Source organism: Lotus japonicus, chromosome 2 (assembly GCF_012489685.1).
Source record: "Lotus japonicus ecotype B-129 chromosome 2, LjGifu_v1.2".
In the NCBI taxonomy this organism is placed as follows: domain Eukaryota; kingdom Viridiplantae; phylum Streptophyta; class Magnoliopsida; order Fabales; family Fabaceae; genus Lotus; species Lotus japonicus.
This window is the reverse complement of record NC_080042.1, coordinates 12124224-12174765: the sequence shown is the minus strand read 5'-3', so window position 1 is coordinate 12174765 and position 50542 is coordinate 12124224. Positions and strand designations below refer to the sequence as shown.

The window sequence follows — 50542 nt, the reverse complement described above, 5'->3', positions numbered from 1 at the left end:
GCCTTATATGCTAAGTGCTATGTGGTTATTGCTTAATATATTGATATATGACATGTTGATTGGTTGTGCTGAGTTATTTATACTTATGCAATGAAATCTGAGTTTCTGAACGGTGAGAATAGCAGGCAGGTCATGCCGATTTTATTTTGAGAGTTTTGAGAAAGCTTGATAGGACGAATGAGATTCGGGCCTTGTTAGGATGTTTATGGATCGAGACATTCTCTGGAGTCATTTGGGGATTAGGAGATCCCGAGAACTTATAGGATTTGCGATAAGACTAAAAAGGTTATTATTTTGAAAAGAAAACTCATAAGACATTAAACAACCTCTAAATCTTTAAATAAAGATAATAAACTCGAAAGGAAGCTTTGGATGCAAATCTTAGTTTTTGGAAAACGAGAAGTGTCGTCGGATCCAATCGTTGAGGAAGTTGAGAAGTGTTGAGTAGGTCGATGTTCTTGTGCTGTTGGAGCAGCTATATGTTGTTGGGCTATCCTGGGGATAAGTCCGGGAAACCGTTAGTTTCCGAGAGTGTGATACTCTGTGCTCGTTGAGCAGTTGTGACCATCGGATTGAGATGAGTCGGATGATTTGGAGATCATCGTGGATTATGTGTTGTTGTGAAGAAGTGTCTTTTGTCGCAGAATCGACTTTACCTTAGGGTAAGCTTTTAGAGACTTTAATTTACCTAGAACACGTGGCGACGTGTCGAGTGAGATTCGGAGACGTTGTTTGTCTAATCATCCTGCATTCATGCAACATTAATGAGGTATTAACACAGGACGTACTCTGGACCTCGTCGGATTCCAAAATGGTCATAAGACCCGGATTTCCGTGAAAGAGCGTCTGTAGACGTCTCGTGTAGCAGACCGAAATGGCAGACCTACGGGTTACGGCTGATCTGACTACCGCTGTCGTTGGAGTAAGAGGCACGCGGGCCGAAATGGTCCCACCGTGGCTGGTGCTAGGGCTGATCCGTTGATGTCCATCCGTTCCGGATTGCATATTGGTTGACTGGGTTAACCTGCATACATATCATGCAACATGCATACTAATTTAGTTGTTGAGTGTGATTGGTAATTGTTAAACCTATTTGGAACATGCTATCTGCTATTATTGCGTTTATGTTATTATGGAACATGCAACCCTAGGAATAACATCTCTAGCTATAAGCCTAAGTGGCTATTTATTACTTGTACCTATTGGGTTTATTATCTACATAGTTCTTTAGAGTTGACCCTCGCGTCTTCTGTGTGTGTTTTGGCGGACAACGCCTTTTGTCAGATGTCCATTGCGGACTGGTTCACAATGGTCCACCCTTCGGGGGGGATTAGGTACGAGATGATCGATCAGGACGACCCCGGGTCGTGGGTGGTTGACCCCGCGAGCCATCGAGCGATGTATTCGGGGCGTATCATGGAGGACCACGTGGATAGTGGAGGACTCTTGAGGTCAGGAGTGTTGAGGAGATGCTCTATCAGCTTCAACTTGCCACCGGGCGTTCACTGTGGACCAGGACTCGGAGGAGCACCGCCGCCACCGTCATCTTCAGAGGACGAGGATCCCTCAGAGGAGATTCCAGTGGGAGTGCCTTCGGCAGGGTCTAGTGCACCCACCGTTGCGATCATCGATGATCAGGGTTCGGGCCCTAAGCCCGTGAGTCCAGCATCGGAGCGCACTGCGGTTGCGAGGGGAAGACGGATAGGGTTGGTAGACTTGGTCGTCCTGGATTCTGATTCAGACGACGATCATGCTAGCACATAGTTTTGAGTGTTGGTATGAGCTCCTCGAGTTAGGATTAGTGTAGGAGTAGAGTTTAGCTCTGACAGTCTTTGCTTCAATTGTTTCTTTGGGGGACAGGGTAGTTCCGCCTATAGCTTTTTGTGTGGTTGCCTTACGGGAATCACAGAGAGTTGGTTGGACTTAGGAGGTCTTATTTTCAGGCCATTGGGTCAGCTTATTCTCAGTTTTGAGGGATAGTGTTGCGGACACTTACCTTTCATTCGGTTTGTACCTATTGCCTACGGGCGCTACTCTTCTATTACCCGTCGCTGGAGGTTTACTCGTGACGAGGTTGCTACTTACAGCGGGGGCTGTATATATATATTGTATATTAGCTGTAGTCACCATGACTGCTTCCAAATCAGCCTCAACCTTTTTAAATACTTCAGCATCCACAACTTTATGAGAATGTGGTATGAACAACACAATTACACTCATAAGTCAATCCATTATATATTGAGCCAGGTTAGATTTTGCAAATCAAAACTGGACTAGCTAGATCCACCGCAACATGACCTGTCATTGAGCACGTGCATGCTTCTTATTCTTTCATCTCTAGCACACTCATCCTTCAAATAATTTCAAATCGCTGATTTGAGACTCATGATCTTTGTGAAGACGGTGCATGAAACACCCGCAAAAAGACACGATTTTTCCTTTGCTTTTCAGGTTTTTCTCTCCTTGTGCTTTTTGATCTGGACCGTAGTAGAAGGACTTCATAATCCTCTTCTATAGCTTTCTAAAGATCCAAAGCCTCTAGATAAGTCTCCATTTTGACACCCCATAGATCGTAGTATCCTCCGTCAAAGACCGGAGGTGCAACTTTGGAGAAATTTGATTCAACATCCATGCCACTTGTTGGTTTTTTGTTTAATGTGAAGAGGAAAGTATCATTAGAAGAGGAGATGAGAAAAAATAAAATAAATTGTTATAAAGGATAAAATTTTATCGATGGTACTTAATTATTTAAATACACTAGAAAATAACAAAATAGAAGATAAAAGTCCATGATTTTAGGAACTGACTCACACCTAATCATAATAAAAATGAAAACTTAAATTTAAAAACTCAAACAGCTACCGAGACAAAGGCTATGTTTGGCACGCCTAGCTGAAAAGCTAGCTGATAGCTGAAAAGCTAGCTGAAAGTTGATAAGCTACCCGAAAGCTGAAAAACTACGTAACCGGAACAAAAGTGTTTGGTAAAACTAGCTGTTAAACAAGCTGAAATTGTAAAATGACATAAAAGGACATACTTTGATGCAGAAGCATATTAATTAGGAATTTATTATTTTTAGTATTTTAAATTCGGGTTAAGGGTCATATTAGTCCCAGTGTTTGTAAAAACGTTTGATTTTGGTCCCTCAGTCAAAAAACTGCCAGTAACTGTATTATAAACCGCCAATAACTGTAAAAAAAATGCCACTAATCGTCATTTTTAGGCTAAGGGACCAAAATCAAACAGTTTTACAAACACAAGGACTAATATGACTCTTAACCCTTTAAATTCATTTAAGGATCTATTCTGTTTTTAATTAAGTTAGGATCAATTTGTTAGGATTTGTTATTTTTATTACTTTCTAATTGAGTTTAGGATCTTTTAGGATTTTCTGTTATTTTTGTTTCTATTAAAATTTCTATTTAAGCAGTTGTATGACATTTGCCCAAAACAGTTTTTTTGATTATTATTAAAACGAGATTTCTCCAGAAACCTTTTCTTTTAGGATTTGCGCTTGCAATCCTAGTATGACTTTCGTTGTATCAAGTGGCATCAGAGCAGACTTTCTCCTGTCTCTTTTCGTAGCTTGATCAATCATGGGAGATCAAACAACAACCAAAGCAGACCTTGAGGGCTTTACCGTGGGTATTGCCCCGTCCCTAACTGCTTTGATGCAACAGATGGCAACGTTCACGATGGCTATAACGGCGCAGATCAACAAAACCTACAACGTGAATCAGAACCGACAAGGTAGGGGAGGAGAACGGCGTAGGTTTCCGCACGACGACAACAACCATCGAAGTTCCAATTTCGATGATTCAAGAGACGAGCCTCCCCCTCGTAGATTGAAGGAAGAATCAATTTCGAGAGGCAACTTCACAAGATGCAACAACAAGCAGATTGGGGCAAAATTCGTCAACCTCAGTAAAATCAATCCCAAGGTAGTGAACCTTAGTCTAGTAGACGACCAGCGCGACACCCACACGACGTCAACAACAACGAACAGAACCGAAGCCGACACGAACCTCTACGGCGATGACACAACAAGCGGCGGGGTACCATCTGCGCAGAAACAAGGGAAGTTGATGTTACAAAAGATGAAAACTTTGGCCGCATGAAGTCCTCAGAGTTTCTTACTTGTGAAATCAAATCTTCAACTCCGCTTCCTACAGGAATACAATGCACAATTATCCCCTGTTATCCAAAAGCTCCCAAGGTGATTTTGGAGAAACTAGAGAGATTTGGATTGATTAAAGATAGTGATGGTTCTCATGGGATATTTGTTGAAGGAAATGATAAAAAAAGAGTTCAGAGTTTTAAAACTGGTGTTGTTCGTTTGGTTAGTTTGCATGTTGAAGCCCTTTATTTAGAAGAGAACTTGTGGTCAAGTTCTTTGGAAAAAGAGGAGAATGTAAAGACATCAAAGGCATTTGGTTATGACGCATTTATGCAGGCATCGGATAGTTCTACACAGACTTGGGTATTCGACCCTGGCATTCTTAAAGTCGTTCATGAGTTTCGGACAGAGGCGTCTTTTTTCTGTTACATTAGAACTCGGGGTCGAGTTCTTCACAAGAAGAGGAGCCTGATGTAAGAGCAGATTAATTAGTAATTTATTATTTTTAGTATTTTTAAATAAATTTAGGATCTATTATGTTTTTAATTAAGTTAGGTTTAATTTGTTAGGATTTGTTATTTTAATTTACATTCTAATTGAGTTTAGGATCTTTTAAGATTTTCTGTTATTTTTGTTTCTATTAAGATTTCTATTTAAGCAGTTGTAAGACATTAGCCAAAGACAGTTTTTTGATTATTATTAAAATGAGATTTCTCTCAAACTCTGGTGGATTCCAGTTTATCAACTCTGGTGGATTCTAGTTTATCAACTCTGGTAGATTCCAGTTTATTTTCTAGGGTTTTAGTGGCGGCTAATTCCCTTTCAAGTGGATTCCATAAACCATTTCTTTTAGGGTTTGCGCTTGCAATCCTAGTATGACTTCCGCTGTATCATACCTGTATAATTCTTTTTATATATTAACATTACTTTATTTTCACATTAATACCTATATGATATTAATGTTAAAATTATTATAAATATTTTAATTTCACTCAAGTTATTTATCATCTTAAAAATACAATATTAATTTTTACTTATTTAATTTTCTATATTTTTATTAAATTAAATAGAATAAAAACAAATAATTAGTAATTTGTAATATAAAATTATTTATTTTATTTCAAAGTAGTAATTATTTGTGTGCGGGAGCGGTGTGCATATGAGACAAGTGTGATAACTGATAAGTAAATAGATTTAGTACAAAAACATATAAGGCTAAAGGTGGAATTTTAATAAAATAATAAGTATAAAAATGAGAATATATTTAATAAGCTATGAGTTTTATGTTATAAGCTACCTGAGATAGCTTATAGCTTAAAGCTTTAGGCTATGTTTGACACATTTAGCTAATAAGCTAGCTGAAAGCTGAAAAGCTAGCCGATAGCTGAAATGATAGCTCATAGCTGAAAGATGATAAGCTAGCTGAAAGCTGAAAAGCTACGTAATTGTAACAAAAGTGTTTGGTAAAACTAGCTGTTGAACAAGTCAAAATTGTAAAATGACATAAAAGCACATACTTGTATAATTATTTCTATATTCAACATTATTTTATTTTCACATTATTACCTATAGGATGTTAATATTGTAATTATTATAACTTTAAATATTTTAATCTGACTCAGTTTATTTATCATCTAAAAAATAGGTTTTCGAAGGAACAAAAAAAATCATCTTAAAAATATAATATTAATTTTTACTTATTTTATTTTAACATTAATATCTATATGGTGGAATTTTAATAAAATAATAAAGATAAAAATGACAATAAATTCAATAAGCTATAAGCTACCTGAGGTAGCATATAGCTTAAAGTTTTAAGCTACTGAAATAAGCTCCTTCACCAAACATTTTTATAGAGCTTTTAAGCTAGTCAAATAAGCTTTAAGCTAGTCAAATAAGCTATAAGCTAGCTGAAATGACATGCCAAACATAGCCTTAAGCTACTGAAATAAGCTTTTTCACCAAATACTTTTATAGAGCTTTTAAGCAAGTCAAATAAGTTATAAATTAGCTGAAATGACATGCCAAACATAGTCATAATATCAGTATATCTTGGTATAAGTCACAGCTTACCAATGCACTTTACCAGGATTAGAGAGGAAATATCTAACCGCGCCAAATGCATGATGAGCAATATTTGGTCATGTACATACAATCGCATCCATCAAGCTGCCAACCGCAGCTGCATACGAAATTTTGAGCATTTCTTCTTTATATTAATTCACACTTGAAGGACATTGTTTGGAGCTTAACTTGAAATGACCTGCAAATGGAGTATTTGCATGATCCAAATCCTTCATAGCAAAGGACCTTTTCAACTCTCTTTTTAAATTTTCAATCTCTTTCATGCTATGACCAAAAATCAACATGTCATCGGCATAAAGCAAGAGTATAATAAATTTACTTGAATGGCTAGGTTTTCAATTGCTCATGGCCGATATGTACATGCCTTTTTTATAATAAATAAATAAATTACTTCTTAGCATTATCTTAAAATATCTGAGTAATTAAAAAATATTATTCTATAGGATTATTAAAACAAAATAAATTAAATCAAACATTGTTAAAACAAATTTGAATTTTTGAAAAACCTAAATCTCATCTCATATCTCATCTAAAAAATACTATACTAGAATCCAATTAATGAGAAAATGAAGTCAAAAAATTAACTTAATAGTAGAGCCAAAAAAAACCGAAAGCAAAGTAGGAAACAAATGATATCAAATCAATTGAAACTAAAAAAAGCATAATACAAAACATAGTGAACCAATTTACAGGAAAAATGAATGAATCATTTATTCAAAAAGCATAATACAAATCCTCATCCGATCTTACATAAGAGCCATTGATAAATTACCTTCCAACACAATTGATTGATTACTTTTCGCAGCAAAGGCTTAGGGATAAGTAGAGCTCTTTTTGATTGATGGCCCTGGAAAACCTTAATTTAAGCTAACAATAAATAAGATAAACTAATTATAATCAAACCAATGAATGAGAACATGAATAAATCTGAGATTTTTTACGCGGAAAGAGAATAAATCTGATATTGAAATTGGAAAGAAAGGAAGAACCTTTTTTTGTGACCAATATTATGGATGTGGATGGGAAACCGCGCACAGTGAAGATGATAGAAGAATAAAATATGGTGATTAGAAAATCTTGGCTACAGATCTGGTTCGATGATGATGGTTGGATGGTTCTCTTGGATGGTGCTCACGGGTATGTTTTGGAGTGTGAGGTGTGAAGTGTTATGATCATGAAAGAAAGAAGAAGAATGAGTGGAAAGAGATGGGGTTGATGGGTTGTGAAGGGAATGAAGATAGGTGGTGTTGATATTTTGTTGTTTTGTTTGGGTGGAAGCTAAGGAGATTGTGGTAATCGGGTAGGTTGAAACGGCGGCTCAATCGAGGGGCAGCGGGGGCAGATAGGGTAGAAAGTGAAGGAAGCGTCTCCTGTGAATATTTTTTTGGTTACATGTCTCCTGTGAATATGAAAATGAGTGATTTTTATAGGGAGTTAATTCTAACCCTAAGTTGAACATAATGGGCCAAAGTTATGGACCAACATAACCTAAATAAGAGAAATAAGCATCACACTACCTATCGGGCTTCACAATACCCTAATATTAGAGAGTTAAGTGTCGCAAATCCTAGCAGGCTTCACAATATCCTAAAATGAGAGAATTATGAACTACAATGACTAGCATGAATGTTTAACAGAATTCACCTTGCCCCGAACAAATAAGTAGTTTGTAAACACTTTAATTAATCATCAAATTTTAAAATGTTTTCATATGCATCACATCAATTTGATTTTCACATTTTTTTTTTTGCATGGAATACTCATAAGAAATGTCATTCCCAAATATTTCAAGAAAATCTATCTTCATCATTGAAGCACAACACTCAATCAAATATTGGTAGACACGGGAAGGCTTTTTTTGAATGGAAGAAAAAAAAATTGTTTGAGGGGTACTAGAGATTAGGCTTGTAACTAGATTCCAAGTGAAACATATCTTGAAGAAAACATTTCTTATCATTGTGAGGACAGGAGATCAAGCGCGACAATCCTTCATGTGTGAAAAACACCAACTTGGCAATCTGTAATAGAAAACGGGCAAACCCCGAGCCCAACTTCATCATCTAATAACATAACTAATGCATAAACTTACCTATGATTTTTCTGTATATATTTACATCACTCAAACCTACATAATTACTTTACCACGGGTTTAAAATGATCCTCTAACTTAGGTGTAATCTATATATATAAGTAAAGCACACTTGAACCATTACATTAAATACATTAGTAAAGGTTGCATGTATTATAATGCATTAAGTAATAACAAATTATCTTTGTAATAAATATATTAAATAATAAGATTGAAAATTGAAAAAATAATTGTATTGTCAAAAGCTATTCAACTACCTACATTAAATATTCACAAAAATATCTATATTAAATAATAATAGTTATAGTTTTAAAAAATAACTTGAGTTGACAAATATTAAGAATTAAAATTAATTAATAATAAATAATATTTATAATTAATTAATTTAGATAAAATAGATTTAAAATTAAGAAAAACATTTTATTAAATAATTATTGACAGTTAAAATTATCATAAAGTAATTTTTCTATTTAACTACATATATGATGATAAATAAATTAAATATATTAAAAAATAAGTTAATTAAATTAGGAGATATATATTAAATTAATATGCTATGCATGTCATGTTAGTTATAAAAAATAATAGAATAATTTAATTAAATTTAGTTGTCAAATTTTTTTAATTTTAAAATTTTTGGTATTATACTTTTGATTTAAAATATGTTTTCTAATAATATTTAATATGAGTTTATAACCTCCTATGAGGTTTATCATTGTTGCACTCATATACAATAGACAAAATGTAGTATGCAATGAAGTATTTAATAAAGTTCCTAAATGAAATCATTTGATATATCTACAATATTTTTTCATTGATAAAAAATAACAATCATTCTTAACCAATTTTCACTTTTGCAGATTATTATGCTACACGAGTTTAAGAATCTTTTTTAACTAAGTCCTTATAATTTATTTGTGTTAACCGCATGTATCCTCTACTGAGAGAATCATGTTCAACTCAAGTGTAGTGAAAGTTAAAGGTCTATCATAAAGTGCATTCCTTAAGGACGGAATCTCATGGATCCAAAGAGTTAATTTTAACCATTGTAATAGACATTCATTAGGTTGAACGATTTGTGTTTTCAAATTGTACGTCTTATGAGGTTTTATAATATTTTACTTTCTATAAAACTATAAAAATGTATCGAATAAGATAAATTATTATCTTAATTCATAATTAAGTTAAAAAATATATGCTCTTACAAACTGCATATTAACTAATTAAATACTCATTATGCAATAAATAGTATAAATTTTATATGTGTCACTAAGAATATGTTTCGACATTAAACTTTCATTAGCACACTTTCCATAAAGTTTCAACTGAAAACACTAACTTCATGGCCAAAACATGAAAGTAAGAGATAAATACCACTTTAAAAAAGTCTTTTTTATTTTTATAGATGATTTTATACAAACACTAAATTCAACTCTAATTATATATTTTCATCCATTTACTTAATACTGAGAGTGCATTATTATTTAAACATATAATCACCAAATAAATTGAAAATAATTTTTATTAAAGAAACATAAAATATAAAATATGTGCTTTAATATACTAAAAAATTAACTCAAGAGGGGTAGCTCAGTTTGCAACTCAGACTGAGTGTGTGTGAAAAACTCTCGGATTCGATCCCCACACAATACACTCTGCGGGAGGGATGATGAGTCTTAATTGTGACTAAATCTCGAATCTGTCAGTATATCCAAAGGGTGACCGTTACCAAATGTTTATACAAAAAATAACTAAAAAATTAGTGTACAATAATTTTTTTATTGAGCTTCATTAATGTAATTACATTACATATGTTTATCATATTCTTAATTATCTACTATTCAATTATTTTTCATATTACATAAATTATTTTTACAAATAATGAACACATAACTTAAAAACAAACGCGTGCAACGCACGGTTTGAAAGCACACTTGAACCATTACATTAAATACATTAGTAAAGATTGCATGTATTACAATGCATTAAGTAATAAAAAATTATCTTTGTGATAAATATATTAAATAATAAGATTAAAAACTGGAAAAAAAAATTATATTGTCAAAAGCTATTCAACTACCTACATTAAACATTCACAAAATAATATTTATAATTAATTAATTTAGATAAAATATATTTAAAATTAATAAATATTTTTATTAAATAATTATTGATAGTTAAAATTATCATAGAGTAATTTTTGTATTTAACGACATATATGATGATAAATAAATTAAATATATTAAAAACTAAGTTAATTAAATTAGGAGATATATATTAAATATGTTATGCATGTCATGTTAGTTATCAAAGATAATAGAATAGCTTAGTTAAATTTATTTGTCAAAATAGTTTAATTTAAAATTTTTGGTCGATTATAGTTATAATTTTGATTTAAAATATGTTTTCTACTAATATTTAATATGAGTTTATAACCTCCTATGAGGTTTATCATTGTTGTACAATGGGCTAAAAATGTAGTATACAATGAAGTATTTAATAAACTTCCTAAATAAAATTATATTTGATATAGCTACAATATTTCTTCTCAAGTGTTAACTAAGTCCTTATAAGTAGTATGCAATGTAATATGCAATATTTGATGTAGTATGCAATGTAGTATATTTCATGTAGTATGCAATATTTCTTCTTAAGAATCTTTTTAACTAAGTCCTTATAATTTATTTGTGTTAACCATATGTATCCTCTACTATGAGAATCATATACTACTCAAGTGTAGTGAAAGTTAAAGGTCTATTATAAAGTTCATTCCTTAAGAACGGAATCTCAGGTTGAACGATTTGTGTTTTCAAATTGTCTTATGAGGTTTTATAATTTTTTACTTTCTATAAAACTATAAAAATTTATGTAATAAAATAAATTATTATCTTAATTCATAATTAAGTTAAAAAATATATGCTCTTACAAACTACATATTAACTAATTAAATACTCATTATGCAATAAATAGTATAATTTTTATATGTGTCACTAAGAATATGTTTCGACATTAAACTTTCACTAGCACACTTCTCATAAAGTTTCAACTGGAAACACTACTTTCATGGCTAAAACATGAAAGCAAGAGATAAATACCACTTTATAAAAGTCTTTTTACCTTTATAGATGATTTTACACAAACACAGACTAAATTATTAAGCTCTAATTATATATTTTCATCATTTTACTTAATATTGACAGTGCATCATCACTATTTAAACATATAATCACCAAATAAATTGAAAATAATTTTTATTAAACAAACATAAAATATAAAACATGTGCGTGAAGAGCTCTCGCGTGAGGAGCTTAGTTGGCAACGCAGGCTGAGTGTGTGTGAAGAGCTCTCGCGTTCGATCCCTACACAATACACTCTGGGGAGGGATGAGAATCCTTAACTGTGACTAAATCTCAAATCTGTCGGTATATCCAAAGGGTGACCGGTACCAAATGTTTATACAAAAAAATACTAAAAAATTAGTGTACAATAAATTCTTTATTGAGCTTCATTAATGTAAGTACATTACATATGTTTATCATATTCTTTTTTTTTTTTTGACAACATAAATGGATATTATTGATAATAAGTGATTCATGAGAACAGCCCTCTCATGTATAAGACAATTCCAAATACTCACCTAAAAAACGAAACCACAATCAGCGATGAGCCTCATTAAAACCTCTTTAGGAAAAACCCAAGTGGGATAAAAACCTAGAGTAGGAAAAAGAGTACCCAAACGCTAAAAGTGCCATACCCAACACACCTAAGACAGTAAACACCTCAAAAAGTTAGAAACCACATGTTGAAACTAAGACAGCCCTGTACCAAAAAACATATCCCAAATAGAAAATACCATTCCATAGCACCACACCAAGATACTATCAATTATTTCACTAAACCAAGGCCAAAAACTTTGCATACTACCAGACTTGAGACCACGAGCCACCTACTGTCAGTTTCAAAGTGATGCATATTTCACATTTTTGCATACTACCAGACTTAATACAGCTCCAGAACATTGAAGCAAAATTCTCTCTCCTGTATGCCACTCCATATTGGAACAGAAGCCTACTGCCAGCAATACCCTGCAACTACATGTGAGAAGAAAGCATCAACCAATGATCATTTGACCAGTCAACGAGAAAACTGTTATCCATACTCTTGATGAAGCAATATGGTCCGCTGAAGAAACTGAAGAAAAGTCTAAGTGATAAGTAGCTTGAGGAACTAGATTGTATCACGTGAGCTACAAAAGGCAAGTTGATCAAAGTGAAAGTACAACATTGTGACAGCTATATATATACCAACTCCAACTTTCACTCAAAGAGGAAAGATTCACTGCACATTGTACCTACCTTTTCAATCACCTTTTTGGAAGTCTTCTTTGAACCAAAGTACAACAACAGGTAAAAGCATTAAATGCAAAGAAGATGATTGTTTGTACTATGGAACCTGTGGATGGCCAAGCAATGGAAGAGCAGACGATACAACGTATCTTGACCTAAAGTGATAAGTATAAAAGGAAGACTCGAAGAACTGAAACATCATCGAATTTTCTCACAATTTGAAAGCTAAAGCGAAAAGTCTTAAGAAATCTCTTGCTCAACATCATCAGAGCACATACACGTTAAATCTCTCTATGAAATACTTTTGATATTCTCTAGTGTCATATCTTGTATACACACTTGAAAAATAGTTTCTCAAATATTAATCCTTCTACATCACTCTTTGTGAAGGGATCTAAGTAGAAGAAAAATACTCTTTTGGATTTGGGAGTAGTCCTGGAAAATACTTGTTGAGGAGAAGTCCTACTCCTATATAGTACTTGTGAGAAGAAATACTCGATACTTGCTTAGTGAAAAATCTTGGTACTGATTAAGCTCTTGCTTAAGAGTTACCATACATAGAGCGCATGACTACATATCAATAAATTCTTGCACAACAAAACGCAATCAAGAGCGAAGAAATAGTATATCTTACTGATGACTGAGTTTAAGCTCATATAATGTTGTAATATAATGTGTTAAACAATGATAGTTTAATAGAACTTTGTCGTAGTGACCTTGTAATGTGTAATGTTAGTCGTAGTTTCATGCATTTCAATTTATGTTATATGTTTGTCCCTTATGTGATCCATTTTTGTTGTCTGCTTCTGTTATAGGCGTCTGCTGCCGAATTACGCACTTTAAAGTGCGTAGGCTACACAATTTAAAGTGGGTAGTTCACGCAGTTTCAACATGCGTAACCGAAGCACTTTAAAGTGCGGACAAAATTTTTTATAAGGGTGTTTTCGGATTACACATTTGTAAGAGTGGTGGAACTAGATGTGGGGTGGTGGGAAGAACAACCACCTTTTTCATTTTACTGATTTATATAAAAACAATAAAATATGGATAAATAACTTGTCTCATAAGATAACTCGAGTGGTATGAGCTAAGGGACATATGAGTTGGGTAGGGAGAGGTCTAGGAATCGATTCCTCGCGGGTACAATTTATCTTTCCGATGTAAAAAAAAATATAAGCAATGGACTAAGGTATATATATATATGATGTATCTTATGAGAAAGGTAATCTTATGTGAGAAAATGAGAATAAATCACGACCATTAGATCTAACCATCTATATATATATATAAGCAGCTTCATTTGTGCCTACATGACGATATTAACTTGCACATCATTAACTTCATGAGACAAAACCACGAATTAGTAAACCTGCGTCTCAATTTTTGCATCAATAAATTTGAAGATTATGGTACTCAAAACGTGAATGCTCTCTCAATAATACCAGGAATAGAAATAAGAGTCAAATGCAACCGCTTGAACTAGATGATTCATTTTTTAGAAGCCATCTGTCACAATAGCACAATCAAATAGTGTGTTTGGATTGATTTCTCTTTTCTCATAATCAACTACACTTAGAAGCTACTCGCATAAGCTTCTACCATGAATTGATTTTGGCTTACAAATCAATTGTAAAGAATTTCCAAACATGAATTGATTTTGAGAATTAACTTCTGAACAAACTTCTCTCTATATATACACACGAGATATCTAATAAGTACAAACAAAGGTTCAATCATGAATACTGATAATAAAGTAACATGTCATTTTAATATGCTAATACAGGTCAAAATGATAACCTGATAAAAACCACTATGTTTAGAGCTAAAATATAAAGCACAAATGCAGACCTGAGGAGCATAAGCCTCTGTTGGCTTTCGGTTTTGCCAGCAGAATGGTAAGGAAGCCTTTGATGACCCTCATAATCTGACAAACCATATAACTTATCAGAGGAGCTTTTACCAAAACGATTCCTAGCAGCGTTCGCCTCCGAATTGCTGTTTTCCATTCGTCGCCATAGTCCATTCAATCTTTCCAGCTCCATCTCTTTCAGATGAATGTCACTAAATAGGTCCTCAGCTTGAGCCTGAAACCATAAGAGGAAGACGTTTTAGTAGAAAACCAGAGAAGCAGAAGTCATATGCAAATAATCAATCATTTATCAACTGGCCATTGCCAAAGATACTTTTTCAACTTAGAAAAATGAAGAAAACAATTTTTGGACAGAAATAGTATCCCTATTATGATGTCAAGAAAGGACCTGTTTCACGGCTAGTTGCTCAATTAGACCATGGAGCTGTTTATCCAGTGTCTTCTCTCTTTGCACTGCAGAACAAGGATGTTTTATCGTCCAAAGAGTAAGTACAAAATGCTTTTCAAGTGTACAAATTTATTGCAGAATTAATACTACAATTAGGCCGTGCTAAGATTCGCTGATTTCTAGGAGAGAAAAAATAGTATCCAATGTTTTTCAGACATATAGCAACAAGGTTCTTTATCTTTTAATTTTTTAGTAAAAGATCATTAAGAATGAAGATCACGAAAAAGAGCATCATGAATCGTCCTAAAAATACAATGAAATAAAATAAGGAAAAGAGAAAATGCATCAAATAAAATAGCAACCAAAACCCTTTGAATGTTCAACAATCTAGAAAACAGCCTTGACAAGAGTCCAACTCGAATTTCTATCAGCATATTGAAAAACATTATTAATTGCAAATGCTGCCACAGGATATAACCATATTAGTAGAACATTGGTAAGACAGTCCTTAAAGTTTCTGAAAATCATACACAAGTGGATGAATAAATGTTTGAAGTTATCATGTAACACAAATGCTTAAATTATCCCACTGTTTACACCAAAATTCTCAGGTTTAGAAATTAATTATTGAGATATGGTGCACATAGATACATGTTATGTTTTAGTGTAGTGTCTATCTTACTGCTAAATTATTGTCAAATACATACATGTCGAATGTTATAGCTTGCTGGGTCGAAATTCATACTCATTATTGGTCAAATTCTCATGCCAAATTGATAAGCCAATAAACCAAAGACAATTTAAGTTTCATGTTGCCTGTGAAGTTAAGATATACTCGATCATTAATCTTGGAATTATATAGTGACTTTGTTTATGTTTCCCAAGGTCGAAATAGTGGCATCATGATTCAAAGACAATGTTATATAATATTCGACCTTTAATATATATTGTGAACTTAAGTCTGGGTGCTTGTAGTATATGGAGTAATATTTCGACATTCTTTGTGTGGCACTAGACAAGTATATTTCGACCAAAGGCAAAGGATTTCGATAGCAAAAGAAGAAATGCAACAGTGTTAGAAGCAAAATGGAAGAAAGGAGATCTAGCAAGGCAGAAGCAGAACTGAAGATGGTGGTTACAAGAAATCAAAGGCTCTGATTAGGAAGTTATTTTCTATGTTTAAATCTTAACCATAGGATTATGTTAGCAGTTTTATTTCAAACATTATAAATAGTAGGTTGTAACTAAGAATAATAAGATTTCACACATTTAGGCTCTTAGACTCTGAAAGCCAACAAGTCAATCACACAGACAAATGGCAATTAGGAGACCATGAGCATGATTGTGGTGTAATCTCATCCACTTTGCATTTCAATTCATACTGTTTCATCTTTTCTTCTTTTTCCCGTTTATTTTGCCTTTATTTGTCTCAATTTCTTTACTTTATCTTGTTCTTCATGAAAAAATCTGGAATTGACACTCAAACGTTTTCACCAAAGAACCCAAGAGGACTCGAATCCAGTCCCAGATTGATCTTTGGATTCTCTGTTTGTTTTTACCAAAATTTGGTGTAAACACCCACACACAAAAATCTTGTAATACTGTCCTCCGTACGTTGAAATTTTTATTCCATCATCAAGATGGACCTATGTTTAACTACACCATGAAGTTTGGTAGGCCCACAAGGCATTCCAATCCTTTAACATAATCAAGTTTGCAACGTTTTCTACTAGAAATAGGTTTATGATATATTTTCAGTGTGATCAGTTCAAAGGCTCCAAAGGGTGCATATGTTCACAAAAAGTAGAAAAATATATACCACCTTTCTAAAAGGCATCATAAACAAAAAAAAGGGAAAATAGTAAAAAGAAACAAACAACAAAAAAAGGACATCAACATGCTTTCAGATTCAAAATTTATCATTTAGCAATCACAAACGAAAAAATAATAATATACGGAGTTACGGACAAATAAACATAATTTGCACATTAACAATTATGAGTAACTCAGCATACATTATAAGGTTCAAAGCAGCAGTAAAAAGTGACAGCAGTCAGACATCTAGGCAAAGCATCAGCCCAGGTGATAAATGCCCCACTTTCAACGAAAGGGATCCCTGATTTATATCTTTAATCTCTCCTTCCAATTAGTTTATTTAATCTTTCTCTTGGGACTCTTCCAACAAAAAAAAATATAATAATTATAAATAAAAGCCAGATATAATACCTGGTGATGGCTGTTTATGTGCATTTTCCTGCAGTACTGCCCATTTCTTCTCCAACTCTCTCACAGTATCCTCCATTGAATTCTGGAAGGAAAAAGAGTTATTGATTTTATCACAAGCAATAATTCAATACAAGTAAAGTGTCATATTAGTTCTAAAAGACCACATGGATCATATTAACAACTATATGATGAAAATTACATCAAAGGTCCCTTAATATGTTTAGTTGGTCAATTTAGTCTGTGAATGTGCATTTCAAAATGTCTCAATATCTCTTTATTTGGGAGTTAATTTGACCAATGAAATGTGTATTCACAGGCAACAACAGTAATTTCCATCAATCATGTATTAATATGACCGACATTGTTACACGACTACTCATTGAATATTGAACAATGATATGTTTTGGCTACGAATACAAAAGACAGTTGCATGATTAAAGATGCAACGAACCAGATCTTTTTTTCTCTGTTCCAATTCTTCTAGCATAGCCGATTTTGCCGCTTCTACATCAACATCTGCATCTGATCCAGCTTTCGAATTTGTCTTGGTTTCTTCCTCCCAAGCACCAGAATTCCATGATTTGCCAGCATCTTGCGAAGCTTGCAGCTGCTGCACACTGTCCTGATCAGTTCTCAGTTTCTTTTCAGTTTCATCCATCTCCTGTTACAGAAAGCACAAAAATCAAAAAAGAAAAAGAAAGGAAAGAGAAAAAGATCAAGTACTACACTCCAAGCAACAAAAATATATTGCAAGCCACAAAAAAGAACCTCACTTGATAGCATACACAAACAGCATACAATAGAGCTCCTTTAAATTGAGCTTGTCTCTAAAGTGAGCGAGCAAGAGTGTTTCCTTATTTAGATCTTTGAAATTATGATTCCAAAGCAAATTAAATTGAAATGGCAAACGTTATAGAAAAGCTTATTTTTAGAGGAACCTTATCCAATACCAACAATAAAGTGAAACAAAATGCTCACCTCTAACCTCCTCTGCAGCAAATCCTTCTCTTGCAATTTCTCCTTTATTTTGTTCTCGCAATTTGATATTGCATTCTCAAAAGCAGCATTTTCTTCTTTCAATGTCACCTCTCTCAGCTGGGCCTGCACATAGCCACACAAAAAAAAAGGTCTCAGATTAGTGCTTGAGTAATCGAAATTTGGAGTAAAGCCCCCACTATCTATCCCAACTTTCACAAAATGTTTGATACAACCAGAATCTCAGAGAGGGAGAAGAGAGAGTATAGGGACAGAGAAGAGAGAACAAAGGGATAAAAGGGGTATCATTATCTCAACAATATTCAACATATCTCAATTACAAGGCCAATCCCTATTTATATGCAATGATAGGACAGAAGGTTGAAGAAGAAGAGATGAAGAGAGAAAGAGAGAGAAAACCAGAGAGAAGGAGAGAAAGTTTATTCACTATTCAACATGATTACAATTGATTAGCTAACACCCTTTACACTAACCCCAACTCAGCTAACAAACTAACCAACTCAGCTAACAAACTAACCAACTCAGCTTAACAAACTAACCAACTCAGCTTAACAAACTAACAACCCAGCTAACAGTAAACATATGTAACATATCCCTCCCCTTAACAATTTCCTTGTCCTCAAGGAATAACCTGAGAATTCTCAGGGACAACAACAGTAGTATCAAATGTAGGGTACTTCAGTTTGAGGTTATACAGAACCTCCCAAGTAGCTTCTTCCTCCATTTCACCTAGCCACTGAACCAGCACCTCAGTGACTGCCTTGTGCCTGCGCTGAACCATTCATCTCTTGAGGATCTTAAAAGGAGCCTTTGGCTGATCCAAATTACCCCACTCTAAAGGAAGTGGTACATGTGGCATAGCTGGTGAAGGGCATGGCTTCAGCAGAGAAACATGGAATGTAGGATGGATCTTGGACTCAGGGGGAAGGGCCAGAGTGTAAGCAACCTTGCCAACACGGTGAAGCACCTGATAGGGTCCAAAAAATCTTGGAGATAGTTTTTCAGAAGCCTTGTGTTGAGTGGAACTCTGCCTATAAGGCTGGAGTTTCAACAGAACCCAATCTCCCACAGAAAATTCCCTATCTGTTCTATGCTTGTCAGCTTGTATTTTCATTCTGGCTTGAGCCCTCATGAGATTGGCATGAAGCTTCTGAATCATTTGCTCCCTAGCTGTAAAGCTCCTGTCCACCGCTTCCACAATAGTGCTCTGAGGACAATAAGGAAGATGGATTGCTGGTGGCTGACCATACACCACCTCATAGGGAGTAGTCTGGATAGCTGAATGATAAGTGGTGTTATACCACCACTCAGCCAGTGGCAACCAGGTGACCCATTCCTTAGGTCTTTGCCAAGTCATGGCTCGAAGGTAATGTTCTAAACACCTATTCAGAACCTCACTCTGACCATCAGACTGTGGGTGATAAGCAGTGGTGAGGCTTTGAGAAATGCCCAGCTGCTGTAAGAAAGCGGTCCAAAATGTACTGGTAAAAAGAGGGTCCCTATCACTGACAATGTTGGAGGGAGCACCATGAAGCCTATAAACCTCTTTGATGAAAATCTCAGCCAAAGTAGAAGCTGTATAAGGATGAGTGAGGGGAATGAAGTGAGCATACTTGCTCAACCTATCAATGACAACCCATATAGCATCCTTTCCATGAGACTTAGGCAATTTGTCAATAAAGTCCATAGCAATGCTCTGCCAAACCCCAGCAGGTATGGGGAGTGGTTGAAGTAAACCTGGACTAGCAACTCTCTCATACTTACACCTGAGACAAGTCTCACACTTTTGGATAAAATCAGCAACATCCTTACTGAGTCATTTCCATAAAAATAAGGACTTAATCCTAACAACAAGGTTTCATTATCTCAACAATATTCAACATATCTCAATTACAAGGTCAATCCCTATTTATATGCGTAACATATCCCTCCCCTTAAAATTTTCCTTGTCCTCAAGGAAACATACAAACAAATCCAAACAACTAAATGAAACAAGACTCAAAATATTGAAACGGGCTCCAAAACTAGAAAGAGAAAGCAAAAGTAGCAACAACTTTCCTAGTTGCCTAATAGTCTTCTAAATCTAACCCATACAGACATGCATCTCCAAGCCTTTGTTTTTTTTTGTTTCCTGCCAGACCCAACACCAGCAAGGCCCAGCTCCTTCTTTGAACAGCTTGGGCTTAGCCCACTCGAATGGGAGAGGGGTCCAGCATTTTCCCACTCACTTGTGGCCTCCTCCCCTTCACTGTAACAGCGAGAATCGAGACCCTCTCTTGGCTTCCACTGCCGCAACAGCAAGGTCGGTGGCCCTTCACGCCTTCATCTCCCGTTCTTCCGCCGCCGTCCTTCGCCAAGTCCGGTGGCTTCGCCGGTGGTCTCCTCCCCATCACCTTCTTGCAAGAGTCGCCGGTCAAGAAACCGTGATTGCCGCTGTAAAGGTAGATGTATGGCGGCTTCCGCGGTGGACGAAGGACTGGTTGCCAAGAATCTGCGACCAAGAAGCACAGGTCGCCGCTGCAAAAGAATGAATCTGGAGGCTTCCGTGGAGGCCTTCCTGCTCCGTCAATCGCTGAATCACCACCACAATCACCAAGAACATCGCCGCTGAGCACAGAGTTCCCAATTTTGGGCGAAACCGCAAACCTTAAATCGCTGATTTGGGGGAAAACGATTTCGAGCCCTAAATCATGAAATTGGGGTAGAACGACATTGAATTGAGGAAGAACGGCGTTGATTTTGGGAAGAACGCTGGATTCGTTCAAGAACCCAAACGAAAACTCCTATGAAGAACCGAAAAAGACGGTGACCGTCGCCGATTGTTCGTACTTCTCCGCTGCATCTTCTTCAGCCTCAGCCGTAGCACGCTCTCGTTCTGCTTCCACTTCTCGTTCTACCGCCGCTGCCGCTTCTCGCTCCTCTGCGGCTATGGCCTCGCGCTCCGCCGTGGCTTCAAGTTCAGCGACCTCTGCTGCTTTCGCCTCGTATCGCTCATACGCCGCCATGTATCGCTCGTATTCTGCGACGTGTCTCTCGTACGCCGCTGCCGCTTCCAAGCGCCGGCGTCTTTCTTCATCTTCTCGCTTGTTCTTCTCGCACATCTGTTCGAATGAAATCCACCACGCATCCATTTTTTTTTTCTGGTTCAGGTGCACCGGATCGGTGCTCTGATACCAATGATACAACCAGAATCTCAGAGAGGGAGAAGAGAGAGTATAGGGACAGAGAAGAGAGAACAAAGGGATAAAAGGGGTTTCATTATCTCAACAATATTCAACATATCTCAATTACAAGGCCAATCCCTATTTATATGTGTAACAATGTTCCATATTAATTTTTGCATAACCTAGTTTCTTTGAATTTATTTGGTATACACTCATAATTTAAAATTTTACAAAGACATCCAATTACAAGTATCTAATTATATTTTCATGTAATACAAATCTTGTTTGAGTCGAGAACATTCACATCATAGCAGAGCAAGTGAAGAATTTTTATATTCATGAAACTAAAACCCGAGACGCTTGCTTAAGTGGAATAACACATGTATCACTTGAAGCAACAATCACCCGTTGGTAATTACACATTTCACTTCTAGACAAAAACCGAATTAAAATTCAAGTGTTTACAGTGTATAACTACTAAACTAAATTGTCTTGGCCACCTTAGCATAGAGCAAAACAATGTAAAAGCACAGATTATGATCATTCAATTTCATAATTGAGGTTATTCCTTAGATTAGATTAGGTGAAAAAAGCAATAATAAAAATGAAAATGAAATTGTTGTGTGGAGAGGAAAAGTGACCTGTTGGCGGGTGGTGGAGTGGGAGTTGAGTTGGAGGGTGAGGGCATTGTTGGAGGCGAGGGAGTGAGCGTGGAGATGAGGGAGGCTCTGTGAGATATCAGGAGGAGGCAATCTGAGCCGTAGATCATCGATCGAACGGCGGAGAGATGACGCCTTCTGGTCCAGTTCCCAAACGTACTTCCTCTGATCTTCCGACCATATGATCGGGATCGATCCCTCCTCTTCTTCGCCTCCGCCGCCCACCACGTCCGCTGCCCATGCCAGTAACCCCGCCATCTCTCACTTCTTTCTTCCTTCCTTCTTTTCACTCACTCGATTTAAGTTTGGTAAGAACACATCCTCTCATATTCGTGTCCAATTGGAATCAGATTATTTAATTTTGAGCAGCTTTTATCTTAGGTTGCGTTTGATAGATGGTTGAGAAACACATTTTCACGAATAATATTTTCGGGAAGAGAAAAAGTTTGATGCACCGACGGTGTAAAGTTTCAACCAATCAGATTTTAAGGATGTGAGAAAATATCTCTTTTTATTTAATTTCTTTAATTGACATGTCATATTCTTGAAATCTGATTGGTTGACGGTGTAAAAAAATTTTACACCGTCGGTGCATCAAAATTAAACTCTTTCGGGAATATGATCGTTAAGAATATCATTTTTTTGGTAAGACAAGTGTGTTTGATTAGTATTTAAGATTCTCGAGAATATTTGTAAATTTTATTTAATTCAAAATGGAAAAAAATGATGGAATTTGTGAGTAGTGGGAAATTACCTTCATTTTATACAGTGTCTTGTGGTTTTGTGAGACTTTGAGCTTTGGACGATTTGAGTTTGGTCTTTCTGAACTTGGGAGATCAGATGTTGGTGGAGACTTGTACAACACCTTTGGACATTGTATTGGTTTTAGTGCTTCAACAGATCACACTATGAATGGTTGATGTATGAAGTCTTCAGACGAAGCTTGCAGACTTAGACTTGTTGGACATGCAGACGATGTTGTACCATGGACTTTGTCCAGTTGGTTTTGAATATTTTCATTGCTTTTCAATGCTTTGTCATTTGTCATCAAGTATTTTGATGTTTCTTCTTTGAGCTTGTCTTGAGCTTATTATCTCCTTTCTTTAAGGCACTCTTGGTCTTGATCCCTAGCATTTCCTTGACTGTGGTCTGCTTTGTCTTGATCTTCTTTGCTTTGCGTTGACCTTGCCTTGTTGCAGTCTACTCTGTTTGGACTTGTCTTGATATTCATATTCTTCATGTAGATCTTATCTCTGTCCTTAAGATGGAGCTTTTTCTCTATCATTTGTTGCTTTGATTCAGTCTTCTTGTCTTTATTGGGTTCGCTTGGACTCCGCTACATTTCTATGTTCTTCATAGCTTTGTGTCATTATTTCCATATAGTCTTTGTCACCATTAAAACATATAAACTCATATTTTATTTTTAGAGGGAGAACTCATGTGAACCTTACATACCCGTCCCGACAGAAACCACCACACGCCACGCCAATAGCCTCCACATACTCAATGGAGGTGTAAATTGACGGCAGCCGGAAATCTTTGTTATCTGCCACAATCTGTCGACGGGTTTCGGTAGGGTGACACCTAAAAGTTGAGCGCTTGCGTTTATACCAAATTTCGGTAAACAAATAAGAGAACCCAAAGATCAATCTGGTGACTGAATTTGAGTCATCTTGGATTCTTTGGTGAAAATATTGTAAGTTTTAAATCATGAATCAATGTTTCAAAAATAGTAAATTAAAGCAATCAAACAAAGATAAAATTTGACTAAACATAAAGTAAGAGCAAATATCATGTTTTATTGATAACATTCAGATGAAATATAAAAGAGTTTTACAAAAGATTGATACTTTTTTCCTCTGTTGTTGCTCGCCTTCATGTTCGACATAAAGCTTTGAGAGTAATGAGAGCATAATGAAATTGTGAACCCTGATTACAATGTCAGAGATCCTATTTATATACCTATGTCTTCCGGTTTGTCTCTGGCTTCACACGTGTTTACTGAGCTCCAACTTTCAATAACTTCCTTATGGGTTGATCGAACATCCAGTCTGCCTAACTCGACCTCAGACATCTGTTTTTCCAGACTTAATAAAGCTCCAACACTAATCAAAATATGATTCGACTAACCTAAATAATGAAAGTAAAAATACACAAAATATCAAGCTAATAAATGCCCCCCAAAATATCATTTTCAATGTGTTTATAACTTAAGAAAAAGTTATATTTTCTAGCATGGAACCTTGTCTTTAATTCGACTTTCATGTATATTCTAACCTTTGGCATTCTGAGAGATTTAAAAAGACTAAAATAACCTTTCATAACTTCCCATTCACTCCATCATCTCTCCACGTCCAATCAAATGCAACATATTTACCCAAATTAATCATGGGTTTTAACTGCCACACGTTTTCCCAAAGAGTTCAAAAGGATAACTTCTCACATTAAATGAAATTGTAACTTCTCTTCAAATCCGACTCATTCTGAACCTTTCACTCGGCTAGCTCAAGAATCAGAAAAAGGAAATAGCCAAGAATTCCATTGCCACTGCTACAAATGGGTCGAGGATAAAAGCTGAAATTGCTGAAATCGAAGGGAAGAAAGTCATAGCAGAAGAATGGCCCTAACAAGCTGAAAAGTTGTTATCTTCCAATGAGGAATTTGCACCCTTTTTAATTTCCCTTGTACTTTACTTAATTTTCGACTATGGCACTTGTGCCGTTTTCTATTATGCTATAAGTACTTTTTCATGGCAAGTCTTTTGCCATGATTGATTTTGACTTTTTTATCTAAGTCTCCTCGTTTATCTTTATTTCATGCAACTTTGGTTTGAATCACTTTAGATATTTGTCGTTGATAGTTATTATTTGTGTTATTGCTCTGACCTCTTCAATTGAATAAGCATTAATAGAATAACAATTAAAAATTTGAAAGGGTATTTTCCATTTCGGAGCCCATTTACCATAAGCACGATTCTTCTTATCTATGGGAAAAATTACTTTCCACACCAAGTCACCAACGCTTAATGACTTCGATTTTACTTTATTTGTTATAACTTTGGGCTATTTTCTCTTTTTGTCGAATCATTAAATCTAAAGCATTCAACCTTTTTTCATCCAATTCGACTAACTCATCGTACATCATATTCCAATATCATACATCATATTTCAATAATGGTCACAAGGGATTTCAAATTGTCTTTGCAGCCTAACTGATTGCAAATTTACTTCTACAAGCAAAACCGCCTCATGCCCATTAGTCAGTCGAAAAAGTGTAACCCCAATTGCATCTTTAGGAGAATTCTTGTAGGCCCATAAAACTTGATTTAAAGTTTCATGCCACCTTCTAGGATTTTGATTAATATGTTTTTTTTATCAAATTGATATGTACTTTGTTAGCAACTTCGACTTGTCCATTCGCTTGCGCGTAGTATGAAGTCGAGGTTAATAACTTTATCCCAAAGTTTTGTGCAAATTGAACCATCTTCCTCCATGTGAACACTAACCCTCTCATATTCGTGTCCAATGGGAATCAGATTATTTAATTTTGAGCAACTTTTATCGTAGGGTGCGTTTATTAGTTGAGCCTATTTGTCTTATTTTGTTTACCTTTAATATTTCTCATATTCGTTAACTCAAGTGATTAGCAAATCCATGGGGTCTTCATCGATTTTTTGGTGTATTCAATTACTTTTACTATTTCGAGCCGAGTAGGATTACTATAATATCTTACGCCCTTGAAGATTAGCTTATTGATGTATTAATTCACATTAAGACCCAATAGAATGGCTTGTATGTTTTCCCTTCACGATATGGTTTGTATCTCTTGGTTTTTATCATGCATTAGACAAAGGTTGCTGTTTTAATTAAAATGCAATGGCATATGTTGGACAATTCCTTTTATGTGTCATATTATATATGTAGGAAACCTATTGTTTTACACAAATTCTGGTAACATATTAATCGTGCAAAGCACGAGCTTATATACTAGTATCTTACATTTCTCTTTCTTTATTCATATCTCTCTCTTAGAGTGTGAGCTGAATGAATGTGAATAAATTATTATTGTACTTTTCTACTATATTTTTGAATCGTACTTTTCTACTACTTGAAAACACATTTGTTGGTTTTTTTATCCTTATGTACACCGTCAACAAGCTTATAAGTTGGTTAATATCTATTACATTTATGTCACGACCCAAAATCCTAAGCTGTGACCGGCGCACAGACTAACAGCTTAGCCTGACAAGCCTATTTAACAAAACCCACTTCCCGAAATGATTTTCCAAAATTATACATGTTTACTATAATTTATAAAAAAATAATCTCTCCTGTAATATCAATATCTCCAAAATAATAAAATCTATCAATTGAGATTTATCATAACTAGAATTCTAAAAATACACGAATTCCAAATCCAGCACTAAAGTGTTAATTCCTAAATTAAAACAATACATAACAACTCAAACTGAATTCACCCAAGACTCCCCTATAGCTGCAGAATAACAAAGAGCAACAAAGATACAAATATGACCACCTGCCAAAAGAGGCCTATAAACGAAATGAGCTGAATGATCTGAACCTGACAACAGTCTGCTACTTAGTTGCCTGGAAATCTGTAGAGGGAAAATAATGAATGGGGTAAGTCACAAAGACTTAGTGAGCAGTCAACAACCACCATGAACAGGGAGGGGAAACATTAGAGGCACGAGTTTTTCGCTCTCAACTCAGTTTAGATAATCTCTATCACCAACAATATCAGTTCAAACGATTTCAATGTCGAAAGTACTGAAACTCATAAAGATCATAGATAATCATGTCAAATAGATAAGTTAAAATCATGTCAATAAATGAAGACATTTAAAATCTGAAATTTAATGAAATAGGGTCACACATGTAGAACCGTGAGGCGGCTCCATCTCGCTGATAGCCCTCTCCTCCTAAGTGATGGCCTCTCCGATAGGGGCGGCTCCATCTAGCGGATAGCCCTTTCCTTTCTCAAGTCACATCATGTCATCGGGGGAAGCTACATCTCGTTGATAACCCTTTCCTCTTAAGGATTATCTTACCCAAGAGGTGGCTCCATCTAACGGATAGCCCTCTCCACCCGGAATTATGTCATGTCTCATCAATCTCATCGGGGGAAGCTACATCTCGTTGATAGCCCTTTCCGTGCACTGGCGGCTCCATCTAACGGATAGCCCTCTCCTCCCGGAATCAAACTAGCTAGGTGCACCTAGGCCGTTACCTCCGTTAACGGCTACGGGGTTCTATCAAGGATCCCCAAAACAATTTTCTCAAATCATATCAAGTCTCGTCAACAGTCTCAAAATCAGCTTTCCAATGCTCATCAAAGCTTTTCAACATAACATTCTCAACATCAACTTTTTAATGCTCATAAAAGTTTTTCAAGTTCACAATCTCAATTTCACATCATTTCAAAATTAAACCAATGTCATTCTCTTCTCATGTGAACTCATAAAACATGCTCAAAATCAACTTTATAAAATCAGTTTTCAAAGAAGTTTAGAATGATAGTCAAACATATAAAAACATGTCTCCCCAATTTAGATAAATAGGCAATATGGTAAAGTAATTAAAATATCAGTTATAGGACAATTAAAAATATGTCACAGTAGTTGGAAACCACTCACAGTTACAAAGAATCAACACGATTGCTCCCAACAACTTCCGGACTCACGAACGAACCACTAGCAGCGTATCTGAACTACCAAATAATAAATTCAAACCTTCAGATGTTATTATCTCATGTTATACAACTCATGAGCAACTATGGAATCATCAGTTTCGTGCTCAAAGTCCTAAAAAGTATTTCTTTTTAATTCTAACATATGCAATCATACTATTCTTTAATTTATAGGTTGTGGGTATACCTCAATAACATCCAAAGAGCAAATCTGAAGGGGTGCTACTCTTCTCTTCCTTAGAGCACAAACCCTAACTTTCAAAATTAATTCAATTGCTTCCACACAGTGGCTTCCACGTTTGTAAGAGTAAATTTATCTTCAAGAGTTTGTGGGTTATGAAGAAATCTTAGATTTGATTTCTATGAAGAATGGAAGTGGAACAATAGAAAAGAGAGGAGGCCATGCGTTCTGTACAGAGGGGAGAAAAAGAAAAGAAATTGAAAGAGAGGGGAGAGATGTCACGCACAGGGTGATGGGAATAGGTTTTAATTTTTAACTTTTTAGAATAGGAAAAATGAATATGTATTGTATTGGGTGGGGTGGGTACCATCGTGGGCTTTTCTTTTTCTGTAGGCCAGTTTTAGTTTTAGTTTTTTTTTTATATATATATATAATCACTATTGTATATATATATATATATATATATATATATATATATATATACACGGATCGTTTCAATCTTCCCTCCTTAAGAAAATTCGTCCTCGAATTTTAAGTCTTGGGCATGACTACCTCGGTTTCAGAGTCATCTCTTTACCAAACATTCCTTGGAACATAGACTTTTCATTCGTGTACCAGTTATTGCTACTTGATGCTCCATATGATATAAATGCTCATCTAGTTGTGCATTCTCATGACATATAACATGAGAAGGAACATATAGGTATTTGTAAAGCATAGACATGAAACTGGGTGAACTTCAAAACCATCTGAGAAAAACATCAATTGATAAGCTACAAAGCCACCCTCTCAAATATCTCAAATGATCCCATGAACCCTGAACTTAACTTCCCTTTCTTACTAAACAGTATCACTCATTTCATTGGAGAAACGCGTAACAACACATGATCTCTAACTGCAACCTTTAGGTCGTCACCTCCTACCAGTTTCATACTTCCACTATAAGGTAACCAAACAATCGTGAACCAACTAAATTTTCTTTACTACATTTTTGACAAGTTTTGGACCAACAAGCTTAGCTTCCTTATCTTCACACCAACCTATTAGTGATCGCCTACTATACAAGGCCTCAAATGGTGTCCTCCGAATACTAGATTGATAGCTTGCTACTATAAGCGAACTTCATTAATTACAAAGTCTGCTCTCAACTCCCTCTAAAGCCTAAAACATAAGCACGAAACATATTCTTCAAGATCTGAATAATCCTCCTAAGTTAGCCATCAATTTAAGGATAGAAAGTATTACTCAAATTTAAATATGACCCCACAACGACCTTGAAAGTCTTCAAAAAAAATGCATACCATTAAGCTCCTTGATTTGAAATTATAGACATGCTTACACCATGCAAACAAACAATTTCATCCAACAAAATCTTAGTATACCATGTCGTAGTATAAGAACTCTTTATAGGAAAAAGCGTACATACTCAGTCAATTGATCCATAATCACCGATACAAAATCATAACGCATTAAATTCCTAAGTAACCCTCTCACCAAGTTCATAACAACACCTTCTCACTTTTCCTATGGTATCTTATTAGATTGAAGCAGCATTGCTTGCTTTTAAGCTCATCCATCACCTGCTGACATGCTAAACCTTCAGAAACAAATTTTCTATGTCCTCTTTCATCCTTTCCCATAATTAAAATTTCTTCATATCTTAATTCATTTATTAAAACCTGGATGTATGATCTAAAAATAATAATAAGCATCCTCTAATATTTTCCTCCACAAACTATTTGTATTAGACACACACAACCGACATTAAAGTCATAAATACATCAGAGTCTACTAGAAAATGTGGACCCTTTTCACCTTAAAAAAAATCCTCTACCATCTTCACCACCTATTGATCATGTTCAATATCCTCAACCAAATCATCCGTCAAACTAAAACCAATTTGCACATAAGTTAGCAATGAGTTGGAATGGGCATGCCCACACTAAACTCTACAATAAACAAGCTTCTATAGCTCTTTTTTTTTACATCCTCAAAATATACAGTAATATCATCAATAAACACAGTCACAAAATGCTCACAGAATGATCGTCCATTGAATCCTTAAAACACCAGTAACATCACTAAGTCCAAAGGCGTGACTAATAACTAATTATAACCAGAACAACATTATGAAATCCGTCTCTGAAATGTCTTTCTTCTTAATATTCAATTAATTTTTTTTTCCGTCGTCTCACTATTAACAGTAATGATGCTACCCACCAAGAAGACAACAACTTACATTCAACCTCACACACAACTCCGCAAAATAGGACCATCCAAACCATTGACCCTTGTGAAACCACCTACTTCACATATTGTAACACAAATTACCAACCATTGTCAATAAGCTAAAACACACGAATATCAAGTAACTAACTGTCACACCATAGAACGACACATCAACTCTTAGAAATTCTCATATGCACCACTTTAGTCGGTGGTCTTAGTGTGCAAACCATTTCTCTTGTCTCCCAAAGTATACCTGATCAAGTGCGTTCCAAGATCGCAAGTCTTTTTTTTTTCTTCAAACTATTCAGATATTTTTTTTTGCAGCCGATCAACAACTCATCTACGCGAGGTAAACAACATTTATTCTTTGTTGTCACCTTACCCAACCCTTGGTAATCAACACATAACTGCATATTTCAATCTTTATTCTGCACAAATAAACTAGTGTTAGGAACCAAGTTTATGGTAAACTTTATCTCCATGTGGGCGGTACACTAAGACTTGCATAAAAACTTCACACACTATGTTCATTAAAGCTTTTTGAGTACACCCTACAAAGACTAAGTATCCTTGACATCTTTCCTTAGCAACATATGCTAGCTCTCAATACTGACATTAGATTATATGGTCCAACTTTGGTCTCCCGGAAAGATGATTCTCTAGGTAATTTAATCCTACTACTTGATTACGACAGTCCAAAGTAACATGACAAGAGACCAACCAATCCATACTCAAAAATTCCATTGAAGGAATAAACGATTAATAACTAAGATGCCTACCAACAACTCTCAATCTTCAATGAATAACTCAAATGAGCGGTGAACATAACTGACTATCAATAACTTATCAAGAGGTGTAACAACAACCAACATCATATTCAAGGAAAAAAGTATAATTTACCTAGTTAAGAAGAGGACAACAACAACACAAAAGGGTGCATAGCTTCAGGATCACACAAACATGAAGATCTCAAGAACATATAGATAGTAATCTTGTAACCACTCCATTGGTTTCCGATCATCCTAATGAGTCAAAGCAAAGACTCAAGTTTGACTTCCAACCTTGACCACTAAATCCTTTAACGCTCTTCTAAGATATTCCATGACCCCAGCTGAAAGAACTCAAAGCTTTCCTCATTAGTATAGAAGAAGCCAGAGAAGATACTAAAATTGCTCATAATAACGCTTATCTGTGACTAGCGGAAAGTTGAACCACAACCACAAGACAATGATTCCTAATATGACACGTGACAACACACCCTACTATCTCCAAAGCAGCTCCATAATGTATAAACTCTAGTCGACGCTCATAAATTTCCTTATGTAGGTTCGCTTATTGCTACCCAACAACAACTCCAACATGTTATTGTAAATCATGTTATAATTACTCCATACAATTGTAAGCTCTGTCATCCCTGAATTTCAGTACGTTGATATGAACACCTTACATTGGCTACATCAGTGAATAACTAGCGCCTATCGACGATGGTCCTTGGCCTACACTACAACGCAAACAACAACCGCCTTAAAAAGAGTCTTAATACACTAACTCCTCCTCAAATAGAAATTCAAAATTTGGTGGCATCCTCGGAACAAGAGGCGGCTCCATCTAACGGATAGCCCTCTCCACCCGGAATTATGTCATGTCTCATCAATCTCATCGGGGGAAGCTACATCTCGTTGATAGCCCTTTCCGTGCACTGGCGGCTCCATCTAACGGATAGCCCTCTCCTCCCGGAATCAAACTAGCTAGGTGCACCTAGGCCGTTACCTCCGTTAACGGCTACGGGGTTCTATCAAGGATCCCCAAAACAATTTTCTCAAATCATATCAAGTCTCGTCAACAGTCTCAAAATCAGCTTTCCAATGCTCATCAAAGCTTTTCAACATAACATTCTCAACATCAACTTTTTAATGCTCATAAAAGTTTTTCAAGTTCACAATCTCAATTTCACATCATTTCAAAATTAAACCAATGTCATTCTCTTCTCATGTGAACTCATAAAACATGCTCAAAATCAACTTTATAAAATCAGTTTTCAAAGAAGTTTAGAATGATAGTCAAACATATAAAAACATGTCTCCCCAATTTAGATAAATAGGCAATATGGTAAAGTAATTAAAATATCAGTTATAGGACAATTAAAAATATGTCACAGTAGTTGGAAACCACTCACAGTTACAAAGAATCAACACGATTGCTCCCAACAACTTCCGGACTCACGAACGAACCACTAGTAGCGTATCTGAACTACCAAATAATAAATTCAAACCTTCAGATGTTATTATCTCATGTTATACAACTCATGAGCAACTATGGAATCATCAGTTTCGTGCTCAAAGTCCTAAAAAGTATTTCTTTTTAATTCTAACATATGCAATCATACTATTCTTTAATTTATAGGTTGTGGGTATACCTCAATAACATCCAAAGAGCAAATCTGAAGGGGTGCTACTCTTCTCTTCCTTAGAGCACAAACCCTAACTTTCAAAATTAATTCAATTGCTTCCACACAGTGGCTTCCACGTTTGTAAGAGTAAATTTATCTTCAAGAGTTTGTGGGTTATGAAGAAATCTTAGATTTGATTTCTATGAAGAATGGAAGTGGAACAATAGAAAAGAGAGGAGGCCATGCGTTCTGTACAGAGGGGAGAAAAAGAAAAGAAATTGAAAGAGAGGGGAGAGATGTCACGCACAGGGTGATGGGAATAGGTTTTAATTTTTAACTTTTTAGAATAGGAAAAATGAATATGTATTGTATTGGGTGGGGTGGGTACCATCGTGGGCTTTTCTTTTTCTGTAGGCCAGTTTTAGTTTTAGTTTTTTTTTATATATATATAATCACTATTATATATATATATATATATATATATATATATATACACACACGGATCGTTTCAATTTAACATCTATTACACTGAAATTAATTATATATTTCATATGCTTATAAAAATTATTACTTATATAGTGTTTGTGAAAAAAATCTTATAACTCATAGTCCATATTTAGATATGGAGAAGAAAATTACGGTGACTCAAAATTAGGATGGATAGAACTATGTTTTGTAATTTTTGTTTATGTTCACTGTAATTTATCTTTACAATAATTTTTACTTTTGTCCACTATAATTTTGCATTGTAGTGATATTTTATCATATATTCAAACATGTACGTAATTTGTTCGATCCCGGCCTCTGTGTAGTTGAAATTCTGGCACCGCCCCTATGTTTAGTGTCGACGGTTTTTAACCATTGTTAAACGTGAAGAGCAGAAAAGAAAAGTGTTTAGCGGGGAATTTTGTTTACCCATTTTTTTTTTAATAGTAAGAAATCCAAATCTTAATGAAGAGGTTGGATTTTGATCCTCTTTGAGTTCTTTAATGAAAACATTTTAAGTGTCAATTCTAGGTTTCCAAAATTCAAGATACAAGTCCTTTTATATAAATACATTCCATATGTTATTATCTAGAACAGATGAATACATTCGATGAGCTCTTCCCCATTGGTTTCCCTCACCTTTGTTTGTAAATATAAAAAAACAGGGTTAATGATGAAAGTAGTCCCCAAGTTTGCAAGCGAGTTTGATTTTAGTCAATTAGATGAAAAAATGACGTTTAGTGGCAGTCATTTTCACAGTTATTGCGGCTTTTGACTGCCACTAATTGTCATTTTTATCAAAAAACTAAAATCAAACTCGCTTATAAATTCAGGAACTAATTTGACCATTAATCTAAAAAATTATCACTATATATTGAAAAAAAAAACAAACCAATATTTTTCAAATGTTTAACATGATAAATCTGATCTTCTAGAACACTCTAGATCTCTAGCTTTTTTCCAGTTCCATCAGATGATTGAGTTTCCATATTCAGCATATAGAGGAAAAACTCATTCCATATGTCAATTGGACCTGGCAAGCACCAATGAACACAGTCATTTATTCTCATATTTTTGTCATTCGAATATCCGTAACTATATATTAGGGTGCCCATCAGGTCTCATCAGCATGATCTGAGTAGTATTCAGTATCAAAAACTTTAAACCCCTCTTTCTAGCTTCTTTTTCTGCTTCTATAAATTCACCCACTTGTGACAAATATGTCTCGAGAAAAAAACCATCCAACTTCCCTTCTTCCTTAGTGAATGGCCTTGTCCTCACACAATTCCCTCCTTTATTCCAATCTCCATTCTCAAAGTGGGATGGAGAGAATGTCCTTAAAAATGTGACCCCCTTAAAATTTCTCAAATTTGTAAGAGTTCTAAATGCAGTCCTGAATGCTTTCCTGTATCCATAGTTGTGAGTAAGGTCTGTCACATTCTCCATCCCACACCTATTGCATCCTACAAGTTGATCATTTTCATAGTACAATAGAGGTCTAAAGAACCAGTGTCCTGCTGAGATAATTACAATGTCAAAGTTTTCCACTTGACTTGCCCAAGATTCGTCTACCTTATCTAGATACATCTTCATGATGCTGTTGTAAGAATGACCATTCCTGTCAGCATCACTAGCTCTCACAAAATATGGAGACCATAAATTTCCAATGGTGAAATTGTGATCAGGATAGAAATACCGTTTGGAATATGCCAGATCTGATGCATATCTCTCAGAAATGTCCTCAGGTTGAGACACCTGAAAGAGAAAAATAAAAATAAGTTAGCCCACATATAAGTTTTCATGCATGGATTCATACTGTTGGAATCAAGTGTTATAGTCAAGTCCCACATCGGAGAAGTCAGGGTAGAGGGAGAGTTTATAAGGAGATGGACCCATAAATCTAATGCCTTAAGGTTTTGGGTTAAGATGTGGTGTCCAAGATCTCCTTGGTGTATCCCCTCGGACTTGGCCCATGGATCCTCGCCGTGACTCTCCCCAACAAGTGGTATCAGAGCCGATGGTTCGTGGGACCATGGTAACGGCTAGACAACTTCCGCAGAGGGGCCGATGGTTAGTAACCATGGTAACGGCCAGGTAACTTCTGCGGAGGGGCCGATGGTTAGTAACCATAGTGACGGCTGATATCTTCCGCTGCGAAGGGAGGTCAACAAGGATTGCATAAGTCGTTGTGAGAGGAGAAACCGACGGATCAGAAAGACACGGAACAAGATGAAGATCTGTCTACTTTCAAGAGGCGATGGCCACGTTGGGGAAAGAGAAGTGGATGGATGCCAAGGTGGAGGAGTGAAGCAACAGGGTATTGAGCAAGGTGGAGTTCAATTGCAAGGTAGTGCGACTATTGACCATGCCAGTCACCAGTGACATGTTCGAGCCGGGCTTGGACTTGTTACAAAGTTCTCAATGTTAAGTATGAGGAGGAGTACAATCCTAAGGAATCGAAGTTCTGAAGACTGAGGCAGATATCTTCACAGGCAGTTCGAGAATTCGCCAAGGTGGAGATTGTTGGGTTTTTAGCTCATTAGAAAGAGAAAAAATCAGAAAGATTTGTTTCAGATTTGTTTATGTTTTATTTTGGGTTAAATATGTTCAGTTTATTAGGATTTGATTTAAGGGGATTGTGCATGGGTTAAGATGTGGTGTCCAAGATCTCCTTGGTGTCTCCCCTAGGCCTTGACCCATGGGTCCTCGCTGTGACTCTCCCCAACAAGAAGATTGTTGGAATCAAGTATTAGAGTCAAGTCCCACATCAGAGAAGTTAGGATAAGAGGGAGAGTTTATAAGGAGATGGACCCATAAACCTAATGCCTTAAGGTTTTGGGTTAAGATGTGGTGTCTAAGATCTCCTTGGTGTCTCCCTAGGCCTTGCCCCATGGGTCCTCGCTGTGACTCTCCCCAACAAGTGGTATCAGAGCCGATGGTTCGTGGGATCATGACGGCTCCTTGTGTCGAAAGTCTTTCTAGCAATGCGCGGCTAGGTGGCAGGTTCCGTTGACGAACGACGGTACAAGGGTGGATAGCTTCCGCAGACGAGAGGATCATGAGTGATGTGGTTGAGGGACTCACACTTGAGGGGGAGATTGTTGGAATCAAGTGTTAGAGTCAAGTCCCACATTGGAGAAGTCAGGGCAAGAGGGAGAGTTTATAAGGAGATGGACCCATAAACCTAATGCCTTAAGATTTTGGCTTAAGATGTGTTGTCCAAGATCTCCTTGGTGTCTCCCCTCGGACTTGGTCCATGGATCCTCGCCGTGTTGATACATAGGCATCCAAACTTTGGGCTAAGTACGCCTTAGCGGCGGTTTATAAGTGCCACAACTGTTTGCGGTGCATATGATATCGAATGTCAACCAAAATTATGTTTTGTCAAACATTTTCATTTGCCTCTACTTTTTCTTGCTATCTCTAATTTTTCTTATCACATCACTCATCATATCTCGCATTTCTCTCTTTTCTATTCCTATTTTTTTCTCATTGTAAGATGAAACTGGGGTGTGGATATATATTATTTTTCTTTAGGATTGCTATCTTTATCTGATTTAGCTTGGTAACATAAGCATGCAAAGGGATTGTTAACAAAAATTTCTCTAATAACTTGTGATTGATTAGTTCAGAAATCAACTCCCCTACAAGCTCAAGTTATTGGGCCAAAACATGTTTGCATGTTTGGTTTAGCTCTTTTTCCTCATAATCAATCTGGAACTTAAAAACTACTCAGAGAAGCTTCTCCCAAAAATTAATTCGATTTTTCAATTGAACAAGGATTTTTCAAATTCTTTCTACAAATGTTTCTGAAGTTGAAATTAATACTTGGTAAGAACTTTTGAAAGTAGCTTTTGACTGTCATAATTTATAAATTATAAGAAAATTGAAACAATCCAAACTTGCTATTCATGGTTTATATCTAACATGGGTAGAAACTTATAGTTTCTATTCTCTTAAAATGCCAGAAGAAACAAAGTATGAATTGACCACTTACATGATTAAGGAGGCATAACAAAGACGCCATCTGGTTATGCCCCACTGAATCTCCAACAAAGGCTATCTTCTTTCCTCTGACAAGCTTCAAGAATTGAGTTGCATCAAAAAGTGGAAGCTCACATTCCTCTGGCTTCCATCTCCAATGTAGGTAATCTCTGTCAGGCCTTCCAAGTTTCATGCAGTTTTGCTGGTCTATTAACAAATTGCAAGTTTCGTTGTTGTAATAAGGTCCTTGAGGGTAAGGAATCCATTTCCCAGAGAAGATGTCACATCTTTTTGTTTCTGTGGTGTTTAAACTGCTGCTGACAGAAGATAACACTGGAGATGAGTTTCTCATAAGAGAAAGAGGAAGCAGAAGGAGGAGCATAGTGAACGGTACCAGCACAACACTTCTTGGAATGTTTACACGTGCCTTGTACTTCCCATTGAGAACATCATCAATAGGAAACTTCATGGCTGAAAACCTGAAGTCTGAATCAAAACTTGCTCAACAGCTTATATAGACAACTTGGATACATTAACACCTGCATTTTTTTTTCTATTCTAATATTATATTCTAACACATCTTTCCAATAACTTTTACTTCATATATCTCTATTTTTTTTCTTATTTCATTCCTATCAGTTGAGTATGGTTCATGGGTAATGTCAAGGGTGTTAGGCCAAAGAAAGACCCAAACAAAGGAGATGATTTTAAAATTGGGGGATAAAACTCCACATTGAGCTTCGAGCAAACCATGAGTGGACGAGACACCATATCTTTGACTCAAAACCTTAAGACAATGGATGTATGGGTCCTCATTCTCCCCCTCCAGTGTGAGTCCATCTCAAACGAAAGTTGGGCCTGTACTCATCCAGAACCTCAGAGGCCGTCATTCTGGGCTTGTGCTCTTGAGTCTTAGAGGCCCAGGCCCATGGTCAGACAACCATCGGCTCTGATACCACTGTTGGGCCAAAGAAAGAGCCAAACAAAGGAGATGGTTTAAAACTGGGGGATAAAACTCCACTTTGGGCTAAAGAGCAAACCATAAGTGGACCGGACACCACATCTTTCACCTAGAACCTTAAGTCTATGGGTGTATGGGTCTTCACACTTATAACCACTCATATCTATCCTTATCTTTCAGTGTGGGACTTACTCACACTTGATACACAACAAAGGGAGAAGGGGCGAGGCCGTGGAGCGGCGTTCTATAATCGCAGACGTAGAAAATTTAGTCAAACTACGTGATCAAAGTTTTTGTGGGTTTCTCACTCAACTTTTTACTTACTGGTTGGTTGCTGCTCTAACACTATCTCTTTCTAAAGGCGGACGTGGAATAACTGAGTAAAACATTTTCCAATTTAAAATGGTTAATGCATGGAGGCATTGATCCTTACCTTAGCCATCCCGAAAAGAATGTATTTTTTTTTTTTTTTTTTTTTTTGAAATACGAAAAGAATGTATTTTGATTCTCTTTCTTGTTATAAAATATTTCTTTCACAAAGCAAATGCGCTCATAGTCAAACAAAATTAAGATATTAACACTCCTTTGAATGTAATCATTAGTTTTCAAAAAGAACAACTTAAATTACTCTAAAAGAGCCAAAGAGTACTATTACAATGTGCTGTGTGAACTTCAAGGAACTTCAAAACTGATAAGATTAAAATCGATATACTAACATTCCTTTGAATGCAAATCTGCATAATTTTAACAAATGCACACAGTTTAACAAATCTGCACAGTTTTAACAAATCTTCTACTGTTATTAGTAGACTTGCAAGTGAAAATAACTTTAACAAATCTGCTACTATTATTATTAGTGACCCTGCCCGTGAGAACTGTTTTAACAAATCTGTACGGTTTTAACATATATATTTGATATTATGCAGTTCATGGAAAAAGAACCTCCAAAAATCTCAGCAGTACTGATGTAGATGCTAATCCTTAAACTAAAGTAACTAAGAAAGAAATATAAACCTTTTCAAGTGCAACTTCAACTATGATAACTCAATACCAATATTAAACTATTTCATAGGGTCATAATTAGTACTCAATAAAAATAGATCTCAGCTACCCAAATAACATAATAAAAACTAGTATTGATCTAGCGTCATACACGGATGAAATAAGAGTATGAATAAATGAGTAATAAAAAGATAAATTGAACTCAAATATAAGTCAATAAATTAGCAAGTGTTAATCAACTATTGGTAATAACATTCTTATAACTACATTAGTTGTTATTAAACACACATTTTCGTTACTATCAGTCATAAGAATTTTCAAGACCATGGTCTCGTAATAAAAGTAGCTCCAACTGTATAGAATATTTTAATACAAATAAATTTAGATTGATTTAAGTTAAGAAATCCATTAAATATAAATAACTTACTTTGTTACATAAATTGATACTTATTTTCAAATTTCAAACTATAATAATAAACGAATTCAAAATTGTAGAAATTGATTTAGAACCGAAATCTTAGTATAATATTGTATATAATCACCCAAAAATTTTAATTTAATAAAATTAAAAGTAATTTAAATTTTGAAATGTATTTTTTGGGGTGAATAAATTAGGAAATGTATGATCGTAATCAAGTTATTTTACTATACAATCTCATAATTATGATTAATTTAAATGAGTGAATGTATGAATTGTAATTAAGTTATTTTCAAATTTCATATGGTCATAAATATAATTTAACTGGTAATATGACATATTTCTATAATTGTGATTGTAATGATCAACATTTTTTGATTTGAACTCAACTTTATTAAATTTTATTAAGTTGTTGGGTTGAATCTCTTACTTCTGAAAATCTTTAAGTCCTCATTTTATACTCGCTTCTAGGGTTTGTTGATAGATGTTGGAGCGTGTAGAGCGTATCAAGTTTTAGCTGTTAGATTAAACGATCCTTTCGTCAGGTGCATTACATGCATTGTACCCTTTCATTCCTTTTGAGAGAGAAAAAGGAAACTCGATTGTGACAACTTTGTACTTGTTTCCTTGGTTAGTGTGCTTTGTAGAGTATCACGTAATCCTATTGAGGCATCTATTTGATCTTGTCCATGATCTTGAACAACACTTCTTTGATGGTTGAGTGCTCCTCTTCAACCTGGGCTTTATGCTCCTCTAATGCCTGAGCAAGCTGAGCTGTAGGATCCGCATCTAATGGTGCATCTTCATCTAGTGGTGCATCACCATCAGCATCCTCTGGAGCATCTTCATCGCTTTCAACTAATTCTTCAATTATGACCGAAGACTGAGGAGTAGAGCTTCTTGGCAGTTGTTCAACATAAGAACAACCTCTGAATTTTCTCCTTCATCATCTGTTGGTTCCACCACAAACTACTCCTCTTGAATTTCAGTTTGAATGGAGTCAGGAGTCAGTTGCAGATTCTCTGGCATCGTCGCTCTACTTATCTTGATTGGAATTGAGGAGCGAGAAGGAAATGATCAATTTCATCAACACCAAGATGAGTGAAACCTCCAGGAAATAGTACAAAAGGGCAAGAAAACTATGGAGCTATGAAAGCCCAAGGTTTCTGGATAATAAAGTAAGTAAGGCGTTGTTCCCACATATCTAGACATTGGAGATAATTGCCACTATGATGGTTCAGGTTCAGGTGCAGGTGGAACGTCTCTTCGAGCAAACAAAGTCAAGCCCGTTCCTGGTTCAGACGACACAGTGCATGATAACTGCTCCTACATTTAATGTGACAAGACTATTGTTTGCAGAGAGTTGATAATTGTTCCAGTCACGTGGGTGAGAGAAAGTATTTAGTTACGTTAGATGCGTTTGTACTTTTTCAAGATTTTGAACGGCAAGGATCCAGACGTTGAATGCAAACATTTTCTTTCTCATTGCTAGACGGTGCTTCAGCAGACAGTTCATGTCCAGTGTTGGACAATACTTCAATTAGACGATCCTTGATAGAGATAGCATCAGTTTTGATCAAGGAATGGTAAGACAATCCTTTGCGGCATGATCTCTTAGCATGTAACTCTTGAGCTTGCTTGAATACTTTGAGGGCTTGGATGATGTTCCACTTTTTGACTTAGGAGAGAATCCCAAGTAAAATTTTGTGTGAGTATTTTCTATGACAAGTCAATACCCTTTTCCAGAAGAACTAGTTGTCCTAGTAGGACCACATACAAGTCTATTGGTATCATTTCCAGAGGTTGGCACGCTTACAAAGCATTTAGGTAGAAAAGGGGTTTCGAACAAAAGCTGGGTAAGCTGTAGAACATGTGACATCAGATCTAATAGATAATTTTGACAAACCACATTCTAAGTCATACATTGACTCTGAAAAAATGGTCATTATAGAAGCCCTAGCTTCCTATGTCAAAGCCAAATATCGTTTTCTGGTGACACTAAGAAATGTTACATCAAGAATTGAAAGGTCTTTCAAGTTTGTCTTAATTAGACTTCCTTGCACTGAGTTCTCAAGGTAACTTGTCAAAGGTGTTAAGTTCAAAACGTTGAATGCATCGTTAATCTTATTTTGAATGATAACAATTTTTAAGAGTGAAACGTTTAAGAGTGCAAATGAACTTACTAATTATATTGTATGAATTGCATTTCAGGAAATTACTCTTATACCCCCTCAAGTTATATCATCTAAAGGAGCAACGCATGAAGATGACAAGAAGACAACTCACACATAAGGAGAAAAGTCAACATGACAAGGAAGAAACCAGTCAAAGCTACAAGACTATGCAAGCGGTCAACTCAGTCAAAGCTGCAAGGGCAGATGACACAAAGAAAGAGAGTCACATCTGCAAGGATCGTGTGAATATCAACAAAAGAGAGATTGGCCAAAGCTCAAAGCTGCAAGTGAAAAGGAGCAATCAAAGGCATGTTGAATCAGCTAGAAGAAACCGAAGAAAAGTCAAAGCATCAAGGCATCTAGAGTCAGCAAAGGAATGCTACATCTGCAAGGCAAGTCAAGTGAAGAAGAGTGTCATCCTCCAGATCGTCTAATAATAAGAAGAAGAAGGATGTTCAGAGATACAACACAACACGACTAGCAAAGGAAAGCTATATCCACTAGATCGTCAATCTGAAGAAAGACAACATGAAGAAGAAGAAGAAGAGATCAAGATACATGAAGAGTCAAATCATCTAGATCATCTTCTCAAGGAAAAGCTCAAGCTTCAAGCGCATATCTTCAAGAGCGATCAAAGCTTCATAAGCAACTATGCAAGATCAATCAAAGCTTCAAAGCTCATCTACAAAAGAAGGTTCAGAAAGAACAAACTATGCAAGAACAAGCCAAGGCAATGGATCGTCCGAGAAGACTGCATGCAATCTCTACAGTTCAACGTCTATCTCAAGGCTGATCAAAGGAAGCAATGTCCAGAGAAAAGAGCGTTATATTCAAATGGAAATATCTCTGACATTCTTGAGGAGAAAGTCAAGTGCTAGGAAATCACGTGATACTCTACAAAACACTATGGCCGAGGTAACTAGAGTAGCATGTCAACATCAAAGTTTCCTCTTTCTCTCTCATCAAAGGAATGAAGAAATGGAACAAAGCTTATTGTCTACACCTTCTTCAAATCAGGCTAGTTAGACAATCCATCTCTGAAGAAGAATAAAAATTTTGGTCAGAGCTGAAAGCCTCAGCTTTTAAATGACCAACAGACGGAATGATTGGAGCATGTGCCAAACTGGTAAATCTTCTAAAAGAAGAATAGCTGAAAAAAGAGCATCGTCTGAAGAACTGAAGAATAATCGTCTAAAGTAGAATCAAGACGACAGAAGAAGAATATCATCTAAGGAGTCAAAGTCTCACTCAAGCAAGCTACAAAGTCAAATCAATCAAAAACTTCTTGTTGAAGAAAAAGTCGAGAAAAAGCTTTGTGCATAAGTTTCAAGATGAAGATCACGTGTCTGCCACAAAAGTTATGATGAAGAAAAGCATCGTGGTGTCACTATCATACTAGTGTTTTTCACCCGTGCGTTGCACGGGGAATTTTTTTATTGTATTTAATACATCGATTAATATTTTAAATTATAAAATATTTAAGATGCTAAGAATGTAAGAACAATCATAATAAAGATGTAGATATTTAAAGAGCACAAATTCAAACACTCAATTTTATTGTTTTGTTAGCATACACTGAATTAACTAATATAAAGATTTTGAAAAACACATAAGTTAATAAGCCAAAAGCTTTAACTTTTGCATATGTACTGAATTTTGTTTATGAAGATGTATATTCGTGTTGCATAAAGGGTAATGCTTTTGTGTTTTAGATATGTAACAATTCATAAATATATAATTATTGTTTAAATGATTAAAAATACACTTAACTTATAGAAAAAATGAATTTTTAATTTTTTTAAATCGTACAAATTTTATTTTTTCATGTAAAATGTTACTCCCCGTGAGATATCGTAACTCTAATTTGTTAGCACTAATAAATTTAGGTTATAATCAAAATAAGTTAAATCATAATCATAATTGATGATAATATTTTTTATAGTTTTTTTTTTACGGTCATTTTTTTAGTTCTGAATTGACTACATTATTAACACTTTCCTAAATAATTTTATCACCTAGAATATCACCGCAAGATTAATCAAGAGATGATGAATATAAATAGGTAAAGCCTTGTAGAAATTGATAGCTATGTTCTATTGACAAAATAAAAGGTGGCATGTTCTAGAATTTTTTAATATTTTTAGATTTTAAATCTCAAATTACTTTTCAGCACATTAGTATGAATTTGAAAGGCACATGTCCAAAATAACTACTAATTAGAGCTGATATATATATTGTATAGTGACCATGGGGTTCCTATCTTGTTAGGTCCTATAAGCGCAAACATAAACACACATTATTTAAAAAGCTAAGATGCTAATGTTCATTAAAAAAATATTTTGGATGAAGATTGTACATAAGATATAAACATTTAAAATCATGATATTAAGGGTTAGTTTGGTACAATATATCATTCTACTCTTATATATTAAAATGAATAAGATTATGTCTTATAAATTACTTGTCACAACTACCACCACCCTACTGCCACCACAGTCATTATTGACATCGCTACCACCACCAACTCCACTCCCATAATCACCACCACTCACCGCCATCACCACCCTTCGTCATCGCCCAGGGTCGTGTAATGGGTTAGACCATGAAAGCAAGTGTCATACAAAATTGTACCTATATAGTATATACTATTGAGACTTGAGAAAGGTTGCAAAACAATGGAAAAACGGGTTATCTTAACTGCAACGTGAGAATTAGGAAGTGCAACGTAGAAGTACAATTTTAACAATTATTAGTAATAGTGTTTTATATAAACAAATATAATTTTTGCAAGAAAAAAATTAATAAATAAAAGGCTAAAAAGCATTTTTGGCCCCTGATGTTTCAAGTTTGTGCAAATTCTGCCCCTATCTATTTTTGTCGATGTTTCTACCCCTCATATTTTCAAACAGTGCACCGTCTACCCCTCTGTCAGGGGTAGACACTGCACTGTTTGAAAACATGAGGGGTAGACGATGCACTGTTTGAAAACATGAGGGGTAGAAACATCGACAAAAATAGAGTAGGGACAGAATTTGCACAAACTTGAAACATCAGGGGCCAAAAGTGCTTTTTAGCCTAAATAAAACATATAATATAAAACTAATAAAAGGTTGTAAAATCTTTCATTTGTTTCATTTCTTGTGTTTCAGGTTCTATTAAAACTTTAGGTTATTTTCCAATTACCTATTAAATGTGATCAATTTTTTGGTAGGAAATATTTGTCATTTTTAATCATTTAAATTATTTGTAGGAAAAATATTACTCCTATATCTTACTTAAACTTTTAAAATATAAATGGGAGAATATAAAATTATGAATTAGACATTTAATTAAAGTAAACTGTTTTTCAATTTGAACAATCATGCATGATTGAGGTCATTCATGTACCATTTTTTTCTTCAAGTTGTTAGGTGTTTGGTTTAAAACACCCAAAAAACGAATACCTATCATTGGTTACAATTTCCTTATCCTACGGTATTCATCCTTGTTTTCTGCAAAAACTAATTTTAATTGATGAAAATTAAAATTCTTGTGTTTCTTCCAAAAAAAAAAAAGTAAATCTGGATATACAATAAAAAGAATTTAAATAGTCATATTATATAATTGCAAAAGAAAAAAAAAGTAAAAAACACTGTTAGTGAATAAAACAAAACAACTCTAACTGTACCGTTGCATGTTGTATAAGATCCGAAATAACAAACCTTAAAAAAAGATATACAACATTGTGCATTAGAAAAAAGAAGAAAAGAAATGTCAATTGTCAAGATGAAGGTATATAAGGAACAAACCTTTGGTCATTGCATGTTAATGGGAAAAGATGAGCAACGAAGAGAATTTGTTCTTCATGTTATGAGAGAAAAAAATATATACAATCATGTATTAAATAGGATAAGAAATTAAATAGGGTGATAAAGGGTCATCTGTTGAAAAAATTTGCTCAATAGAAGATAAACACCTAAATCTCTTCTCCTTCTTTTGGTATGACCCGTTTCTTTTCTTCCTCACACTGTATTTTGCACACTTTTGTTCTTGATACAATTTATAACACTCTTATAAAAAAATTGATATCGTGGTCAATCTATAAAATATTTGTCTTAAATTACTATAATTAAATTATATGTACACAATTTATAGCATCATAATAAAAAAATTTAAAAATCCATGGTCAATTTAAAAGATTTTATCTTAAATTACTATAATTAAAGAGATGAGAAGTTTATTTTGATACAAAATCATGTTCATCTATTATTTATATCTAAAAAAAAGATTTTACTTAAATTACTATAATTAAAGAGATGAGAAGTTTATTTTGATACAGAATCATGTTCATCTATTATCTATATCTAAAAAAAAAGATTTTATCTTAAATTACTATAATTAAAGAGATGAGAAGTTTATTTTGATACAAAATCATGTTCATCTATTATCTATATTTAAAAAAAGATTTTATCTTAAATTACTATAATTAAAGAGATGAGAAGTTTATTTTGATACAAAATCACGTTCTTCATTAAAATTAATTAATACTCTAAAAATAAATTAAAAATAAATTAAGATAAAATCAAGAAATAAACAACCTAAATCCTAATCAAATCTAAAATTTTAAAATGTATTTTTTTATGAGAATTAACGTGAGAATGACATGTGAAATTTTTTTATGAGAATTAACGTGAGAATGACACGTCACTAAAAATTAACGTGAGAATGACACGTCACTAAATCAGCCTGATAGGAGTTCTTCTTTTCTAATATATATTGATATTGATTTCCATATCTCTACACCAACGGATAGAAACTCAGACCTATGGTACCTTCTACATGACATATTACATCTTTACGACAGGGTCTCCATCAAACAGTACCCGCTGTGATGAAAGTTCATTTCGTGTTGTTTGAACCAATGGCTAGAACCTCTGTGAACTCAACGCTCCAATGAGCCGCAATGGCTACTTTTCACTCATAGAAGAAGTGAAGACTGGAAGAGGTAGCGGTTATGCTCACATGGATTGAGCTTTATGCGCAAATCACTTAAGCGTGAAAATAAGCGAGTTGGGAGGGGTAGCTCACTTGGTTGAGTTAAGTGTAGAAATAGGTGTTGGAGACGGAGGTCTAGGGTTCGAACCCTGAGAATGGGCATTTGTAATTACTAACAACTAACCAGTAACATTTTCCTATAAAAAGAGCGTGAAAAGAAGCCTCTTTGCTCAACCTCAGACATCGAAGATATATTTCAATGATCAAATCATTTATCATCGTCTGCTTCAACATGTAGAGTAGATTTTGTTTAGTGTCAAATCCTTTCTATCTCTAACATGTAATCGAACATAAAGCATAAGCTCAAAGTTGAAAATCTCTTGAATGTTGTAATGTTCATGAACTTAAATAGGTCTACCATCACTCTTATTAGAAGAGACTATTTGTAGATGAAAGATCATTTGGGAGAAGTCATGTTTAATACTTGTAAATGAGGAGTCCTTCAAATACTTAGTGGGAGGAGTCCCGAAGAATACTCATTAGAAGGAGTCCTATCTAATACTCAATGCCTGAAGAGGCAGTGAAAGAATACTCGGAGGAGTCATGTCTAATACTCAATGCTTGGAGAGGCAGTGGCCAAATAATACTCAATGCCTGAAGAGGCAGTAAAAAAATACTTGGAGGAGTCATGGATAATACTCATTGGGTCGAATACTTGTACAGAGAAGTCCTTGATACTTGCATAGTGAAATCTCGGTGCTGCCGAGGACTGGATGTAGCCCTATCGTTCTAGGGGCAAACCAGGATGAAAATGTCTGTGTGCATCATCTACTCTCCTACTCATACATGTCCGCTGCACCAAACGATACGAATGAAGAAGATGAAATCTCATATTGTTTGGAAATTCCAAGAATTGGAAGGCACAATTCAAACCCCCTTTCTTGTGCAACTCTGATTTTACTTCAAAGGGATCAGTGAAACCACACTTTTAATCTATTAAAGGAAACAATGAATCTACTTTCAAATAATTGATTTATGCTAAGTAGATTTTTTTTAACCCTGGTACTAAACTCACAAAAGATGAATTTGGTGTGATGGTGGATAAGACCTACCATAAACAAATTGTGGGAAGTCTTATGTATCTGGCATCTTTTTAGCCCGATATAATGTTTGTGGTGAATCTAATTAGCAGGTATATGGAGAACCCTACTAAGCTGCATTTACAAGTGACCAAAAGGGTGTTGAGATATTTACACGAAACAACTATGTTTAGAATTTTCTAGAGGAAGGGAACAAACAGAGAGCTCCTTGCATGTACTGACAGTGAGTATGGTTTAGGGTTTAGGGAATTCGGATGATAGGAAAAGTACTTGGTGTTATGTTTTCACATAGTGTTCAAGTGTTGTTTCTTGGTCATCAAGGAAACAACCGATTGTGAGTCTATCAACTACAAAAGTTCAATAGGCGCAACTTCTAGTGCATGACAAGCCATATGGTTGAAAATGGTGCTTGGGAAAATGTGTATAAATCAATCCAAGGAAACTGTGATTCGTTGTGATGGTAGTTATGCAATTAAACTTTCGAAAAATCTAGTAATATGCATGGGCATTGTAAGCGTATTGATGTCATTTTCATTTCCTTCGGGATCTCAAATGATGGAGGGCATGTTTGTTTTTAGGTTGGTATCACTTGGGTTGCCATGCCATGTAGGAATCCCGAATTCCCAGGCACTTTTTCCCAATGGAACTCTTGAGTTGGGTTGGACAAAAGTACTTTGACTTTTAAGTGAATGGAAAAACAAACATGCACGGAATTGTTGAGTTGATGCATTCGGGCAGAACAATTGGATGATATTATGACCAACCACAGAACAATTTGTGCCGGCACCGCTTCTTCCATTCTCTCCTTATTTTTCTGATCCAGCCGCAGCCGCCAAAGCTGTCGCCGCTGTTGATTTCCGTGCTGTGACGCTCCCCTTTTTCCTTGTTTTCTCTGCTGCCCGTCATCATTGCAGTCGCCAATTTTGTGCTTCACGAGACCCAGCCGCCATCTTCATTTTTTTTGTCCTTTGTGCAGCCGCCACTTCTGGCGATTTGCACATCAGATTCAACGCCGCAGCCTCTTCTCTTTAGCTGCCATCAATATCAGTATTGTTGCGTCATCACTTGCAGCCCAGACAGCTGCCAGACAGACGATCCCACGCGCCAGTTCTTGTTCCACGTGCCGCCAGCTGCCTTTCTTCCCGCGTCACCAGGCCTTCTTTTGTTTCCCTGTCCAGTCGCCGCTTCAAGGCTTTGACAGCAAGGAGTTTTATCATTTTTTAATTCCTTCCAGGTGCCAGTTGACAGCTCTTGGACTCCACGCCGGTTGACTTTCCAAGTTATTTCTTGGACCAGACGTTTCCTTTTCACCGGGTGTTGATTTTTTGGTTGTTGATTTATCATTATTTTCCCACATGGCTTCCGATGCTACTCCTCCGACTTTTTCCTTCAACACTTTGGTGCATATGATTATAGTGAAACTCAAACCAGATAATTTTCTTCTCTGGCGTAAACAAGACTTCTTCAGAATCAAAACCTTTATGACATTGTTGATCCTACAGTTGATCCACCACCAGCGTTTATCCCACAGATTGCATTCCAGGTCCAAATCCTTTCTTTGCTCAGTGGCAGGCTCGCGAGATGTTTGGACTGCTCTACATTCTGCTTATGCTTCACGCAGCAAGGCTCGTGAACTGCGTCTTCGTGATGAGCTTCAACTCATGTGTCGTGGTTCCCTCTCTGTTTCTGAGTATGGACGAAAATTCCGCACTATTTGTGATCAATTGGCTGCTATTGGTGTCCCTGTGGCTAATGATGACAAAGTTCACTGGTTTCTTCGCGGTCTTTGCCCCTCATATGCGAATTTTTCCACATGTCAGCTTAATCAGGTACCCTTACCTCTCTTTACTGACATTCTTTGTAAGGTCTAGAGCCATGCTATTTTTCAGGCTTCTCTTCAGGAATAAGTGACCCCTCCACCTGCTGCTTTCCATGCGAGCAATCAGACTCGCTCTTCTGGCAATTAGTCTTCCAATAGTGGAAACCGTGGAAATTCCGGTGGAGGTTCTCTTGGTGGAAATCGTGGAAAATATAATGGTGGATCTCGCCAACGTCGCAATAATGGTGGTTCTGGTCGTTGTGGCTCTTACACTCCTCGCTGTCAAATTTGTCGTGAGCAGGGTCACTATGCATATAAGTGTCCGGTTCGCTGGGATCGTTCTACTGAGTCTGCAAATTTGGCACAATCATTTGTTGCAGGTTGTTCGTTGGACAACTCAAACCGTTCCGACTAGTACATGGATACAGGTGTCACTTCTCATATGACTCCTTCTCTATCTCAGCTGACAGACTCTCAGGACTACTCTTGTAATGATCGTGTTCTTGTTGGCAATGTGGCTGATTTATATATTACTCATATTGGTTCTTGTTCTATTTCACATTATGTTCCTTTATCTAATGTTTTGGTTGTGCATCAATCGATTAACTAAAAATCTTGTCTCTGTTAGAAAATTGACTCGTAACCATAATGCTAAAGCTATTTTCCTGGATGATTCTTTTGTTATTCAGAACAGGCGTCGTTCTGGGAAGGGGCCGATGTGATAACGGACTTTATGTGCTTGACCAAGGATCGCAGGCGCTGCTTAATACCAGTTCTCCATTACCTCGTGCCTCCTTTGAATTGTGACACTCACGATTAGGACATGCCAATTTTGAAATTATTCAACAATTGCATAAACTTTGTTGTTTCAATATTTCCTCTATTTTGCCTAAGCCTATTTGCTGTACTTCTTGTTTTTCCTTTTCCGTACTTTGTTATTTTTGTGGATGACTTTTCCCGGTTTACTTGGTTTTATCCATTGAAGCGCAAGTCTGATTTTTATGATGTCCTTGTTCGCTTCAAAGCGTTTGTGGAAAACCAATTCTCCCGGTCGATCAAAGTTTTTCAAAGTGATAATGGCACCGAGTCCAGACTTTATTTGCTTCCTCAGGTGTGCGTCATCAGTTTTCATGCCCTCATACTCAGGCACATAATGGACCGGTTGAACGGAAACACAAA

At 35.6% G+C, this 50542-nt stretch overlaps 1 protein-coding gene, 1 long non-coding RNA gene and 1 pseudogene across 6 annotated transcripts; all 3 read right to left on the bottom strand.

The window, feature by feature from the left end:
* Nucleotides 1-11771: 11771 nt before the first annotated feature.
* On the bottom strand, nt 11772-22301 carry LOC130737600 (uncharacterized). Of its 3 annotated transcripts, none has more exons than XM_057589409.1 (7): nt 21923-22301; nt 18100-18222; nt 17573-17782; nt 17122-17203; nt 14896-14960; nt 14486-14721; nt 11772-12382 (listed from the first exon to the last, which is right to left on the bottom strand). In XM_057589409.1, exons 1-7 carry the CDS (start codon nt 22196-22198, stop codon nt 12250-12252), a joined length of 1125 nt encoding a protein of 374 aa, XP_057445392.1. In that variant the 5' UTR covers nt 22199-22301; the 3' UTR covers nt 11772-12249. The 3 variants fall into 3 exon arrangements, with proteins under 3 accessions (XP_057445392.1, XP_057445394.1, XP_057445395.1); XM_057589411.1 differs by having other exon boundaries at nt 11772-12376; XM_057589412.1 differs by lacking the exon at nt 11772-12382 and having other exon boundaries at nt 14275-14721; nt 21923-22299.
* Nucleotides 22302-26249: 3948 nt separating this feature from the next.
* Nucleotides 26250-32878, bottom strand: LOC130737599 (uncharacterized). Of its 3 annotated transcripts, none has more exons than XR_009018805.1 (5): nt 32473-32878; nt 32233-32306; nt 27834-30484; nt 27594-27662; nt 26250-26555 (listed from the first exon to the last, which is right to left on the bottom strand). It is a non-coding gene; the product is annotated as an uncharacterized LOC130737599 (long non-coding RNA). The 3 variants fall into 3 exon arrangements; XR_009018806.1 differs by having other exon boundaries at nt 27594-27667; nt 32233-32301; XR_009018804.1 differs by having other exon boundaries at nt 32233-32301.
* A 594-nt stretch (nt 32879-33472) lies between these two features.
* Nucleotides 33473-37453, bottom strand: LOC130737598 (protein trichome birefringence-like 19; annotated as a pseudogene).
* Between the last annotated feature and the right edge of the window lie 13089 nt (nt 37454-50542).

What these genes read in the sequence shown, in the direction of transcription:
- LOC130737600 (XM_057589409.1), bottom strand. Translation starts at nt 22,198, where the DNA reads ATGGCGGGGTTACTGGCATGGGCAGCGGACGTGGTGGGCGGCGGAGGC. An exon ending in ACTCCACCACCCGCCAACAG is followed by an intron (nt 18,223 to 21,922) that starts GTCACTTTTCCT and finishes GGCTATGTGCAG; the next exon opens with GCCCAGCTGAGAGAGGTGAC. An exon ending in AGCAACTAGCCGTGAAACAG is followed by an intron (nt 14,722 to 14,895) that starts GTCCTTTCTTGA and finishes TTATGGTTTCAG; the next exon opens with GCTCAAGCTGAGGACCTATT.